The sequence below is a fragment of the Lissotriton vulgaris genome, chromosome 12 (assembly GCF_964263255.1).
Source record: "Lissotriton vulgaris chromosome 12, aLisVul1.2, whole genome shotgun sequence".
NCBI lineage: Eukaryota > Metazoa > Chordata > Amphibia > Caudata > Salamandridae > Lissotriton > Lissotriton vulgaris.
The window spans coordinates 63842810-63914785 of NC_141700.1; the positions used below are offsets into that span (position 1 = coordinate 63842810).

Genomic DNA, 71976 nt, shown 5'->3' on the forward strand with positions numbered 1-71976 from the left:
CGGACTAACTTCCAAGTGCCCCGTCTGGCAGTGGGCACCTGCAACGTTGGGCCCCAGCAGACTGTGCCAGTTGTAGAGGGCCCTATATCTAGCCCATAGAGTCACCCAAGGAGCTATGGAGGCTTAGAGGGCGACTGTTAACTTTTGTGCCTAGGGGACTAGTCAGGTGTGTCCTGCCCCCTGATACCTGTGTAGGCCTGATACTCCCTCTGCATGGTTACGCCCGAAGTTCTTAGGCCTGGAAGTTTGTGCACACGATGGGTGGTGACTCTGCCCAAGGAGTGCTTAGCCCTGGCCTGATGAAAAGGTTTACGGTTGAGAAAATGTTCTACATCTGATGAAATGCTTTACATTGACCGAAATGTCATTTCCTCATGTAATTCACTGCTTATTCCTGCTGAAGGAAGTGTTTTACCCTGGCATAAGTAGATTTATTCCGGCCTGGTATTTTCCGGTTACCTGTCCAGGTGCGATGCTCTTCTGCGCCTGGTGTTCCTTGTAGACGGATTATGCTGCTAAGGTGTGTGCCGAATGTTAAATGCATTTAGGCTGTTGTGATATAACCACAGGGATGATGGAGTAGACCAGTTGGTGCCCTTTATTGCAGGTGTGCCCCGAGGCTGGCCTGACATGCTGTCCAGTCCCCAAGTCACATCCCCTGTTAAGAAGCAAGCCTTGCTGATTTGTTACAGGTGCTCCTGTCTAGTATGTGCTATGATGCCCTGATGTTTTCCCTTACAGGGGTCGTGTTGGAGTATAGTGCAGGTTATGTATGTATGCTAATGTTGGATCTTACAATTTCAGCCTACCACTAAGGATGAGAGCCTGAGTGGGCCACGCCATATTGGCCCCAGGTTCAATGTTAATTGAGTCACATTTTTATATTTCAGATGGACTTACAGATTCAGCCCCTACTTCCCATGTAAATAATCCCCCCTTGAGACGCTTGGCTCTGGTGCCAGTTGGCGCCGTGTGATGATACCACTGTTATGCATTTTTGCTTTGCAGGTTGGAGATACTAAACTTCTTAATTTTCAAACTCAAACGGGTGTCCTGCCTCTTTTGTGGTGTGTCTGGTGTGTCGTCTGTGAGTACTGCGTAAGTGCTTCACATGCCTCTGTAGTTTGGCCTGCCCGCTTGGTTCCATGCTACCCCCTTGGAGATTTGGGTAACCCCATTTCCAACATTTGGCGGCAAGCGGTGGGATAGGACTTGTGTTTGCGCAGTACCACAGCAGCCACGGGTTACACCACAAGTAGAGCTTTGAGAGTATTCATAGCCTTGTGGTGGGGATTATTGTTGGCTGAATATTGTTGGCTGTATTGCTTCCTCCTGAAAAGCATTTTTAATTGTGTCCCCTTGTTCCACTGTGGGTGTGTCCCGGGAAACCTCACCACGATGGGGTTGGTTTATGATGAGGTGGAACTGAGGGAGTACACTGAACAGGAAGTAGTAGACTTCCTCAAGGAGAGAGGGATACCCCCCCCGTAGGAAACATCAGAAGGAAGTTGTTTCTTTATGAGGCCCTCAAGAGGGGGGAGCCCTTAAAGATCGGTGGGGACCTGTCTGATTACCCCCCCCCCCCGAGTATCTGAAGGGTGCATTCGGCAGAAGCCGGTGGGAGGACTCCCAATCCATATCCCTGGAGGGTATTTACCCCGATGAAGAGGAGGAAGAGTTCGACAGGGCAGAGACGCCAGAAGCTAATGTAGACATCGTAGATAGGGAGTCGCGCACTGGGTCCAGTCCCCGGGGCACTGCCCCATCCCTTTCCCTGTCCCCAGAAGAGTGGGTAGATAGGAGGGAAGAAAGGGAGCATCAGCTAGCGCTGGAGAGGCTCAGGTTTGAGCAGGCCACGGAGTTAGCGCAGCTGAGGATTCAAGAGCAGAGGCTAGAGAGAGAAATGGTCCTAGCCCAGGAGAGGATGGCAGAGGCGGAGAGGGCCTTTGCCAGGGAGAGAGTAGCTCAGGTGGGTAGGTTGTCCCCTGAGAGTGGTTTTAAGAGCCTGGATACACCGGTGAGGGTGGGATCCAGTGGTGGCAGCGAGTGTAGGTCCAGTGCAAGGAGTCCCACTCCAGAAGCCCAGGAGACCGTGCCTGATTCCCAGGAAGAGGGGGACGGGTTAGTGTTCAGGGGCAGGGGAAAACTGTCCCACCAGTCCTGGGGAGAGTTTGAGGAGGAGTGTTGGACTGCACTGGAGGATTGGGTGGCGAGGAGAGCAGTGGAGGATTGGGAAGGGCTGTGCCATGCCGTTATCCGGGAGCACATGCTGAAGAGTTGTGTCCCAAGTCTGCGTCACCATCTGTTGCGGTGCGGGTTCTCAGACCCCAGGGAACTTGCACGGGAGGCAGACCTCTGGGTAAGGGCCAGAGCGTCTGGGAAGACATTGGAGGGTGATCCTGAAAGGAGTGGTGCAGGCATCTTCCGACCCAGCGAGGCGGGAGAGGTTAAGAATGGCCCAGCTAGGTCCCAGGATGGTGAGAGGGTTGTAGGGCCTCACATCCCATCTAGAGGAGGGAGTGAGACGGGGAGGTGTCCCGAGGTGCCCTAACCGCAGTCACAGGGCCTGGAGAGTTCTTTTAGGGAACCCCAGGTTGGGAGTCTAGGCTGTCCCGATGTGCCTTCTAGTGAAGGGGATCCCCTAGTGTCAGGAGAACCCGGAGCATCAGTAACCAGAGCTCCAGTGGTTCGGGGGTCTGACCAGTCACAGGGTTTAGATCCTGGACTGGGGTTCCAGGTTCAGGGGTTGCCTGACCTGGAGGGTGGGGTACCTGTAATTCAGGTCCCTACCAATTTGACTCCCAGGGGTACTTCTCCCAGTGGGAGGGTGAAGAACTCTGGGAGGGGGTGCAGAGGGAGGAAGGTCTCTCCTCTGTCACCGGCTCAGCCAAAGGGCGCAGATCCTGGGTTGGGTGGCCAGGTTCAAGGTTTGCCGGACCTGGCGGGTGGGACATCTGTGTTCAGAGTCCCCCCAAATTTGACTCTCTGGGGTACTACTCCAGTTAGGAGGGTGCGGAACTCTGGGAGGGGGTGCAGGGAGAGGGAGGACTCATTTCATTTCATTTTCATTTGAATTCTTTATTCGATGATTAAAAATCATCATAAAAGTACAAACAATCATTATACATTAAATTCATCCCTTTAAAAACAATCAGTCAGGTTGGCATGTAACCCAATGTATATGCAGCAACAAAATCCCAATATAATAAGTAAACATTATGATCCCTTAAAACCAATCACTGACTTCTCATCATCATCGCCCCCCATCCTCTAGTTACTCTTAGTCGTACAGCTACTTTAATAAAATTAATCATACAGCACAGTGTTAGTTGGTCCGAAGCTTGTTGTAAAAAAATCAGGGCCTCTTTTGCACATTTGATATTTGATCTTTTTAAAATATCTGCCAAAAATCTACGTCTGGGTTCTGAATAAAACTAACATATTAATACAAAATGAAGGGAATCCTGTGGAGACCTATTGTCGCAGCCGCAGGTTCCCCTCTGCTCAATAGTGGGTAAGTACCCTAGTGGTGATCCCAATAAATAAGGTGAAAAATTGAGCCTAAAACGGGTCATAAAGAACCTTTCCTGTGCGTTATGTAGCAACTATAAATAGGGTTCCATTCCTTCTGTTGTCTTTACAAGATTGTATGCACCCACCGTAATTTTAGCCATTTCTTGTTCTACTCTTTGTTCGGCTCTGAGCGCAAAGAACGCTTTTTTAACAGTTGTCTTATGCTGAGGGATGATCGCAGTTGGGTCATTAAAAAGATTCCCTAGGCCCAAAGTTACCAATACTGATTTTACGTAACTGAACCACGGGATTCGCGACCATTTTTCTCTGCCCAAACAATACTTCAGTATTTTCCTGCTTAGGATCGCCTCTTGGTTTGTCCAGAGCTTTAGCCACGCTAAAATTGGCTTAACCGTTATCAAATCTTCAAGATAGACGATCCCTAACTCCCTCTGTGCTATTGAAGCAGTTACGCTATGTGGGACTTTCAGGATGGATCGTAGATGTTTATTCTCCTCCCGCTGAAGATGACAGACATTAGCAAAGCCCCACACCTCTGCCCCATAGGTAACTTTAGAGCAACATATTGAGTTATATAGGATCATTACCTGTTCGGGGCACCATCTCCCCAACCTTCGGCCATAACCGGCTATTGCTCCATTGGCCGTAATCAATTTACGACAACGATCCTCTATCAGGGCGTTAAAATTTAGTAACCCATCAAACAAGACGCCTAGATATGAGAATGACTTAACCTTCTCAACCTTATGACTCCCTATTGTAAAAATACATTTCTTAGAGGGTTTTTTCCCCGCAGTTAAAACGTAAGATTTGCTCAAATTAACAGAAAGGTCTAATGAACCCATAAAGGAAACAAAACCATCAATTAAAATCTGTAGACTCTTTGGTATGCGCCCGAGTAGAACCGCGTCATCTGCGTAAAGTAACACAGGAACATGGCGCGACCCTACTCGTGGACAGTCGGCTCCCAACTGTAAAAGATGCTGTTCAAGGTTGTTAATATAAAGAGAAAATAAAAAAGGCGCCAAGATACAGCCCTGACGGACCCCACTATTACATTGGAAGGAGTCTGTGCATTCCCCTTGGATATTATACCTAACTTGTGCAGATGTGTTGCTATGCAATTCCCTTAATATGTTAATGAGACCAGGCTCTATCCCCAGGGTGATCATCATGTTCCAAAGCTTGCCTCTGTTAACATGATCAAAGGCAGCTGCCAGATCCATAAACCCCAAATAGATGGATTCTTCACTAGCCATGGTGTATTTGTCTACTAACATATAAAGGTTCAAGCATTGGTCACTCGTAGAGCGACCCCTCCTGAAACCGTACTGCACATCTGAGATGATAATATTAGTTTCTGTCCACTCAGACAGCCGGTTTAGTAGCCCCCTTCCCAGGATTTTAGCGGAAACATCGATTAGTGAAATGGGGCGATAACATTGTGGGTCGTCCCTGTTGCCCTTTTTAAAAATGGGGACGATGGTGGCAGTGGACCATGAAGGCGGTAAGCCACAATGAATTGCTCTGTTAATGACTCTCGTCAATATAGGGGCCCATAATTCCAGCTGAACTGAGAAACAGGTCAGGCGGGATTCCGTCTGGGCCAGGTGCTTTATTTTTTGATAGCCCCTCAATCCCAACCTTAATTTCCTTTAAGGAGAAAACTACATGCTGACCTTGAGCTGTATTCCCTGTATCATACTGGGTGTCTTTCTCATGGTTATATAGGCCCCTATAGTGGGTAATCCACATATCGGGTGTGATATTCGTTCCTATTTTGGGGGCACAGTCATCCTGGAATGTAGGTCTGTTTATAATTTTCCAGAATTCAGTCATGTCCCTCTTTTCCCCAGCTTCTCTCAGGTCCGCCCAACCTTCTGCTTGTAAAACCTTTTTCCTCCTGCTCAACTCGCTTTTATATTTTTTCCTGCAGGACGTAACCCGAGTAACATCCCTTGGCTTTGCTTTAATGCTATCTTTGAGATCCCTCAGGGCTTTGGAGCAGTCTCGGTCGAACCATCGCGGCTGACTATCAGTCTCTTTTGCTGGGGTTCTGGACCTTAGCAACCCATCCACCAGAAATACTATTTGCTCAAATGCTGTGAGTAATTGCCTCCCTTCTATTCTCTCATCTAAGCATGCACCAATGAGTGTTTTCCCCTTCTCAATGAGGGATTCGTAAAACCTTTCCCCATTGATCTTAGCCCACCTAAGGCGTCTACCCTGGTCTGTAACCTTCTCAGTAACCGCTACAAGCTTTTCCCTTGTTGGGGTGGGCTGGTATAATATGTCCAACGTCAAAGGGTTGTGGTCACTAAACGGGTTCCATTCTATGCCTACCCTAGAAAATCTATTTATAATAGACCTTGAGATGATAATATAATCGATATACGAGGAACATCCTCTCCCCTTGAAGGTAGGTGGCAGGGACTCTTCCTTTGACATAGGCACCATATCTAAGGTGTGGACCAGATCCTGCTTTAATAAAATTTTTGTTAAAGCCTCACCTTCTTCGGTGTGCTCAAAATGAGCCCCGTTGTCCTGTGGGCAACGCGACCATATTGAGTCTATTGGAAAAAGAGCTGGGCAAAGATGACAGTTAATATTCCCTACAATTATACTATTTGGGGTATGGGTTTTAAGTTTACGGGTGGGGGCCTGGCCAAATCTGTACTCCAATTCCTGTATCAAAGCATTACATCCCCCTCCTACCACATAGTTATACACGTTCAGTATGGTCAGATTAAAACTTTTACCCATGAGCCGCACCTCTTGCATATCATGAGAGTGGCAATCAACAGTTGACCATGTGCCAGGGAGGTTCAAATCCACATATACAGATAGCCCACCCATTGCCCTGCCTGATCTGGATTTCCTTGCGGGAACAAAAAAACATTTATATCCTTGTAAATGTAAAGAGTGATTGTCAACAGTCCAGGCTTCCTGTAGACAGATTATGGGGAATTGGTGTATAAACTGGCACCATTCTTCATTATTAATTTTTGCGGCCAAGCCTGTAATGTTCCAAGACACCATTCTAATAGCCTCGTTGGCCACCTTGGCCCTTGTGTCACCCCTACCTAAAGCTTGTATGTTGGCTAGTTGCCCCTTATCTGTGCTCGTACTAACGTGCACTAGTTTTGGGGGATCTTTAAGCTTTGAGGGGGAAACATAGGTCTTACGGGTAATGGTTGGCTCGACAATTGTTGTACAGGGGCCCTTTCCAACAACAAGATTATTTACAGAATCTGCTATATTCTCTGAACTGAGTCAGTCAACACCCTCCATGTCAGCTAATACTGCAAAGTGATTAAAAGTAGTCCAATGGTAGTCACCTTGCTGGAACACGGGTCGTCTTAAGTGATCATCCTGCCTCTGGGAGGTTGGCCACAGACCTAGATTTCCGGGGCAATATGATGGAATTGTTTGGGTGTCCTGAGGATGGTGGTAAATGGGTCTGAGATAATCCTCCTGTCTCTGGGTGAGATACCCATGACCCATGTTCTGATGTCTGGGTAAGGCTACTGCATAATTGTTCTGTTGATAACTCCGAGGCCTACGGTTAGGTATCGGGGCAACTACTCCTCTTGGATAGAAATATGTTAAATCACGAACAGTGATGATGTTGCCTGTATTTAATGGGAACTCGTTCATAATATACCTAACAACTCTGTCATCTTGAAAATTTATGATGACAATGTCGCCCTCTAAATCCTTAGTTCTTTTCCCCAGCCAGGCTAAGCTTCTAACATTGAGTATTGCCCCATTTATATGAGGTGGAAGTGGGTAATTCTGCCTCAGCCAGTGTATGACTTTATTTTTTAGCCCGCGTTGATCTTCTAGATATCCATCTACCAATAGTGGTACCCCGGTCAGGACTGCAACAAATGGCGCCGCTTCTGGAGGCAACTCTACTCCAAGTCTCCTCACTGGGAGTGTCCTGGTGCTTGTGTTATGCTCAGTGGGTTTTGAGGTATTTGTGTTTGCGGGTTTTGAGGTATTTGTGTTTGTGGGTGCGTGTGATAGGGGTCCATTACTTGGGTTGTCCGAGATTGCCCCTGCTTGTGTCTTCTTAGCCCTGTTCCCATTATTTGTTGCTTCAAAGTTAGTGGGTAATATTTTGCGGGGTTCCGGTTGAGGCAAGGATGTGGTTTTGGTACCCTTCTGGGCAGCTGTAATTAATGGTGGCACAGGGGGGTAATGCACTAGTTCCTTATTAGGGGGATTTTTAATAGCCGCTTTAATGTCCCTTAGATCTCTTTCTAGCTTCTCCATTTGGCTAGTTAAACCCTTCAGTCTCTCAACTAGTGGCAGCGTAAATGATCTTAATAATTGCTCTATGCTGCTCAACAGATTTGAACTAGCTGAGTCATTTGACTGAGAGGGTGTTAACTTGTCCTCCAGGTTTATTGTAGGTACAGATGTATTGGGGGTCAGTTTATTAGAGGTTCCCCCATTTTTACCAGACACCTTTTTTTAAGTAAAGAATCCCCCCTCTTTTTCCTTCTTTTGGGAGGTGGACCTTGAGCTCTATATGTTTTCTGTGTTTTTGCAGGTCCTTTTACTATACTTGGTGAGACCGCTTGCTTTGGCGATGTGTCTGGCAAGGGGTCTGTGTCAACAATCAGGCTACTATTCAGGTGTGAGTCATTTATGTTCAGAGTACTGAATACAACTGGGGGGGGAGGGGTATTGTCTTGCAAGAATAGTGGAATACTAATATTATTTAGGGTTACCTCATTATCCCCGATAACGGGTGAAATACTGCGGATTGGAGAGATCGTAATCTTTGGTGAGCCTATAGATGTTCTCCGGTTTTTAATACTTTCAATCGAACGGCGTCTTTCCGCCCTTCGCTCAGCCAGAGCTATTTCCTTATCTGTTCCCATATTTACCCTGAACCAGAAATCATCCAATGTTCGCTGATTAACTCCCCCTAACATTGAATGCCTGTCTTTCGTAGGAGATGACGCCATATCTAAAAAGTGAGCCCAAATCAGTCTAAACACAATCTACTAAAGTGGGTCAAACACTATGATACAACAAATAGCACAAAATACGGTGCAACCACCAAAAATAATAGGGACAATGGATACAAAAGCTTGCTACATGTAGTACCCACTCTACTAACTCACGATATAGTCAGTGAAAGAGGGGGGGGCCCAGCCCAGTCTCTTACGGACTCTGAGGGCCTCAGAGGGCCCGCCCTTTGCCCGGGCTTCGCTTGGCGCTCTCGCGCAGCGAGCGACTAGCGCAGTTATATTGAGTTTCTAAGGCGTCCAGGGGGCGGGGCTAGCAGGGGGCACAGACCAGCTGACAGAGGTCAGGCAGGGACTCCTGGTAAAGCGAGTCCCTGCAGCGCAACACCCCTGTGATGTTCGAGCCTCACCCAAGGCACACAGTCCAGGTCCCAAGGCAATGTTTGTAGGTGGTAAATCACCAGCCGCGCAGCGGCACCCGCGAAGCGGGTGCGGCCAGTCGTAGATGCAGAGGTGAAAAGGCGAAGACAGATGACAGCGTCCCAGGTAAGGTCTCCACAGCAAGGGAGTACTGCCCCGCCTGGCCGTGCTCCCACGAGGAGGGGCAGCCCACCAGGAAGCCCCGGGTCCCCGTGGGAGAGAGAAGGACCCGGGATGAGGAGCTAAGCTGTGGCGGGCTCCCACGAGGGAGAGGGAAGCCCCGCTGTGCCACCGCTATGGACTGAGAGGGAGGAGGCGTCAAGGCACGGGTCGGTGCCTGCCCCTCCCCCCGCCTAGCGTGAAGATCCTTGAGGACCCCGCAAAAGGGTGTCAGAGCATACCAGGAGAAGACCGCGTGGAGCCTCCGGATCGGCCCCCCCCTTTACAAAGGGGCAAGCAGTGTGGTGAGAGCCTGGAGCCAGGACCTCCCAAGGAGCCCGGTGAGTGGGGCCTCAGCTGCGTGGTGGTGGGGGGGCTGGAGTCGGGGCACAGGGTCGGTGCCCGCCCCAAGGACTGGACTAACTTTCCAGGTGCCCCGTCTGGCAGTGGGCACCTGCAACGTTGGGCCCCAGCAGACTGTGCCAGTTGTAGAGGGCCCTATATCTAGCCCATAGGGTCACCCAAGGAGCTATGGAGGCTTAGAGGGCGACTGTTAACTTTTGTGCCTAGGGGACTAGTCAGGTGTGTCCTGCCCCCTGATACCTGTGTAGGCCTGATACTCCCTCTGCATGGGTACGCCCGAGGTTCTTAGGACTGGAAGTTCGTGCCCACGATGGGTGGTGACTCTGCCCAAGGAGTGCTTAGCCCTGGCCTGATGAAAAGGTTTACGGTTGAGAAAATGATCTACATCTGATGAAATGCTTTACATTGACCGAAATGTCATTTCCTCATGTAATTCACTGCGTATTCCTGCTGAAGGAAGTGTTTTACCCTGGCATAAGTAGATTTATTCCGGCCTGGTATTTTCCGGTTACCTGTCCAGGTGCGATGCGCTTCTGCGCCTGGTGTTCCTTGTAGGCGGATTATCCTGCTAAGGTGTGTGCCGAATGTTAAATGCATTTAGGCTGTTGTGATATAACTACAGGGATGATGGAGTAGACCAGTTGGTGCCCTTTATTGCAGGTGTGCCCCGAGGCTGGCCTGACATGCTGTCCAGGCCCCAAGTCACATCCCCTGTTAAGAAGCAAGCCTTGCTGATTTGTTACAGGTGCTCCTGTCTAGTATGTGCTATGATGCCCTGATGTTTTCCCTTACAGGGGTCGTGTTGGAGTATAGTGCAGGTTATGTATGTATGCTAATGTTGGATCTTACAATTTCAGCTTACCACTAAGGATGAGAGCCTGAGTGGGCCACGCCATATTGGCCCCAGGTTCAATGTTAATTGAGTCACATTTTTATATTTCAGATGGACTTACAGATTCAGCCCCTACTTCCCATGTAAATAATCCCCCCTTGAGACGCTTGGCTCTGGTGCCAGTTGGCGCCGTGTGATGATACCACTGTTATGCATTTTTGCTTTGCAGGTTGGAGATACTAAACTTCTTAATTTTCCAACTCAAACTGGTGTCCTGCCTCTTTTGTGGTGTGCCTGGTGTGTCGTCTGTGGGTACTGCGTAAGTGCTTCACATGTCTCCGTAGTTTGGCCTGCCCGCTTGGTTCCATGCTACCCCCTTGGAGATTTGGGTAACCCCATTTCCAACATTTGGTTGCAGCGGTGGGATTCGAACCCATGCTTCCGGAGAGACTGGAGGTGCTCCTGTAGTTGCAGGCCTGCGTCCACCTTTTTCCGCCCCAAGCAGGGAAGGCCATCACTATGATGATTGGTCTACCCTGGCTTTTGGCTGGGGGGGAGTTGTGTTGGACTTGCCCATTTTCCCGGAAATATTTCGCTTTTTGCTTCCCCATATCCGGATGTCCCCCCTTGTACTGTAATTGTATAGGCCCTGTGAGGTTAAAATGCCCTGGGTTATATTAAAACCCATGCTAGATGCAGGTGCTTTACTTCCCTCAACATGGCTGCCATAGACCCCTGTTACTGCAGCGTGGTCTGGTTGAGGCGCATTCTAGCTGGCAGGGACCCCAAACATTGTTGCCATTCCAGCCTGCCAGCCTGCCCATAGCCCGAATGGTGGAACCTCCTAGAAGCTCCTGGAACCTTCCAGAACAGGGGAGGTGACACCAACTGCCACTGCCAACTGCCAACTGACGCTATATAAGGAAAGGGAGGGAAACTTTCTAGTCAGTTGGGGTTTCACTGACCTGGGGAACCCACGCAGGAGTTTTAGGCGGGAGGGCTTAGTTAGGGACCTATGCTACTGGGAGTGACAGGATTTAGGTGCTGCCTCTTAAGCTGGGTGAGGTGTCCTAGACTAGCCCCCTGATCTGGCCCGGCGGTAGGGAACCCCAGGGACCATCTACAGTGACCTGCAGAGGAAGCCTGCCTGCAGCCCCCCAACTCAACCCCCCTTCAAGTACCAAGGAACTGATATTTACAAGGGCGCAAAAACCCATCAAGCGCCAAGAAACAGAAGACCTTCAAGTTACCACAGGACTGCTGGGAAGTCCACCAGGTACTGGGCTGTGCTGCATCTGCGCCCCTTAATCCTGTCCTGGACCCCCCTTTGTTAACCTGCCACTGTCGTGTGGCCTGTCCTGCCTTGTCTGGACTGCTAGACTGCCTGAGCTGTGGTGTCCTTCAGAGCGCTGTGATCTGCTTGAGCGCTATCTCTGCTGAGCATCTGACCCACGTGTGCCTTAGCGATGGCACCGTGAAGTGATTGTGCTGCGTGGGGCCCCAGCGCTGCATTCCTCCTGAGAAGCGCTGTGCCCCCTAAGCGCTATCGTAGAGACTGCCCCCAAGCGCTGCTTCTGTCAAGCGCCATCCTGCTGTTCGCGCTATGCCCTGTGAGAGGGAGCGCTGATCTACCTCGTGGTGCCCCCCCAGCCCCTGAAGCGTCGGGTCGGATAAGCGCGAATGCTGGGCTGCACTCACCGCCGCGGCCCGAGCGCCGCTCGTGGAAGACCTCCACTGACTGTGGTACCCCCTCGGCGGCCCCCGGTACCAGGAGAGGGCCGCCGCGCATTCCAGTCAGGCCTGAAGCCATCACCACCTCCATCACGTGACGAGGGTGCTCGGCCTCGTCATTGGCCGCGCCCCCGTCTCTCTGTGCCGCGATTGGTCCCACGGCCCGGCCGTGTCACTGGCCGCACCGCGATTGGCAGTTGACTCCCCCGCCCCCTGAGGACGCATCCAGATTGGTCCCGGGCCCTCGCAAGGGCTGAGAAGGAAGTCGTGGCTGCCCTGGGGCCGGAGGGAGACCCGGGAAGAGCGCGAGTGTAGCGTGGGTCTCCCCCGACGGCCTACCACACCCCTGGGGCCTACGAACACCGCCGGAGGGCCCTGCGGAAAGGGAAGAGCCCTCACCCCTGCCAGTGAACCAACGCAAGGGCCTTAGGTAGACCGAAGAGACAGGTAAAACCCGGGGAGGCGGGCTGGAGCCTCCGAGAGCGCCCCTCCCCCGGGAAAGACTGTGGTGGGGCCCCGTTGGCCTCGTGTGAGTTGGAACTGGGGCCAGAGCCCCGTGGAACAAAATTGGGGCCTGTGCCTCTTCACAGGTTTAATCCCACGTTGGGGGACTAATCGTTCTTACCTGCCCCTAGGAGGGCCCTCCAGGCAGCGAAGTTGTGGGGCTGTATAATCGGTCCCCTGGCCCAGAACTTGATATGCTGCACTTGTGTATGATGCCAGATGTATTCAGGGGTAATGAAATGGTAATCCTTGCGAATTAGAACCTCCTGAACTGGGTAATGTTTAACTCTTGCCAGGGGGATCGAAGGAAGGTACCTCTACCTAAAGAAATGCTTTAAATGAAATGTTCATCCTGGCATGAGGAAGGGGTCACCCCTGTGCAAGGTGATTACTGAAGGGTTTACTTCAGATACTGAGCTGTTCACTCCAGCCTCAGGAAATGTTATGCTCCGTGATGAAATGTTTAATGGGTTATTACTATTAAATGAAATGTTGATGCTGCATATCCCAAATGCCCTCAGTACGCCATAAAGTGGTTATCCCTGGCACCTGGCTTATTCTAGGATAATGAGATGCTTATTCTACCCTGATTAGGGGTTGTTAGGAGATGCCTGGCTAATATAGCCCAGTTAATTAAGTATTTTTCCCATGCTTATGGGATGGTTTGCCTATGTTGAACTAACGGTTCTTCCTGCCCCTGTGTATCTTACCTAAAGAAAAGTTGGCTTATCTGATACCAAGGGTTATTATTGCCTAATGGATTGTGGCCCCATCTTTAATGGAATGTTCAGCCCTAATGTGATACTCTTTGTTGCCTGATGCAGTGTTTATCTGGTACTAATGAAATACTACTCTTAGCCTTATGTATGGTTTAACCTGGCTAATGAAACGTTTCACTCCAGCTAATTGAAGGGTTTACCTTGAAAGAAATGTTTAGGCTCCTGTTTGGCGCCGCATCCCCTGAATGCCTGCAGGTGAATAGTGATGGCTCTAAATGAACTGTACTCAAGTAATTCTTTAATGAATTCTTTGCAGGGGCGGGCTTCGTGAAATGTTTATCCTATCCAAGGAACAGTTGCCCAGACGCCTAAATGTGCTATACTGCAGGGGTTGTTTATTAACGAAATATTTTACCCATGCTGGAGGCAATGTGTCAATTTACCTGATGACATACTGGTTTGTACCTACTGAAAGGTTTTATTCCTACTGGATGTAATGTTTATCTTCACCTCAGGAAATGTTTTGCTCCTGGTTATTAACATGCTGATTCCTGACACGATGAAATGTTTAATCTTTTAATGAAATGCTAATCCTTTCATGAAATGTTTATTGCGACATGCTATATTGATTAGTGAACTGCTCCCTTTTCTCCCCTCCAATGAAACGTTCTGATGACTAATTGATACTGTGATTTTCCACTCCTGAACCTTTATCCTATATAAAAGTTATTTGATTTTTAATCAAACACACTGGAGTGGCGTCAGTCATTGCGTGCCTTTTATTGTCTCAGTGGTTGCGTGTGCTGTGTAGTCACTTAACACCTAAGCTTTCGGGTGCCTACCTGCTTGTGCCAGGCTACCCCCGGGGAACTGGCGATCCCAGTTCCTACACCCAGAATGTGTAAATATATCACAAACAAGAAAGTCTTGGGTCTAAAAGATAAAAGCTGAAGAGACCTAGCTGCAGAGGGGTATCCCTTTTAAAAGACAAAATCCTAGTTCTTTGTATGTGACCACAGGTGCGAAAGCTGTGCTCCCGAGTCGGATTAAGCCTCTTGCAAAGTTGTAACTGTATTGTTGTACTTGCAGTATAATGCGCACTGATTGTGCGGCTCCTGTGGTTTATCTGTTCCTTGCCCTATTGTGTCCTGCCCCACCTTGCTTCAATAAAATACTTTAAACCTAAAAGACAAAATCCCTCGCCCACCAGAGGTGGCATGCTTCATCATTGGGATTTTCCTCGTGCCGTGATACCTAGTCAGAATGTGTAAAACTAGGATGATCCCAGCAAACCAGGAATGTATGGTGCTACGAATCCAAAATGCTCAAAAAACAAGAAACAGGGAGGCTAAAACTTCAACAGTAAGGAAGCACAGAGCTGTGTGTGTGATGGGGGGGCTAAGAAGTGGTCCTGAACTAACATCTTCATTTCCTCTTGAACAATATGTCTCACTTATTCAGCTAGATCAATATATTCTGGACGTCTCATGTGCTAGTCGCTCTCTCAGACTCATGGGAAGTCTTACTGATGTCCCTGCTCCTCCTTTGTGCTCTGTTGCCGTCCCTGCTCTCGCGGACAGTGATCCAGCAGTGTCTCCAAGGGCCTCTGTGGTCAGCCTGGACCTATGAGCTGGTGAGAGGGTCTTCCCCTCTTGTATCCCTTCACTTGCCTGCTCTGGGCTCCTTCAGGTGTGGCCTGTCCTTGCTTCTGATTCTAAAGCTGCACTTGCCTCCAGTTATGGCTCTGTGCTTCATTTCACTGACCCTTAGACCCGTGCGTCCTGCCTGCCGGGGTCTGTTCTTCCTTCCGGTGCTAATCCTTGTCACCTTTCTAGTGCGCCCGTGCATCATTCGTGTTGGATCTGTGCTTCCTTCAAGTGCTGGGTCTCTGCTACCTTCTTCCAATGCTTTCCCTGCAGTCATCCACCAATGGCCATGCGCTTTCCTCTGGTAATGGCTCTCTGCTTCTTCCCAATGCTTCTAGGCTTTGCGCTCTCTTTTTATACCAAGCCTATCCATCATTCCAGTCCTCTGCTTCCTCTCTGTATTGCCTGAACCTGTGCTGCCTTCCACAGCTGCACCTTTTTAGGCCGAGCTGGTGTAAGGAGTGCGAAGCACTGCATCCAGCGAAGCATCTTTTGTTACTCACTTCCTGGGAATGTGAGAGATGGGATGGGCACGCGCAGGCAAATCTCCCATGTGAGCACGCACGTTCACCCACACGCCGTGCACATCTCCTGTCCTACATTGCCAGGAAGTGGATAACACATACACACAGACACACACACACACAAACAGACACACGCGCACGCACACACAGACAGAAACACCCACACACAGACACTCGCACACACACAGACACACGCGCACACATTCCCCCCCCACTCACAGGGCTCTTTACGCGTGTCCCTCTCTCCCTCGGCAGCCAGCGGGTCAGTCTCAGCATGGGAGCCCTGCAGTGCTATCCGCTGGTCTTCACCCAGGCCCCCTCCTGGGACCCGGGACTTCAGCGGCCGCACTTGGCTTTGGCGTCGGGGCTCCCTCTTCATAACAAATAGCGCACCGCCCTCTCAGTCACAGCCTGGTTACTGAGCTGCTTTCTGTTTCGCTGTCTTCCGTGTTCGCTGTGGTGGCTGCTGAACCAGTGTGCTTTGTGATGCGCCTCATATCAGATAGGGGTGGACGTGCGCCAAACAGATGATGGGCGAATGTCACAACAGGCATGTTATTATTAGAGAAAGATGGTTATTTAGGCCCAGCCTGGCGAGTATCTGACAGCACCGGTCACCACCAAGCTCACCCGAGGTTTACTGCAGATGGAGGGCTCGCACTGGCGGAAAGGACATTTTATATTTTTAATAGCTATGTTAAAAATTGTTTCGTGGTAATCAATTTATCGCTTAAGGAAGTATTAATAGGTGGGGGAGGAGCCAAGATGGCGACCGGAGCGGACGCGTAAGCTCCCGGCTCCGCCGGTCCTTTAGTCCCGCAGTACTATCCTGCTCTATATCCTGCTCAATTCAACGCCTGTTCGGCTGGAGACAGCGCGCTGACATCGCCCATGTTCCTCCGGAGTCTCAGCTCGTCCGGAAGGCGGAGATAGCCTGGTACCCGTCCCGACGCCCTGTCCCCAGCGTACATCGCCACCGGATGCCGGACCTCGACGGAGCAAAGACGACCGGCCTGCCCGCAAGACGCCCACAGCCCGTGAGGAGCTGCCCCTTTCCTGATCGCGGACCGCGGCGCACTGGTTGCTGTTGAGTGTTAGATACCGCGACCACCTCGCGCTCGGTGAGTGGACCGCACTATATGGCCGGCTCCTCTGCTACGAGCTGGGCGAGGGCTGCTTAGACTACGCAACGGGACTTGCTCGGACACTGTGGTTCGCCCGCCCGCCCTGCCGCCCTGTTCCGGCCAAGGGGGTCCCCTCACTGGCGACTTGGGACTACAGCTGGCTGTAATGGGAGACGAGGCAACTGGGGATTTTTGTCTGACCCCCCCAAGATTACGAGATCGGCTTGTGGGCGATATGGCTGTACCCGCCGACTCTCGGAGTGAAGATGATCGCCCACCCTCGCTCCGTGCCTGCGGCAGCATGGCTGGGCCGGGGACTGACTGGACTACACCCGCTTGTGTCCCGGGCACAGGGGGACCGCAGCCTATCCTGCTCTATGTTGATATCCTGTCTGCCCTCAGCGACTTCAGATCGGTGCTGTTTCACGACTCCCACAGGCTGTGTGAGAAACTCGATGGCATAGCCCTCGATTCGGAGCTGCCTCGGAGAGACTATTCCCAGCTACAATTGTACACTTCCCTGTTGGTGCCTGGGGTTGCAACAGTGTTACCAAATGATTCTAGCGGTGGTGAGACCCGGGACGGCTTGACTGGCGCCTGCGGACGACGGCCTACCGATTCTGCCTGTGATACATTGTTTACACATTTGGGGACTGCTTCTTTGTTTCCACCACCATCATCGGCAATGGGACTGCTAGCTGAGCGATTTTTGGCCCCCTTGAAGACTCTATCGTCGAAGCTTGCGCTTTTTCCCCTGTTGTGTTTGTGCTATCAGGAAAAATTTGAGACTCTTTTGTTTGGGATCAATACATTGATGGGTGTTTTGCGCCGTCCATTTTGTAACCGTGAGTCTCCCCCTTCTTCTTTGCTTACATCTGGTCTCTTTGTTGTGGAGGGGGTTGGCGCTCGACGAGGGGTGTGTCCTGAGGGATATCCGAGATCGGGCCAGGGTTAGGCGGTTTCTTTGTTCTTTTGCTTTCTCCCTTCTCCTATGGTTGTGGCTTCTTGCGGGGGGTGGATACACGGGGTCTCCCAAGATCGGGCCAGGGCTAGGCGACTTCTTTAGTGCTATGTACGTGTTGACGGGCTGGGACTGGGATGGGACTGCTTTTTGTTTGATTTATTCGCATGTTTGGAAATGTCTTTCCCCACCTCCAGTTTTGATTGCCATTACTGTCGTGCTGATGATAATTGTGGTTGGGGATGTTTACGGGGCCGGTGGGGACCGGGAGTATACTAAATTTGCCTCCTCCCACCTCTTCTGAGAGTTGGAGAGTGGGACGGTTTTCTCTCACTCTCTTTATTCTCTTTCCCACTTGGGGGTTCTCTTGGGGCGACAGGCATGCCTATTGGGGGGGGGGGTGGGCCGTGGCCTTCCGCTGGTATGCAGGGTGGGGGGATGGGATGTGTTGTATGTTTTCTCTTTGTTTCTATGGCCCTCTTTCCTTTTCTTCTTTTTTCTGTTTCTTTTTCTTCTACTCCTCTTTGTTTCCTTGGGGTTGGGGTTTAGTGTTGTCAAGGGGTTTATTGCTTCGTAACATTATGCGACATAGTGGTTGGCCTTCGCTCTTTGAGGACGGTGAAATTGCCTTCTGACACATGCCTTCCTCTATTACGCCTCCTTCCTGGGTGCTCCTTGGATGATGATAGCTATCCTGGTCAGTTATTAGCTTCTACTCTTTTTGTAGTTTTAGAAATTGTACTCCACAAAATCATAAAATTAAACCTTTTTCTATCCTTGTACTATGGTTCTAGGCTCCATACGATATTATGTGCTCAGAGACTGTTTTAAAGGCGTTCTGTCCGATTGGTTTTATTATATCCTTCTCCTATATGTCATAGCAGCCGGCCCTGAGGGGTTGTAGGCAGACGCTGTGTACTGTGCTTTTTATCAATAAAGGTTTAAAAAAAAAAAAAAAAAAAAAAAAGGAAGTATTAATAGAGGACCAAACTGGTAACCTGCCACCTGGACACATCTCTAGTATTTGAATCAACACTTAAGAATTCTAAAACTTGCTTTAAATAAACTGCAAAATATACCTTTCCTGGCGCTTTGTTTCTTCCCGTAACACAAAATTCCTAACGTAAATCCCATCGCTGTAAAATAGCACAGCGAGGACTTGGCACCGACCGCACGACAATACTTGACACACTGACCCTGCTCTGGAAATAGTTTACTAAGGGGTCGCGGTTTGACTGGGTGACTGAGAGAGAGAGAGAGAGAGAGAGAGAGAGAGAGAGAGAGAGAGAGAGTGTGTGTCTGTGTGTCTGTGTGTCTGTGTGTCCGTGTGTCTGTTTGTCTGTGTGTCTGTGTCTGAAGTCTGACGGTCTGAACTTGCACAGGGATGCGTGCAGTATGGATTGAAACCATTGGCCAAGCCGTTCGGTCCCCGAGGAATGACATTGGTTTTACCGGTGTTTTGTTTGTATCACTAATGATGCCGGCTGCCAAAGGGCGTTGTTCGGAGGCCCCCCTACGCTGATTCCAGGCTTCTCCCACGCGAAGGAGACTTATGCAGGTCACGCGGGTGAAAGGCCAGGACACTTTGCCTCCTGTAATGTTGATCATTGCTCAGAAGTGCTGCACAGTTCATGGGCGAAAGACGGGTGTGTGTCCACCTAACACGATTGCTCATTTAAACGAGGCGCACAGTTTTACTCCTACTCTTGTATTGCCGCGATCTTGAAACTATTGGTAGTGTCCTACATTCAAACGGTCTTGTTTTAAACCCTCGTATGTAATCCTTTCTTTTCTTATAATGTTGCAAGAACTCGAACATCTCTGGGATTTACTTTTAATTATGCGCAAAGCAAGCAGGATTTAAGTCATTTCTGTATACACGACCTTCATGATGCAGCTACTCCCAGGCTTACATTGGTTTGCACAGAGTGCAGTTGTAAACAGCTTGGACTTGGGCACAGGAGCCGATGTTACTCTATCTCTTTGAACTGCGCATCACTGAAATGTAGTAGCGCTTTCTTAAAATACGTTCAGGGCGGGGTCCGTCGACCATTGACTACTATAGATTGAGAAGAGATCTGCCCGCTTCAGTGACATAATCCAGGCGTTCACGTCTCGAAGGGCGTTCGTTTGCTGAAGGTTAGCATGTTCTAAATTAGGCTGCCTTACTGTGTGCAAGAATGCATCACTCAACAACACCACAGGGTTCACTCAGCATCACCACAGCAGCATCACCACAGCATCACCACAGCAGCATCACTCAGCATCACCACAGCAGCATCACTCAGCATCACCACAGCAGCATCACTCTGCACCACCACAGCAGCACTCAGCACCACCACAGCATCACTCAGCACCACCACAGCATCACTCTGCACCACCACAGCATCACTCTGCACCACAACAGCATCATTCAGGGCCAAGAATGCATTACTCAGCACCACCACAGCATCACTCAGCAACACCACATCCTCACTCAGGGCCAAGAATGCATCACTCAGAGCCAAGAATGCATCACTCAGCACCACCACAAGATCACTCCGCATCACCACAGCATCACTCACCACAGCAGCATCACTCAGCATCACCACAGCAGCATCACTCTGCACCACCACAGCAGCACTCAGCACCACCACAGCATCACTCAGCACCACCACAGCATCACTCTGCACCACCACAGCATCACTCTGCACCACCACAGCATCACTCAGCAACACCACATCCTCACTCAGGGCCAAGAATGCATCACTCAGAGCCAAGAATGCATCAATCAGCACCATCACCAGATCACTCCGCATCACCACAGCATTACTCAGCACTACCACAGCATCACTCAGCACTACCACGGCATCACTCAGCACCACCACAGCATCACTCAGCACCACTACAGAATCACTTAGGACCACCACAGCACCACTCAGCACCACCACAGTATCACTCAGCAACACCACATCATCACTCAGGGCCAAGAATGCATCACTCAGCGCCACCACGGCATCACTCAGCACCACCACAGCATCACTCAGCACTACCACAGCATCACTCAGCATCACCACAGCAGCATCACTCAGCATCACCACAGCAGCATCACTCAGCATCACCACAGCAGCATCACTCAGCATCACCACAGCAGCATCCCTCCGCACAACCACAGCAGCATCACTCAGCACTACCACAGCATCACTCAGCACCACCACAGCATCACTCAGCACCACCACAGCATCACTCAGCATCACCACAGCAGCATCACTCAGCATCACCACAGCAGAATCACTCTGCACCACCACCACAGCAGCATAACTCTCCACCACCACAGCATCACTCAGCAATACCACATCATCACTCAGGGCCAAGAATACATCACTCAAGGCCAAGAATGCATCACTCAACACCACCACAAGATCACTCAGTACCACCAAAGCATCACTAAGCACCACCACAGCATCACTCAGCACTACTACAGCATCACGCAGCACCACCACAGCATCACTCAGCACCACCACAGCATCACTCAGCAACACCACAGTATCACTCAGCAACACCACATCATCACTCAGAGCCAATAATGCATCGCTCAGCACCACCACAGCATCACTCAGCACTACCACAGCATTACTCAGCAGCACCACAGCATCACTCAGCACTACCACAGTATCACTCAGCAACACCACAGCATTACTCAGCAGCACCACAGCATCACTCAGCACCACCACAGTATCACTCAGCAGCACCACAGCATTACTCAGCAGCACCACAGCAACACTCACCACTACCACAGCATCACTTAGCACCACCACAGTATCACTCAGCAACACCACAGCATTACTCAGCAGCACCACAGCATCACTCATCACTCAGCACCACCACAGTATCACTCAGCAGCACCACAGCATTACTCAGCAGCACCACAGTATCACTCAGCAGCACCACAGCATTACTCAGCAGCACCACAGCATCACTCAGCACCACCACAGTATCTCTCAGCAGCACCACAGCATTACTCAGCAGCACCACAGCATCACTCAGCACTACCATAGTATCACTCAGCAACACCACATCATCACTAATGGCCAAGAATGCATCATTCAGCACCACCACAGCATCACTCAGCAGCACCACAGCATTACTCAGCAGCACCACAGCATCACTCAGCACCACCACAGTATCACTCAGCAACACCACATCATCACTGAGGGCCAAGAATGCATCCCTCAGCAGCACCACAGCGTCACTCAGCGCCACCACGGCGTCACCCAGCGCAACCACAGCATCACTCAGTGCAACCACAGCATCACTCAGCGAAACCACAGCATCACTCAGCGCAACCACAGCATCATTAGTTCAAATGTGTTCTCTCAATGTTTCAAGCTTTATTACAAATGTCACAAAAAGATGTTAATATTTCACTTCTGTTCTTGGATTTTCGTCACAATAAAATACACTGAACATAATCTTCACAAAAGTTATTTACAAAAGTTTAAGCTATTGCCATTATAAATTACAATAACTTTTATTTAAGCATTAATTATTTTAAAAAAAATTAAAAGCCATTGTTATTTGTAATATCAATACATGTAAGTCACGTAAATACAAAACATATTGCATTACAAATGCTATAGGTGTCACATTTGCGAAAGTTATAACTATTGGCATTGTAAATGACAAAACAATTAATTTAGCTATTTTCAAAACCAACACATAAATAAACAAGCATTTACAATGCAATGGTTTCGCCTTTGGAAAAGTTAGATCTATTGGCATTGCTCACACACAGAGCCCCACACACAAATACACACACACAGAGCCAGACACACACACACAGAGCCAGACACACACAGCCAGACACACACACACAGAGCCAGACACACACACACAGAGCCAGACACACACACACACACACAGAGCCAGACACACACACACACAGAGCCAGACACACACACACACAGAGCCAGACACACACACACACACACAGCCAGACACACACACACACAGCCAGACACACACACACAGAGCCAGACACACACACACAGAGCCAGACAGACACACACACAGAGCCAGACACACACACACAGAGCCAGACACACACACACACACAGAGCCAGACACACACACACACACACACAGCCAGACACACACACAGAGCCAGACACACACATACAGAGCCAGACACACACACACAGAGCCAGACACACACACACACAGAGCCAGACACACACACACAGAGCCAGACACACACACACAGAGCCAGACACACACACACACAGAGCCAGACACACACACACACAGCCAGACACACACACAGAGCCAGACACACACAGAGCCAGACACACACAGAGCCAGACACACAGACAGAGCCAGACACACACACACACAGAGCCAGACACACACACATACAGAGCCAGACACACACACAGAGCCAGACACAGACACACACAGAGCCAGACACACACACAGAGCCAGACACACACACAGAGCCAGACACACACAGAGAGCCAGCCAGACACACACAGAGCCAGACACACAGACAGAGCCAGACACACACACACAGAGCCGCCAGACACCCATTCCTAAATATTATATTTCTACCATGAATAGTTTGCAGGTTTTGCTCTGAAGCATCTGGATGCGACATACCATATTTTTCGTGAAATTGTAAAATAAAGGTTGATCGGGTTGTGATGCGAGTTCTTCCCATTAATAGTGCTACCCGTTCACAGCAGTCTAGCGGAGGAACAGGCGACCTTTCTGCAGCATCCGTCTGGGATTTAACTCCTGCCGCTCTGAATCACAGCAAAAAGAAAACAAAGGGAGCGGGTGCGGCGTAACAACCAGAGCTAGCGACTTTATAACGGAGGAACCAGGTTGCAATCTCGGCGTGGGCTCAACATCCTGGGACTCTGGACAAATCACGTAATCTCCCCGTGCTTACAAAAATTAACGAGTCCTTGTGTAAGGTAACTGGTGCTCGTGTAAAGCGCTCCAATACCGTCGGGTCGAGTTCATGCTATTTAAAACAGCAACAACAAAAAACGAAAAAGCTGCCCAAGTATACAAACGAATGAACATTAATTAAAACAAGTGAGCTATTGAGGAGGGTGGGGGCAGTTGTAGCTGACACTGCATCAAACAACGAAGTTCACCACGTATCTCCTCCACTCTGTGCCCGGCAAAGCGCTTTAATTGCCAAGTCGGGCTGAGCGGATTCTGTGGCTGACTGAAGGATCCGAGTTTTCAAGCAGGGAGGGTTGTAGTGGGGGAGGGTTAGTGCACGAGGGGCAGGCTCCGAGCACATAGGGAAGGTTACAACAGACCCAAAGCAACGGTGCACGAGCAGTGCACGTGGTAATGTGCATCGCACTCTACACGCTATCCCTTCTTGGCGCTGTAATGAGTCTTGGTAAACCGAGGCACTGGTTAAAACAAGTGAGCTATTGAGGAGGGTGGGGGCAGTTGTAGCCGACACTGCATCAAACAACGAAGTTCACCACGGATCTCCTCCACTCTGTGCCCGGCAAAGCGCTTTAATTGGCAAGTCGGGCTGAGCGGATTCTGTGGCCGACTGAAGGATCCGAGTTTTCAAGCAGGGAGGGTTGTAGTGGGGGAGGGTTAGTGCACGAGGGGCAGGCTCCGAGCACAAAGGGCAGGTTACAACAGACCCAAAGCAACGGTGCACGAGCCGTGCACGTGGTAATGTGCATCGCACTCTACACGCTATCCCTTCTTGGCGCTGTAATGAGTCTTGGTAAACCGAGGCACTGGTTGGACCGCCCGCATTACATCTATGAAAGCTGTGACTCGAACCCGTGTCCAGCAGTTTACACCGATCAACAGCAGACAACCCGCGGAGCTAGCTTAAAAGCCATTTATTGTCCTACAGGCCTAGTTTATGCTACGTACTAGAGAGTGTGCGCTTTCGGGGAGGTAAACTAAGGTAGTATTCCCCCCTCCCACACCCCCGGGTGCCTTTGGCAGTCCGCCTGCAGTGGCCGTCACCAGCTGGGGCTAGGCTATATAGGTGGCTGGGTTCAAATCCCCCCCCTCCCCCCCTGTTGTTGTGGCACTCAATTTGGGAAAATGAGGAAGCGTCATTAACACGAGGCATCGTAAAAGATTGCTTAGCTTGTGGTAAAGGCCTTGTTATTCCATGACTAGCATCTGTAAAAAAAATCTTTTGATGCCATCAGGCTTTCCCAAGTTTTTCCTAACACTGAAACTTGCGCTATATTCAGCAGGAAACAAGTTCAAGCATTACTGTTAGCTCGCATCCAGGAACAAGACTTAAAGAATGAAAAGCAAACTAAAGGGAAAGATAGAAAGTAAGAACGGGAGGGCGACAGATAGGAAGAAAGATACGCAGGAAGAGCAGCCTTTAGCATTTTATGGCGGGCGCTTTGTCTCGGCCCCCGTCAGTTCCTGCTCTCGCTCGGACAATGCCCCAGACTGAGGTGTGAGGTCCCCGGCAGGATGAAAGGAAAGGCCGGGGGTGCCACGCAGGAGGCCTTTGTCTCCGGAGCCCGCCTCAGATACCGGGCAGCCTCCCCGTCTCTGGGGGTGGAGGGGGCCGTGGCCCCTCTGAGGACAAGAAGTAGAACCTGCCCGGCCGGGAAGGGGTGTGGGGGTGCACAGACAATGCCAGCGGTTCAGGAGCTGGCGCGCAGAAGAAGCACCACCACCACAGTCCAGACGGTGGTTAGTGTCACAGGTGTGACGCATTCATCTGAAAGCGCGTAGTTAGTTAACTATTAAGACGAGCCTTGGCTTCAAAAGGCGAGATTTAGCATTTGACCCTCCGGCAAAAACCAACCGAATTTGAGCAACCCCCAAACAGTGATTTCAGAAGTATTCTGAAAAAAAATCAGTTTTCAGTCGCTTAATCTGCGCCAACCTCAATGCAGTTGAAAACAGCACACTGGACACATGCTTGTAAAATGATGTCATGACTGTCGGGTTTTCACCTGTGTGCATCTAAGTTGGTGTATACTTCCGTTTACATACTGAGAACTCGAGAATATAACTAAAAGTATACAAAGTACATCCTACTGACAATTTACTCACCTCTCAATGCACACGGAGGAAGGCAGGACAGCAGCAAGCACGGCCCGGCCGGACCAGATTCGGGGGCGTTCCCGGCTTTTGGCTGACGTCGCATGACGTAGCCAAAAGCCAAAAATTCTCGGGAACGCCCCCGAATCTGGTCCGGCCATGACGGACGCCTCTCTGTTCCAATGGCTAGCCTCCATTTATGGAGCTAGCCAATGAAACAGAGGGGCGTATTCAAGGCACCCATACTGGAAACTACAGATTTCTCTGGGGGCGGAGCTAAAAGCTCCGTGCCCCAGGCGAAACCTAAAAAATTGTTATTTACAATACCAATAGCTCAAACTTTCCTAATGCGAGACCTATTGCATTGCAAATGCTTGTTTTTCCAGTTGGCACTTTCTTTCCCTGCTGTCCTCTGCTTCCTGGTTCTGTGCTTCCTTCCAGTGCTGTCTGGGCCCGTGCTTCCTTCCAGTGTTGTCTGGCCATGCTTCCTTCCAGTTCTGTCTGGCCGTGCTTCCTTCCAGTGTTGTCTGGCCGTGCTTCCTTCCAGTGTTGTCTGGCCGTGCTTCCTTCCAGTGTTGTCTGGACCCGTGCTTTCTTCCAGTGCTGTCTGGCCGTGCTTCCTTCCATTGCTGTCTGGTCGTGCTTCCTTCCATTGCTGTCTGGTCGTGCTTCCTTCCAGTGTTGTCTGGCCGTGCTTCCGTCCAGTGTTGTCTGGTCTGTGCTTCCTTCCAGAGTTGTCTGGCCGTGCTCCCTTCCAGTGCTGTCTGCCCGTGCTTCCTTCCAGTGTTGTCTGGCCGTGCTTCTTTCCAGTGTTGTCTGCCGTGCTTCCTTCCAGTGCTGTCTGGCCGTGCTTCCTTCCAGTGCTGTCTGGTCTGTGCTTCCTTCCAGTGTTGTCTGGTCTGTGCTTCCTTCCAGTGTTGTCTGGCCGTGCTTCCTCCCAGTGTTGTCTGCCGTGCTTCCTTCCAGTGTTGTCTGCCGTGCTTCCTTCCAGTGCTGTCTGGCCGTGCTTCCTTCCAGTGCTGTCTGGTCTGTGCTTCCTTCCAGTGTTGTCTGGTCTGTGCTTCCTTCCAGTGTTGTCTGGTCTGTGCTTCCTTCCAGTGTTGTCTGGCAGTGCTTTCTTCCAGTGCTGTCTGGTCTGTGCTTCCTTCCAGTGTTGTCTGGCCGTGCTTCCTTCCAGTGCTGTCTGGCCGTGCTTCCTTCCAGTGCTGTCTGGTCTGTGCTTCCTTCCAGTGTTGTCTGCCCTGCTTCCTTCCAGTGCTGTCTGGCCGTGCTTCCTTCCAGTGCTGTCTGGTCTGTGCTTCCTTCCAGTGTTGTCTGGTCTGTGCTTCCTTCCAGTGTTGTCTGGTCTGTGCTTCCTTCCAGTGTTGTCTGGCTGTGCTTTCTTCCAGTGCTGTCTGGTCTGTGCTTCCTTCCAGTGTTGTCTGGCCGTGCTTCCTTCCAGTGCTGTCTGGCCGTGCTTCCTTCCAGTGCTGTCTGGTCTGTGCTTCCTTCCAGTGTTGTCTGCCCTGCTTCCTTCCAGTGCTGTCTGCCGTGCTTTCTTCCATTGCTGTCTGGTCGTGCTTCCTTCCAGTGTTGTCTGGCCGTGCTTCCGTCCAGTGTTGTCTGGTCTGTGCTTCCTTCCAGTGTTGTCTGGCCGTGCTCCCTTCCAGTGCTGTCTGCCCGTGCTTCCTTCCAGTGTTGTCTGGCCGTGCTTCTTTCCAGTGTTGTCTGCCGTGCTTCCTTCCAGTGCTGTCTGGCCGTGCTTCCTTCCAGTGCTGTCTGGTCTGTGCTTCCTTCCAGTGTTGTCTGCCCTGCTTCCTTCCAGTGCTGTCTGCCGTGCTTTCTTCCAGTGCTGTCTGGCCGTGCTCCCTTCCAGTGCTGTCTGGCCGTGCTTCCTTCCAGTGTTGTCTGCCGTGCTTCCTTCCAGTGTTGTCTGCCCTGCTTCCTTCCAGTGCTGTCTGCCGTGCTTTCTTCCAGTGCTGTCTGGCCGTGCTCCCTTCCAGTGCTGTCTGCCCGTGCTTCCTTCCAGTGTTGTCTGGCCGTGCTTCTTTCCAGTGTTGTCTGCCGTGCTTCCTTCCAGTGCTGTCTGGCCGTGCTTCCTTCCAGTGCTGTCTGGTCTGTGCTTCCTTCCAGTGTTGTCTGCCCTGCTTCCTTCCAGTGCTGTCTGCCGTGCTTTCTTCCAGTGCTGTCTGGCCGTGCTCCCTTCCAGTACTGTCTGGCCGTGCTTCCTTCCAGTGTTGTCTGCCGTGCTTCCTTCCAGTGTTGTCTGCCGTGCTTCCTTCCAGTGTTGTCTGGCCGTGCTTTCTTCCAGTGTTGTCTGTCGTGCTTCCTTCCAGTGCTATCTTGCCCTGCTTCCTCCCAGTGTTGTCTGCCGTGCTTCCTTCCAGTGCTGTCTGGCAGTGCTTCCTTCCAGTGTTGTCTGGGCCTGTGCTTCACTGCTCCCAGGGCTCTCGTTTCCAAAGAGTTAACCGTCTTTCGTTGCCATGACTCGCAGCAGCCACACTTCGGAGTTTGCCCTCCTCGGTGCAATAAAAGAGTCGAGGGGCCGTCCAAGAAGATTAATGCCTTCCCGAGAACATACCCATTGGTCGATAAGAGGTGGGACCCGGGGACCTGTCTCTCGGTGCCCCGCGGTGCAGGGTCCAAAGCTGCGCCCCGCATTCCCCTGGGAGCACCTGTGTGCCGGCTCCCTCTGCTCGGGCAGTGCTAGCGGGCATCCACCGGGCACCATGGCCTCCACTTACCCCGTCCTGATGGCGCTGCTCCTCCTCGCCTCCGCAGAGGCCCAGCAGGGTAGGTGATATGGACCCCATCCGCAGGGGTGGGGGGCATCGAAGGGGGGCGAGTCGAGAACTCCGGTAGAACGAGGAGGGGTATAGCGCCCAGCGGGAGAGCGTCCGCCTTTGGGAGCAATGGGGACATGACATGAGAGGTAGTAGAGTGGTGCACTGGCGGCTCGAGCCAGGCACGAGCGAGAGCGCCGGCTGGCTCGGCCCGAGGTCCTCGAGGGCCTTTAATCTAATAACGAGCCGACCTGTGAGTGACCGACCCCACAGCACATGGCGTGAGTTAAAGACGAAAGGGAGAGAGAATAGAGAAGAAGAAGCAGTGGAGAGGACGAGAGACAGGCCAGAGGGAGAAACACCTGGTTAGAAAGAGACAGGGCAGAGAGAGGGGGAGGTGAACAAGAAAGGAGAGGACATTTGGCATAGGGAATCTTAAGAAATGGAAAGCACCCCCCAGTTCACCTTCTCACAGCCACTGGCTCGGCTCTGCCTCGGCTCGCCCCTTAAATTGTCTTATTCGTCAATCTCTATTTTTACTATTTTTTTTCCCAAAGAAGTATGTCAGATAGAGTATCGTACCCATGATACTCAATGCAAAATGCAAGTTACAAACAATTAATTAATACAGGTACAAATGTTTTATGAGATTGTGAACGTAGTAAGAGGAGAAAGATGTAGAGGCATATTTGTGTAGTATCCGGAATTACAAGTATTCAGAACTTTTCCCATGGCACAAAAATTGATATTGGCTCTGCGATACATCATCTTTAGCTTCTTGTACCAGACATTTAAATTGTAACTAAAACTAATAGTAATGTATTGAGGCCACGAGTAATGCCTTTGAGAGTGAAAGAAAGAGTAACCCATGAGTGAATGAGAGTACAGAAAGGAGAGACCGAAAGGGAGCAGAGACCAAGAACTGCGACTGCTTTAGGTGAAGAGTGGAATATGCCACTTGTGCGTGGGGACATGGCAGGAGGGTAGTCTGAGTAGTAAGTGTGGGTTACGTATATGAAGGTGCAGTTTATTGGGATTTTCTATATTATAAATAGTTGTCAAGTTTGTTCAAAACTTTGGGGTCTATTAGGATGGCGGACGGACATTGTCCGTCCGCCATCCTGTCGTGGCAAGGGACCGTCCGCCATAATGGCGGACGTCCCGTTCTCTGAATTAGGATGCACCCGCCACAGTGGAGGGTGCATCCTGCATCTTTAACATTGCGGCGGGCGGTGCTAAAAATGCATGTTGTGCGTTTCAAAGCACAACATGACAGGCACCGCACGGTGCCTGCCATGTTGTACTTTGAAACGCAGGGGGGTACCATAGGTACCCCCCATGTGCACCCCCCACCCCTCCTTCACCCTAGGGGCCCGCAACGGGCCCCCAAAGCAAAGACTGTATGCCTTTCCGTGGCGGCACTGCCGCCACGGAAAGGCATTCCTCAAAACCCATCCTAATATGGCTGGCGGTGTCTGCATGGCGGTGGCGATCCGTCCGCCATCCTAATAGACCCCTTTGTCTGGAAGTTTTGATCGTGTGTCTTTTTTGAAAAATACTGTTATCTGAGCTCCCGTGAAGCAGAGCCAAGCCCACAAAGGCAATTTACACTTTTGAGTAATTTACGCTTCTGAGTGAGATATTTTTTTTTGCAATTCGCAAAATCCAGGTGTAAATTTACTCCACAGTTTAACATACACTCAGATTTTGTGAGTAGCCAAAAAGTAGTAAAAATTTCTCAAAAGTGTAAATTACTGAAAAAGCGTGTAGCCCCCGTACCCTTCAGTTTGGTGGAGTTAAACGTATGGAGTAAATTTACACTTGGATTTTGTGAATAGCCAAAAAGTAGTGAACTTACTCCAAAGTGTATCTCACCTGTGTACATCAGGCCCCAAGAGGGTATTGAGATATTCTTAAAAAGGCCAATAAGCAGCGGGTCATGATCGTTCGATGGTGGGTCTCTCGGAGGCTACGAATATACCAAGGACAGCGGTGGCACAGTGTAAGTCTATGTAAAAGTGAAAGAATTCTTGTACATAGTTTAGAATTTTGCCCGAGAAGGTTTTAATGTGTATGCAGCTATCTAACATATGTTGGGAGCCTGTTTAATTTTTGCAGTTCCACCATTTAATAAAATTGTGTAAGCCTTATTTGAAAAGAATGCCCTCGATCCAAAAGGCACTGCGAGCTGTCTAGAAACTGGACTGAGCAAGCGAGGGGCAATTTTAGTTGCAAAGGGAGATCAGATAACTATTCACATATCTTTGGGCAGTCACAGATCCCCCACCGAACTACACACACATTCACTCTCCCATACAAATAGTCAGTTAACTAAATAATAACTAATATAGACTTTCACGTAGCTAGTAACTAAGTGGTGCAGCAGTTTACACAACTGAGGTAGGAGGATAGAATCCAGACTGATGGAGTTCCATGTGTTGATTAATTTTGTGGTGAGTGAGTGTGAACTTCTAGGGTGACAAAATCTGACCTTTTGCGGTACATGCCCCAATGTGAAAATGTTGTCGATGGGAGTAGAAGTAGGTACGACCCACATTGCTTTATTTCTGGTCACAAACGGTTGTGCTTTCTCACTCACCATTTTATTGTATCCATATTTTTGTTTTTTAATCTCAGGTAAAACTTGGGTCCTTTTGGTGCCTTTGTTGTTTAGATATTTATGTTCTAGGGTATGAATCTGCTGCTTGTGTCTATCTAGTTTTAAGTTGTCACTTTTATTTTCCCCTGCCCTTACGTTAATCATTGTCCCTATGATTGTCACTCTGCTACCATCTATATATATATAACAAATTGTTGTTTATTGTCTATTCTTTGGGTTTGGGGCTGGCTGCAATTTTATATTCAAATGAGATACACAATGGTCGCCTACATTTTAATAATACATGTGTGTGTGTGTGTGGGGGGAGGCTGGGAGTGGCTGCAAAGGAGGATACCCACTACGACATGGGAAGGGTTTAGTTAGGAGTAAGAAGGTATTAATAGAGGGCTAGGGAGGAATTGAGGGAGGGACGTGTAAGCACCCACAAAACAGTAAGCCAATTTTTATTCACAAAAAGTACATCTATAGTTACTACAGCCAACAAGCATTTACAATGCAACGGTCTTGCCTTTGCCAAAGTCAGATCTATTAGCATTGTAAATGACACGTTTTTTATGTATGTATTTGTTTTGAAAACAGATAAATAAATGGCATTGTCATTTACAATGTCAATAGCTTAAGCTCTCGCAAGCAAACACGAGACCTATTGCATTTGCACCCACCTACAGAGCCCCCCACACACACACAGAGAGCCCCCCACACACAGACAGAGAGCCCCCCACACACACAGAGCCCCCCACACACAGAGAGAGCCCCCCACACACAGAGCACCCCCACACACAGAGAACCCCCCCCTCACAAACACACAGAGCCAGCCCCCCACACACACAGAGCCAGCCCCCCACACACAAAGCCAGCCCCCCACACACACAGAGCCAGCCCCCCCCAACACACAGAGCCAGCCCCCCCACACACACAGCCCCCCACACAGAGCCCTACACACACAGCCAGACACAGCCCCCCCACACACACAGCCCCCCCACACACACAGCCCCCCACACACACAGCCCCCCCACACACAGCCCCCCCACACACACAGCCCCACCACACACCCACAGACCCACCACACACACACAGCCCCCCCACACACACAGCCCCCCACACACACACACACAGCCCCCCCACACACACACAGCCCCCAACACACACACACAGCCCCAAACACACAAACACAGCCTCCAACACACATACAGCCCCCAACACACACACACAGCCCCCCAACACACACACACAGCCCCCATACACACACAGCCCCCCACACACACAGCCCCCAACACACACACACAGCCCCCCAACACACACACACAGCCCTCCTCACACACACAGCTCCCCCACACACACACAGCCCCCCCACACACAGCCCCCCCACACACACACAGCCCCCCCACACACACACAGCCCCCCACACACACACAGACCCCCCCCCACACACACAGCCCCCCCACACACAACAGGAGGATGGGGGGGCAGAAAAGCGAGCAACAGGGGGGTGGGGGGGCATACACACAAAACCGAGACTTCATACGAGGAATCGCATGCTGAGACATACTTCTATCATTTATCAAAAGCCCGAGTTTTTTTTTACAAATACCTTTGGATTTCAGGATCCATTGCTCTAAACAAGTGACTAAGACCAAGGATGAGAAATCAAAATGTAACATTAAAGCGAAAAGCGAAGACTCACAGATATGCGCTATCAAAATTAGAGTTATTATGGTGTCCCACTGAAACTGGCAGAGCTGAAGACTGTTCTATGACGAGCTTCATTCAAAGTGCGAGACTCGAGCATCATACTTATAGTTTCCGCAATCAATTATTAATTTATACGAATACAGTCCCTGCACCCCCAAAGCGGGGGTTGGGGGGGTAGAAAAGCGATCACGAGACAACAGGGGGCGGGGCAGAAAAGCGACCACAACGGACAGCTGGCCTCGCACACTGGGTGCGCCAAGGAGATCATATTAAAAAACATACCGCTAACAAACATGCCAGGATGACACTAACCTGTCCAGTGTTCTGCCCTTCTCTTACTTTCAAGTCTCGTCTCGTCTCGGGTAGTAAGTGCTGTGTTACTACTTACTCCTTGACACAAACACGGTAACCTAGGCGACTAGGCGAACTAAAGAACTAGAGAAAGGACTTCACAGCAACACCCCCTGAAGCAATGTTAAGCATAGCGTCCATTTTTAATTGGGAACATGTAAACACTTTCCAATATATATTTAGGACGTCAGTCGTCTCTCTGAACAACAGAGCAAAAGTGAAGCATCGTTCATGCTACTGCAAGAGAAGCCATGGAGTTTTCGGCAATTCAACAGATATCAGGTTTCTCAGGTTCGTGAGTTTGCAGCTTATCTATCAAGTTTATGTTCTTGGAATCTGCGAGTTGTAGTCCGTGTGAGAAGTTGAGGAACTAGGGACGGAAGAACTAAGGAAGGAGGGTTGGAGATAGACACGGCATTGAGAGGCAGTGACCTAGAGGGGAGTGAGTCGGGGGAGTGACTGACAGCAAGGGGAAGGGCTGAGAGAAGAGAGGGCAATGGGGATAGAATTATCACAGCATGAGGCCCCAAAGTAATAATTATCAAAGCATGCCGAGAGGCGCCCCACGCTGCTGGAGCACTCATCTGCGCATTAATTACAGTTGAGTGCTCCAGCAGCCTGGGACGCCTGTTGACATGTTGTGATAAGTGGTGTCTCATGCTGTGATAATTGCTATGCCTGCTCCCGATCAGAAAGTGAGAATTATCACAGCATGAGGCCCCAAAGTAATAATTATCACAGCATGCTGAGAGGCGCCCCACGCTGCTGGAGCACTCAACTGTGCATTAATTATAGTTGAGTGCTCCAGCAGCCTGGGGCGCCTGTTGACATGCTGTGATAAGTGGGGTCTCATGCTGTGATAATTGTTACTTGCGGCGCCTGACGTGCTGCGCATTAATTAACGTGCAACGCACAAGCTGTTCCACTGTGAAGCGTGTTCACAGACCTGAATCGGCTCGTGCCCATAGTAGAATCGGATCGTGCACAGGTCTGTCTTCAGGTCTGTCTCCCTTGGAGGCAAACACGGCGACTATAAGTCTCGTTGGCGGCAGCGCTTCGCGCTGCAACGCCAGCGAGACCTAAAAAGGACCCATAACAATAGTAAATCGACTCGAGGTCAGACCTGGGGTAAGCCCAGCACCACACATGGCCAACTACTGGTACTGCAGCACAGTCCCATAGAAAATAATGGAGGTAGGGACGTTAAATAAAACCCCATAGGAAATAATGTTACATTAAATTCAACTTTTTGAAAAATTTATAAAAATGTAATTAAATAGTAAAATAAAAGTCTTTATAAATAACAAATAACTATTCTATTTATTATAAAATATTGTAATCATCGTTTAAAATGAAAACATTTAACTATAATCTTTTTTTTTTAATAATTAAATTAACTCATATCAGTTCCATATACAACTTTTAACAATTCTTAATACATACCAATAAATATAAACATTTTTCTTTAGGTGAAGATTTTTGTTTTAAATATATATTTAAGAAATAATTTTAATTTAATTTGTAGAATTAAATGAATTGAGTATTTAATTAATTTTCAAAAATGTCCCTATAGTTTACCTGACGGAGGTCTCGAACCCAGTTGCAGAGGTCTCCACCAAGTATTCTACCACAAGGTTCTTGACAGTAGAAACCAAAATATATTGATATAAGACAGTGCTGCAGAATAAACCAAGATGGAATCTGGCAGTTCTAGTGTTTTTTCTAATGCTCACATACGATTAAGATCCTAAACCGGTTTCCAAACAAGAGATTCAGTTATTTAAAGTCTTCGAAAAGATAATACTTCCTAAAAAGATACATCTTACAAATTGATTATCTACGTTTCTGCACATATGCCCTCTGCGTTATCCTGTGCATTCAATCGTAGTACCATGTACCTCAATAGCCCTATCTTCCAAAAATGTGGGGCACACATGGATATTGTGAACACAATGTTGGTGTTGCATTATGGGGCAGTATCGTCTGAAAGTTATGTGGATTGGGGGTATCATTTTCTCAACCTTTTTGCTGGGGATGTCACACTGCTGCTTGCTTCCTCTCCATGGCCCACAACAAATTTCCATGCATCCAGTTCTACAACTGGGCGGAAAGTGACCCGTGGACCTGGTGGGGGGGTCATCACACCACTAATAAAGGTCGGATCCGTGAACCTCCACTTCGAGAACTTTGGTCAAACACCAAACGTGCTAGTCCTGAAGAGGATGGATGTTGCATTATAGGCCAGTCAGTCAACGATGCTGTCCTCCTCGGTGACCTCATTTTACGTTTGTGTTTTTTATCCGCGCAGCCAACAGAGCCACTGCTCCCGCGAGGGTCTTGCAGCCGTGGTTGGTGGGCCTGACGGCTGTGGTGGTCTTCCTCTTCATCGTCTTCGTGCTGATGATCATCAACAGGGTCTGGTGTAAAAAGAAGAGGTAGGTCCTCTATAAATCCATCACCGATCAGGGTGATTGGTTATTGATTGGTGAGACCGCCTGGAGAGGTACCACCTGAGGTGCAGCCCAGGGACGTGGTCTCAGAGTGCGCTTTTTGTGTCTGGTACTAGATGTATTTGCTTGCTGTTTTTATGCGGTGTGTATGTGTGTCTTAGTTGTGTGCCATGTGTATTTTATTCTGACAGTTTGTGTTTCCGGACTATGTATATCTGTGTGTGTCAGTGATGCATGTGTACATGCGTCTGTGAGCACACGTGTATCAGTATGTTTTGCAAGTGTTTGTCTTTGGTTTGTGTTGTGTGTATTTGGGGGGATTTGTGGTGTGTCCGCTGCCAATGGGTGGTTTGTGTGCATGTCTCCATGTGTGTTTGTGTTCAGTTTGTAGTGTGTATATTTATTGTAGTGTGAAGTATTTGTGCTGTATGTATGTTCATGTGTGAGTGTCTCCAAGGGGGTTCTAGTGCTCTTACGTGCATGCATTCTGTCAATGTGCATAATATAAATTTGTACATAATGTGAGTTATCTGTGAATGGTGTGTTTATTTGTATTTGAGTCTATGGTTAGTAGTTTGTGGTGTGTGACAGTTGTAGTGTTTTTTGTTCTTTATTTATGATGAATGTGATTTGTCTGTGTCTTTAAGTGTCTGTCCTGGGGATTTCTAAAATTGTGTAAGTGTGTATCGTTATGCATTGTTGAGTGCAGTTTTATGGCACACTTATACAAACACACAGTGTGTTTGTGGACCGGAGATGTGGAACCTTTGTTCAAAGTACTCTTACCCTCCTTACTTTTCATACAACCGAAAATTGTGACTTTTCAAATCTGTGCCTGGGCATCCTAATTTGCACAATACAAAAGTACGAATCCACTAATAACATTTACGTATCAGAAATTGTTTTGTAAAACTACCCAGTGAGCAAGTGTAAATCAATAGCATTTTTTTCAATCATAAGAGAAATTGCTGTTTCCGTATTTCCATAGGAGTAGTTTTGCTTCAGAATAGTTATCTAAAGGGAGACGAGGTTCAAAGATATTTTAAATTGTAACCCTCAATTTTCCTTTCTTAAACTTCTGCACACTTTCACTATTAAGTGCATTCTAATGACAACTAACTTTTTTTCACAATTTCTTGAATTCAAATTAATTGCCACTAAAAATCGATCGGAGCCTGCGTGCTAACCGGAGTGACGTGCCAAGCGGAGCGAGGAAACCAAGATCCCCGACCAGCGCATCTACGCTGTATCTATGCTACGCTACGAGCCGAGGTGAGGGACGGGAGCGGAGGCGGGGCGGCGCTGGACATGAGGCACGATAAAAAGAAATGGATGGACCCTGCGATCCCTAGCGCAAACTGTGTTTAAATAAAAAAGAGAGAGAAACGAGTATTAAAACCCGGAAAGTGAAATGAAGGGGAAACTACGAAGCGGCGCGCCTGACCTTAAAATGGCAGCCGCATAGGACAATTCAATCTGCAAAAGGGAAAGTAGCTCTTGCTGCCTATTATAACCAACTGCGCATAACATACTGTAGAAATAGTACTCCAAAATGGCGGCATGATAGAGGAGCAACTGAAAGAGGACTGATAAATCAATAGACATGGAGAAAGGAGCCAACTCTAGGACTTAAACAGTCTATGGCAAGGGAAAGAGGACAAATATAAATGGTAGAAAGAGAAAAAGACTTCAGTGCTAAGAAAGATAACGAAAACGGCGGACATCTTGGAAAGTCTACTCAAACATCATAAGAACATAGTAATTATTATATAATCACTTGTATTGGAGAGGGCATTCATCAGAGGAATCCTGAAGAAACTACCTACCTGGAGGAGGAATCAAAAAAATCTGAATCTATTATTTAATCACTTATACTAAAGAGAATATTATTATGATACTACCAGGTATAATTATAATTATTATTCAGTAATTTATGCAAAGAGAATACTCATACCACCAGGAAGAAGGCAACTAATTTTAGTACGCTAACACACATCACAAAATGGAGGACAACTACCTGGAACGAATAGGTAGGAACACATACATCATAAAATACCCTACCTACCTTTCTAAAAATGCAGCCAAAAGATTTAAGCATAACCTCATGAGGAAAGACCCTGACACATTGATCTCTGACACTTCCCTTTGCATGGATAAAGGAATCATTATGAAAGATATGATATTCTTCACCAGGAGAAGGGCGAAATGGCGCAATGCTTTTACAAACATGCTATATATTAAATCCACCACCAACATCCCGCATGGAACAAAATTTATGACCAGAGCATCACCTAACCTCAGAGCGGACATTTGCATAACTATCTTCAAGAATGGAATAGTGTTGATCCATGCCTCTAACGACGGACTGGAAAAATTCGACAACATCTTATCATCCTTAAAAAGAAATGTGGAGAACACGAACCCTCTACTACACCAGATTCATATAGAAGACAACTCTGTCCCACCCAACAACCCCACCAGAAGTAGCACAACAACTAGAGACCACCAGGAACCGGATCAAATTACGCAATTAAGAGACACTAGGCCTTTACAACTCCAGAATCTGTCAACAGAGAACCTAGTCTCATTCGACACTAACCCTATAAGTATAAGTATTACCCCGACCAGAGACCGGCAGGAACCTGATTGAGTTACGCAAATAAGAGATACTAGGCCTTTACAACTCCAGAATACGCCAACAGACAACTTAGTCTCATCCGACACCTACCCTATAAGTATTACCACAACCAGAGACCGACAGGAACCTGAACAAAACAGCACTCCATCTAGAAACCCACAGGAACTAATCACTCAACCAGGAGCCATATGCGGAACAGAAAATACGTTAATCGGGAATGAATCAGAGAGAACGCGAAATACAAATAATAACAACAACAGCCGTGGTTCACCAAACCTCGATAGAACGGCTAACGCCGCAATCAATGACAGAGGAGAAAATCGACCAAAAGAAAGTATCAAGAAGTCAATGATACATTGCTCAGAACGGAAATTCAGGAACAAAAAATGTGAAGATCGAAACATACAGAGGAGTACTCACACTACGGCACCCAAGGTCAGGAGGAAAATCTTCGAGATCCAAACACAAATTAGCAACCTATCACAGGAAATACAAAACACTCTGAAAGGGATAAAAAAAACTATGTGATATCACAGAAAATACTCACAATGAAGTAGAACTCATCAGAGAGCTAGTAAACACAACCTTCGATATCAACATCAAGAGATCGATGCCAGTGTCAAACAGGCAAAACAGACCGAATAGGAATCAAAATGATTTAACCGAAGAAGACATACTATCTCTACTCCGGGAATATGAGTCATCAGACCCCATGAAGGCACAGGAAATCAAAAGAGTACAGATAGACGCCAACAGAACATCTACGAGGAATGAGAGGAAACTAAATCTCAACAACTTACAACAAATCCAACTAACCACTGATCCGTTAAACATGATCACAACCAGAACGGAGAAACTTTAAAATGTCTACTGCTCAACTGTCGATCTGCAGCGAAGCATGCTTCTGACATAGCTGACATCATCATCAATCAGAAAATAGACATAACAATACTTACCTAAACCTGGTTATCTGAATCCTCGTCCCCAGTCTTGGACCTTTTGGTGCCACCGCACTATAACATATTGAGACTGGACAGACAGAAAAAGACAGGGGGCGGTATTGCCTGTATCCACAGATCGAACTTAGAAGTCGGACAATTTCAATCCGATCCCCTCGAATCATGCAAATACCTAGGGCTCAATGTAAGATCTGCAAACAAACAGATTTGCAACTTACATGCCCTATATAACCCACCAAGAAACAATTTGAACTTCATTGACCAACTGATGGAGATCATCACTTCTAACGCCAACACCGACATTAATAATATATTTTTAGGTGATTTCAATCTACGCTGGAACGACAACAACGACAAACAGGTAAACGCCTTTAAAGACTTTTTAACTGAACTAAAACTATCCCAAGCTTGTCTTCAATCCTCTCCATAGAACCTTGCGACTGGTCAGATCACCACGCCATAACCTTCCTAATACCATTGCGTGAGAAAATAAAAACCTTTCAAACTAACAAAATGAAAAGATGGATCCGAGATACCAGAGACTCAAATATGGATCTTCTAATTGAAAGCTGCAAGAGAGACTTAAACCCACCTGACAACATGAAAAATGTGAACGATCTAAAGAACCATTACACTACCTCAGTAACGGAAATAGTCAATGCCACCATACCACTCAAATTGAAAAGAGTTCCGGAAAAGATTAAAAACCCATGGTTTAATGGAATATTGAATGAAGAAACGCGTAATTTGATACGCGCGGAAAGAAAATGGAGACAACACCCATCTTCCCCTGAACTGAAATCACTCAGAAAAATGAGAAATGAATATAACAAGAAGGTCATCAACTCAAAAAAGGAATTTATCAGAAAGGAATTGGATAACGCCAAAAAATGACAACGGAAATTGTTTGAACTCATTAAACAGCAATCAAACAAGATGGCAAAATCTGTCCAAGAGGTCACTAAAATGCAACTAAGTTGTGAAGAATTCTCTACCTTTTTCACTAACAAAGCCAATAAGCTGGAAGAAGAACTTAGGATCGCTGCAGATAACATTAACGACAATACACCACCATCACAATCTGCTCCGAATTATGCGGACAAGACGACTAAAAACAAAGCACATTGGGACACTTTCAAATTATTGGACCAGAATGAGATTGCGAAAATGCTAGCGATCACGAAACCCAACAATCACTAGAACGACCCACTACCATCAAAATGCCTAAAAGAAATCAGCCATACTATGATTCCAATATGGACAGAAATTATAAACGCCTCACTCTCCCAAGGGGTCCTCCCAGAAAGCCTGAAGACAGGACAAGTAGTCCCGATCATCAAAAAACCCACAGTGGACCCAACAGATCCAAATAACTATCGCCCAGTCACCAACATCCCTTTTCTTGCCAAATTGATAGAGAAATGTATACAGAATCAGCTGAGCAGACATATCGACAACTTCTTATTGCTAGATGACTGTCAATCGGGATTCAGAGCAGATCATAGCACGGAAACAGCTATCCTACACATTGTCAATGATGCATTTCAAGCACTAGATCACAATCAATCTTGCCTACTCATCCTCCTAGACTTAGCATTTGACACAGTGAACCACGAAAAATTACTGAACAGGCTTCACGACAGGATGGGAATATCTGGCACTGTACTGAAATGGTTTGAATCATTTTTACAGAACAGAACTCAAAGATTCCTAGTAAACCAATCACTTTCTCCTTCATGCCCAAACACAATCGGAGTACCTCAAGGATCCACTTTATCTCCATCATTGTTTAACTTATACATCGAACCTCTTACAGAAATTCTGCAGAAATAAAAAATATCATACCACATGTATGCGGACGACACACAACTTTACATCAAGATTGCGAGCCTGGAAGACATAAACACAATGAATGAGGCCCTCAAAATATCGCTAAAATGGCTAACTAACAATCATCTCAAGCTAAACGCAAATAAAACAGAATTCTTACTTATCACACCTCAAAAGAATCAATCCGTAGTGAAGGAATGGTCCAAAATGATCACAGCGTTAAATTGTATCCCTACTCGAGTTGACTTGGCGAAATCACTCGGAATCACACTGGATGAGAACCTTGATATGAAAACCCACATTAAAATAATGGCAAAAAACACCCGTTTCCATTTGAACTATTTGAGACAAATGAAATCTTTTCTAACGGAGACCGACTTAAAACTAGCTGTGCAATCACTGGTTATCTCGATGATTGAATATGGGTGTACAACGCTAGCAGGACTACCAAAAATTTCCACAGCAACCCCTAAAAGCTTGCCTCAATGCAGCGGCAAGGCTTATTACAGGTTCGAGGAAATTTGACCATATCTCCCCTCACCTGAAAGCTTAAAACTGGTTACCTTACAAAGCTAGTGTACAGCTGAAAATGGCATGTATCACCCATAAAGCAATTCATCACAACACACCTACATATCTCGCCCACAAAATAGAAATTTCAGGAAGAAACAGACCAGCCAGGAGTGCTAATTATCTGCTCCTGAGACCACCTATCTTCAAGAAGAAAATAACATATGAGAGGACTTTCTCAGGCGTGGCTCCCAGAATTTGGAACTCCCTTCCCGCAAACATCAGAAAAATTACAAACTCTGTAACATTTAAGAGGGAAACTAAGATCTTTCTTATGAATAAGTTCCTCCCATAGGTACGACAAATCGCCACCTAAGACTTATCACGGAAGTGATCACTTGATGCTACTCATAGACTAGGTCGAAAGTAATACTAATTAAGTTTTTTGTTTTTAAGATCTTATTGCTTTCTATACCTTGTTGACTTAACCCATGCTATGTGATGTTAAGCGCTCTGATACCCATGGGTCATGTTCGCGCTATAGAAAACTGTTAATAATAAATAAATTGCTGATATAATAATTGGGCTACAATGTTTTCATAGACCCTTCCAGTTTCCTAACACATTTCTCTTTCTTCTCCCTCTTCAGGCATGAAGAGCCAATTTCCTCCAGGTGAGACTTAACCACCCCAGAGCCTTTGTATAAATGTTATATTTTGCAATAACTATTTATTTTCAGTGGTTCTGTCGATATAATGAACAGTGGTTTCTGTGCCTCGTCACAGTAGGCCGTCTCCGACAAGAGACCCTTTCGGGTAGCACTATTACTGAAATGTAGAGAACTGTTTGCTATTTTTATTCTATAAATTCCGTTAGTATTAAACAATTTTTGTGATTCTAAACCCTTTGGCTGAAGCAATGTAATTTTTATTTAAAAAATGCATGCTTTAAAAATGTGAGTGAGGGGGAGACTTTTGCTGCCTCTCCCAGATCTCACTTAGAAGCCTTGAGGAAGGTGCGCTGGAGTCGTAACACGGCTTGTTTTGTCCTAGTCTTAGTCAAACATGTTGGTAGCCTGGCAAAATCAGTAGTAGTCTTGCGAAAGAATAGGTACATAAACAGGAAGAGCAATAGTGAGTGTGTTATAACTTACATAATAAAAGGTTATGCACAAATTTAAATGCATAAATAAATAATACGTTCAAAATATAAATTAATGTATAAAATATCTCATAGCACAAAACAACTATTTGTCAATTAAATCTTCTTGACGATACATTTGAATTCATTTCTCTAAATATCCGATCAAGTCCAAAGAAACTGTTTAGTGGTGGACTTAATAAAACAGCGTAATGTGTTCTTAGAAATATGTATACAGAAAACAGATTGGGTGCCATAATCTCACCAAAACAAAGAGATGTGATTTGTGGCAAGCTCTAAGGCTGTCATTTCACTTTTAATAGAGTAAAACCAAATGGATCCGCTGGAAATTAACAGTGAAGGCTTCCGGGACCTACCTCTCAAGTACAAGCCCAACTTTCTACTCTTTCAGAACCTTACCGGGGTTTCAGCAGTGGCGGCTCCTCGAGGGAGTGCTGTGGGGCGGGGGAGGGCCAGGTGGCGGGTAGTGAACGCCTGCTCACAGCCGAATGGAGTAATGTAGATAAATAAATAAATGAAACGAATTACATTGCGTGCGCTGCATCGCCATTTGGCGCTGCAGCGCGTGCAATGTAATTTTAAATAAAAATTTTTTTATTTACATTACTCCGTTCGGCCATGAGCCTGCTTCTTCCTGGATTGCAGGGGTGAGCCTCTAGGGCCATGGTCTGAAGGTCTGTGGTTCAATGAAGTTTTGAGTTTTAGGAACCAATATTTGAGCTGATGTGACTTAGCTGCTCTGTATATACTTGTTATCTAGGTTATGAACATTTGCTGTTGTAAAGCGCTCCGATCCCTTCGTGTCTAGCTAGCGCTATATAGAGCTCTCGAATAAATAAATAAATAAATATCTTCCTTCCTTTAGGGCGGGAGAGAACGCCTACGATAACAACGCGATGGAGCTGGGAGAAGATGGGGAAAGGAAAGAGCTGTCCAAGTAAGAAGTTATTCACTGAAGGGGAAAGGAAAGAGCAGTCTGGGTGAAAGGTTAATAACAGTAGGGGAAAGGAAAGAGCTGTCCTTGGAAGATATTTTTCACCAAAGGGAAACGAAAGAGCTGTCCTGGTGAAATTTAAATCACTGAAGAGGTCAGGAAAGACCTGTACAGGTAAAAGGTTAATCATTGGAGGAGAAAGGGCAGAGCTTGTCATACGAAAGGGTAATCACCAAAGGGGAAAGAGCCCAGGTAAGAGGTTAGTTACTGAAAGAGACAGTAAAGATGTAGTGTAGTTTCTATATTCCCAATAGGCTCTGCGCATTGGAACAATATATCCTATAGATTTGACGTAGGACTTATGTCTACTAGGTCTCTATCAAATATACTAGACTTAATAGTGAGTGCCAGCTAGCTCAGAGGTCACTAGAAACTTTCTCGAAAAAACAAGAAGGGATTAGTTTCTGACAACCGCATAAACATGACAACTTTGTTTCCCAAGAATAAGAAGGATCTCTAGATTCGTGGAAACAATAGATAGATATTTCACTCAGTCAATCGTGCATGCTTCGTTTCATCAGAGGTGCCGAGAAAATAGAGTTACAGTGTTTTCAATAAAAGGATTTTATTGAACAGTCTTCTTTCTCTTGCAAGTACAGTGAACTGCTACAATCGTTATGCAGGTTGTAAAGTATAATGCGTACAACAAGAAGAGTATTATAAAATATTACTGTAAAAGCATTGTATGGTTTCTAAGCCACAGATAAATACATACATAAATAACAAAGACTAAAATTACTCAACTGGTGCTTCTAAAATACGCCTACCCCGATGTACCTAACCTAAGTCTAGTACGAGGGAAGAAGTAAGTATCGTGTTGCATAGGTTTAGTTTGTTTTAGCAAAGAATCATCCAAACAATAGGAGCTACAAGGGGAAGAAATGAACAGGCCGCCCCCCACTCAGCGTATTATTAATCAACAATAGGCCTGATCATAAGATAATACACCCAAAACTGTATATTCAGCGACAGAGGGGTCATCATAAATTTTATGACTCCCTCGCGGACTTAATTAAGTCCCTACGCTGTGGTGTATCCAAATTCTAAAAATATTTATACCATCATAGACAAACCACCCAAATGTGCAGAAAAAAGGTGTGGAAGAAAAGGAGGCAACTCATGGTCGTAACACCAAGGGGACTGCTAGCTGGTACTCATCAGCAAGTCCACTTATCATCATTGGTAACCACCTTTCCGTTTAAAGAAAAATGTGTGTCTGTATTTACCAAACAACCTCAAAACCATGAAATCAAGATAAAATCAAGACCTAAGTGTCATAGCATGCTAATGGTATGCATGCACAATGGACCCCACGAGGATATAAACAGAAAATCCTCACAACTAAAACTTGGTGAAGCTATATCTAGCTATAACTAACTTTATTTGGTGCTACTAGCTCCCCAGATTAAAAATGGTTCCAATGAAACCATAATCAATTACGCCAACATGTTTCATTGCCCATGAGGAATTTCAGGCAGCTTCTTCAGGGCTTTTGGGGTTCCAAAATAGAATCTCATGGTAGGCTCACATCAAACCTATGATGGCATAAAAACAAGAGGAAAAGTTCTGTGCATTTGGACGGGTTCGGAGGAGCTCCTGAAATAATTTCTCGCCTGGCTTAATCAAGCCGACGGATGTCTGCGTTTCACTTGGTCCTATAGCAGGACGACTGCTGTCTATTTAGATGTGGACATTACAGCCAGTGAACATGACTTAATTACCAATGTTCACCAGAAACCTAGCGACAGGAATTCCCTGCTACACTATCGCTCCTTCCATCCAAGGTCTCTTAGGGATAATTTCCCGGTGGGGCAGATTTCGAGATACCGGCGTAACTGCTCCACTACTGAGAAGTTTATTGAACAATCACATGAACTGGTGGGGAAATGGAGAGCGAAGGGATACCCGTCAAGAACTATTAGACACGCACAGAATCGAGCCTTAAACACACCCCGTGATGCACTACTTGAGAGAAATATGAAAACAAAAACTGACTGCCTCCCTGTGGTTACCACATTTGATCCACTTTCCACCAAATTGAGGCAGATTGTTCGAAAACACTGGTCCATTCTGGACACCGGGACCAGTAAGATGCCCCTGCCCCAGTTTGCCTTCAAAAGGGCCTCCAGTTTGAAAGATAAACTTGTACATACTTGCACTGTATTACCTCCATCCATTTCTAATCTTTTTCTTTAAACGGAAAGGTGGTTACCAATGATGATAAGTAGACTTACTGACGAGTACCAGCTAGCAGTCCCCTTGGTGTTACGACCGTGAAGTGCCTCTTTTCCTTCCACACCTTTTTTCTGCACATTTGGGTGGTTTGTCTATGATGGTTTAAATATTTTTAGAATTTGGATACACCACAGCGTAGGGACTTAATTATGTCCACGAGGGAGTCATAACATTTATGATGACCCCTCTGTCGCTGGATATACAGTTTTGGTTGTATTATCTTATGATCAGGCCTATTGTTGATTAATAATTTGCAAAGAATCTAACCAAGATTTATCTAAGGGTCTAATCAGCTCCGTATCTTGGTTTTAGAATGAAGGAGGTCTGGTATCTCTGTCTCTCTCGGACTCGATTTCCCAACACCCAGCATGGGGGGATTGGAAACACTGGAGCTGGATTCTCAGCAAGAGAAAGGCAGCCTCTCTGTCAGTGCGTCAGCTGGATGGTCGGCATCCTTCGGCACTTAATGTAGCGAGCTGCGTCGGGCTAGTAGATAGTCGAGCTGCTCCTGAACCACCGTGTGTTTGCTAGGGCAAGTGTAGGCGAATTTATATCTTGAAGGTGCCTAGTTTGATGTAAAGTTGGACATAATAACGTCACCAAAGAACCCCAAGGGAATGGTCGTTCTTTGAACACTCCATGATTTCTAAGACAAATCAATATTCAAGCAAGGGGAAGTCCCTAACTGCTGAAGCCGAGTTTTCCAAGAAATCGATGTGGCTTTTTGGAACTAGTGGAAGTAGCCATGCCTGTATTTGGACTGGATGGGTTATGTCTAAACATGGGTATGATTTCTATGCCTATATAAGGGCAAGGTGAATTGTACCTATATAAGGGCATGAATCGGGAAAATTACACTAGAGTCCTAAAACGCTATACAACAAAGAGAGGTCCTGGTGAAAGATTAATTACAGTAGGGGAAAGGTCACCAAGGGGAAAGGAAAGAGCTGTCCAAGTGAAAAGATAATCACCAAAGTGGAAATAAAAGAGCTGTGCAGGTGAAAGGGTAATCACTGAAGGTGAACGGAAAGAGTTGTACAGAATATTTGTGCAGCATTTTTCACCCTAAGTTGGCAGGTCATGCCCTGGCGTGGGTCCTATGCTCACTGTGCCACTGGATTCAAACTAACCTGGCTGATGAGGTGTGATGCCCCGAAACAGGTCCCAAGATGCTTGTTTCCTGTCCAAGGAGGACCCAGCTTGGCAGTTTGGGCTGGACTGTTCCCATGAGGAGCAGGGTCAAGGCTGATTTGCATATGGCTTGATCCAAACTAGGATGGCATGGTGAGCAAAAGAATGATGGTTTTAACCCAGATCTCTTGACTGAGGGTGAATGTTTGATTTATTCATCTTTCCATCCGTAATTGGTTTCCGCAGCATTTCTCACCTGCCAAGGCATCTCTTTCCTTAGAATATCTCAGGTGTCTATTGCTGGCCCCTCCTTGGTCCCCTAGTGCTCCCATTGGCTGTTCATTTCTACTCGCTCCAATTATATTTAACACATGGTTGTAAAATCGAAAGCATTGACCGTCAAATACATTGCAGCCACTAGATGGCAGGGTAGGTTCACTATTCTTAACTCCACGTCTACTTAGTGCAATGCAGTGGTTAGGATGACGTTGCAGCTGTATTATTTCGCCATGCGATATATCGAAAGTGAAATAGTGACCCTGAACCTTCGAAATCTGCAGTCACAATGTCCTAATGAGATTGTAAGACTTATTTTTGTCAAACATGCGGCCCCTGCCTTGATGTCCCCCACACCGAACCGCTGAGATATTTCTGGGTCCCTGGACATGATGTGTGGTTCCCTTTGCCACAAAATTTAGGAAAAAATACTTTCTAGTGTGGCCTTTAATTGCGGTAAAAATGAAGAGGCCCTAGATATTTTTAACCACAGAGAGGAGAGTAAAATACTGAAAAACTGTGGCCTCCTCTGGACCTTTCAATGCCCAAAATTGAAGCAATTGGCTCTTGATGAGTGAACTCCTGGTAGAGGGTGTGGAAAGGGCTGCTTCTTCCTGGAGTGCAGGGGTGAGTCTCTAGGGGCATGGTCTGAAGGTCGGTGGATCACTGAAGGTTTGAGTGCTAAGACGCAATATTTGATCTAGTGTGACTCAGCTGCTCTCTATATACTTCTTATCTATGTTGTGAACATTTACTGTTGTAAAGCGCTCTGAAACTTTCATGTCTAGTTAGCGCTATATAAATCTCTCAAACAAATAAATATCTTCCTTCTTTTAGGGTGGGAGAGAACCCCTACCATAACTACGCGATGGAGCTGGGAGAAGATGGGGAAAAGAAAGAGCTGTCCAAGTAAGATGTTAATCACTGAAGGGGAAGGGAAAGTGCTGTGCAGGTGAAAGGTTAATTACTGAAGGGGAGAGGAAAGAGCTTCCCGGGTGAAAAGTTAATATCCAAAGGGGAAAGGAATGAGCTGTGCAGGTGAAAGGTTAATGACAGAAGGGGAGAGGAAAACACGGTCCAGGTGAAAGGTTAATCACAGAAGGGGAGAGGAAAACACGGTCCAGGTGAAAGGTTAGTCACCGAAGGGAAAAAGAAAGTGCTGTCCAGGTGAAGGGTTAATCACAGAAGGGGAAAGGAAAGAGCTGTCTGGGTGAAAGGCTAATCACAGAAGGGGAGAGGGAAGAGCTGTCCAGGTGAAAGGTTAATCACCGAAGGGGAAAGAAAAGTGCTGTCGAGGTAAAATGTTTATCACTGAAGGGGAAAGGAAAGAGCTGTTCGGGTGAAAGGTTAATCACAGAAGGGGAGAGGAAAGAGCTGTCCAGGTGAAAGGTTAATCACTGAAGGTGAGAGGATTGAGCTGTCCTGTGAAGATATTTTTTCACCAAAGGGGAAAGGAAAGAGCTGTCCACATGAAAGAGTTAATGTGTGAAAGAATAACTAAAGAGCTGTCCAGGTGAAATTTAAATCACTGAAGAGGTCAGGAAAGATCAGTACATTTAAACGTTTAAAGGAGAAAGGGCAGAGCTTTCCATATGAAAGGGTAATCATCACAGTGGAAATAGCCCAGGTAAAGGGTTAGTCACTGAAAGGGACAGTACAAGGATGTAAAGTTGAAAGGGTAATTACTGTAGGGGAAAGGTCACCAAGGGGGAAAGGAAAGAGCTGTCCAGGTGAAAGGTTAATCAATCAATCAATCAATTAAGAAATTTGTATAGCGCGCTACTCACCCGGAGGGTCTCAAGGCGCTGGGGGGGAGGGGGGGGGGAGGGGGGTCCGCTACTGCGCGAACAGCCAGGTCTTCAGTCTCTTCCTGAAGGAGAGGTGGTCTTGGGAGAGGCGGAGGTGGATGGGGAGGGAGTTCCAGGTCTTGGCTGCCAGGTAGGAGAAGGATCTTCCTCCCATGGTGGTTCTTCGGATGCGTGGGACGGCGGTGAGGCCGTGGTTGGTCGATCGTAGTTGGCCGGTGGGAGTGTGGAAGGTCAGACGGTTGTTGAGGTACCTGGGGCCTAGGTCGTGGAGGGCTTTGTGTGTGTGGGTGAGGAGGCGGAACGTGATTCTTTTGCTGACGGGGAGCCAGTGCAGGTCTCTCAGATGTCTGGAGATGTGGCTGTGGCGGGGGATGTCCAGGATGAGTCGTGCGGAGGCGTTCTGGATGTGTTGGAGTCTTTTCTGCAGTTTGGCTGTGGTTCCGGTGTAGAGGGTGTTTCCGTAGTCTAGTCGGCTGGTGACAAGTGCCTGGGTGACCGTCTTCCTGGTTTCGGTGGGGATCCATCTGAAGATCTTTCGGAGCATGCGTAGGATGTTGAAGCATGAAGACGAGACAGCGTTGACTTGTCTGGTCATTGACAGGGAGGAGTCCAGGATGAAGCCCAGGTTGCGTGCGTGGTCTGTTGGTTTGGGTGCGCTGCCTAGTGCTGGGGACCACCAGGAGTCGTCCCAGGCAGATGGTGTTGATCCAAGGATGAGGACTTCCGTCTTGTCTGAGTTCAGTTTCAGGCGGCTGTTCTTCATCCACTCGGCTACTTCTTTCATCCCTTCGTGTAGGTTAGTTCTGCGGTGGCGGGGTCGTTGGTGAGGGAGAGGATCAGCTGGGTGTCGTCGGCGTAGGAGATGATGTTGAGGCTGTGTTGGCATGCGATGGCTGCCATGGCACAGATGGGGTGAGGAAAGTGCGGTCCAGGTGAAAGGTTAATCACAGAAGGGGAGAGGAAAGAGCTGCCCAGGTGAAAAGTTAATCACAGAAGGGGAGAGGGAAGAGCTGTCTGGTGAAACGCTACTCACAGAAGGGTAGAGGGAAGAGCTGTGCATGTGAAAGGTTAATCACGAAAGAGGAAAGGGAAGAGCTGTCCAGGTGAAAGGTTAATCACAGAAGGGGAGAGGAAAGAGTTGTCTGGGTGAAAGGCTAATCACAGAAGGGGAGAGGGAAGAGCTGTGCAGGTGAAAGGTTAATCACAGAAGCTTGTCTCCTTTCTGGTGAAGAATTGGCTTGGTAGTTTAGTCTGCCCTGTTCCCATGATGCACTGGGCCAGGGACAGACTGATTTGCATATAGCCAGGTTCTGAGCTGGGATGGTGCAGTGAGATAAATAACGGTGATGGATCAAGCCCTGATCTTTGGACTGGGTAAGAGTGGTCTGCTTAATTCAGACACTTTGTTCATCACCACCCCCTTTTCTGAATCGCATGAAGACGAGACGGCGTTGACTTGTCTGGTCATTGACAGGGAGGATTCCAGGATGAAGTCCAGGTTGCGTGCGTGGTCTGTTGGTTTGGGAGCGCTGCCTAGTGCTGGGGACCACCAGGAGTCGTCCCAGGCAGATGGTGTTGATCCAAGGATGAGGACTTCCGTCTTGTCTGAGTTCAGTTTCAGGCGGCTGTTCTTCATCCACTCGGCTACTTCTTTCATCCCTTCGTGTAGGTTAGTTCTGCGGTGGCGGGGTCGTTGGTGAGGGAGAGGATCAGCTGGGTGTCGTCGGCGTAGGAGATGATGTTGAGGCTGTGTTGGCATGCGATGGCTGCGATGGCACAGAAGGGGTGAGGAAAGTGCGGTCCAGGTGAAAGGTTAATCACAGAAGGGGAGAGGAAAGATCTGCCCAGGTGAAAAGTTAATCACAGAAGGGGAGAGGGAAGAGCTGTCTGGTGAAAGGCTAATCACAGAAGGGTAGAGGGAAGAGCTGTGCATGTGAAAGGTTAATCACGAAAGGGGAAAGGGAAGAGCTGTCCAGGTGAAAGGTTAATCACAGAAGGGGAGAGGAAAGAGTTGTCTGGGTGAAAGGCTAATCACAGAAGGGGAGAGGGAAGAGCTGTGCAGGTGAAAGGTTAATCACAGAAGGGGAGAGGTAAGAGCTGTCAGGGTGAAAGGTTAATCACAGAAGGGGAGAGGGAAGAGCTGTCTGGGTGAAAGGCTAATCACAGAAGGGGAGAGGGAAGAGCTGTGCAGGTGGGAGGTTAATCACATAAGGGGAGAGGGAAGAGCTATCTGGGTGAAAGGTTAATCACAGAAGGGGAGAGGGATGAGCTGTCTAGGTGAAAGGTTAATCACAGAAGGGGCGAGGGAAGAGATGTCAGGGTGAAAGGCTAATCATAGAAGGGGAGAGGGAAGAGCTGTCCAGGTGAAAGGTTAATCACAGAAGGGGAGAGGGAAGAGCTGTGCAGGTGAAAGGTTAATCACAGAAGGGGAGAGGGGAGAGGGAAGAGCTGTCGGGGTTAAAGGTTAATTACAGAAGGGGAGAGGGAAGAGCTGTCTGGGTGAAAGGCTAATCACAGAAGAGGAGAGGGAAGAGCTGTCTGGGTGAAAGGTTAATCACAGAAGGGGAGAGGAAATAGCTGTCTGGGTGAAAGGCTAATCACAGAAGGGAAGAGGGAAGAGCTGTGCAGGTGAAAGCTTAATCACAGAAGGGGAGAGGGAAGAGCTGTCTAGGTGATAGGTTAATCACTGAAGGGGAGAGGGAAGAGCTGTCCAGGTGAAAGGTTAATCACCGTAGGGGAAAGAAAAGTGCTATCTAGGTAAAATGTTTATCAACGAAGGGGAAAGGAAAGAGCTGTTCGGATGAAAGGCTAATCACTGAAGAGGAGAGGAACGAGCTGTCCAGGTGAAAGATTAATCACTGAAGATGAAAGGATTGAGCTGTCCTGGGAATATATTTTTCACCAAAGGGGAAAGGAAAGAGCTGTCCACATGAAAGAGTTAATCTGTGAAACAGAAACTAAAGAGCTGTCCAGGTGACATTTAAATCACTGAAGAGGTCAGGAAACATCTGTACATGTAAAAGGTTAAAGGAGAAAGGGCAGAGCTTTCCATATGAAAGGGTAATCATCAAAGTGGAAAGAGCCCAGGTAAGGGGTTAGTCACTGAAAGGAACAGTAAAGGGATGTCAGGTGAAAGTTTAAGTACTGTAGGGGAAAGGTCACCAAGGGGGATTGGAAAGTGCGGTCCAGGTGAACGGTTAATCAAAAAAGGGGAGAGGGAAGAGCTGTCTGGTTGAAATGTTAATCAAAGAAGGGGAGAGGAACGAGTTGTCCAGGTGAAAGGTTAATCACTGAAGGTGAAAGGATTAAGCTGTGCTGGGAAGATATTTTTCACCAAAGGGGAAAGGAAAGTGATGTCCACATGAAAGAGTTAATCTGTGAAAGGGAAACTAAAGAGCTGTCCAGGTGACATTTAAATCACTGAAGAGGTTAGGAAAGATCTGTACATGTAAAAGGAGAAAGGGCAGAGCTTTCCATATGAAAGGGTAATCATCAAAGGGGAAAGAGCCCAGGTAAGAGGTTAGTCACTGAAAGGGACAGTAAAGAGATGTCCAGGTGAAAGGGTAATCTCTGTAGGGGAAAGGTCACCAAGGGGGAAAGGAAAGAGCTGTCCAAGTGAAAAGATAATCATCAAAGTGGAAATCAAAGAGCTGCGCCGGTGAAAGGGTAATCACTGAAGGTGAACGGAAAGAGTTGTACAGGTAAGAGGTCAATCAGTGAAGGGGAAAACAAAAAGCTGTCAGTTGAGAAGTTAGTAGCTGAAGGGTAAAAAAAGAATTGTCCATGTGAAAAGGTAGTCGCCAAACTGGAAAGAATAGAGCTGTGCAGGTGAGAGGGTAATCGCAGAAGTTCAAAGGACAGAGATGTACAGGTAAGATGTTATTCAGTGAAGGGGAATGGAACGACCTGGGCATCGATGGCGGGTTGGCATGACCACATTTATATATATTTTCCTTGTCAATAGACAGTATTTTCCTTCTGTTTTTGTGGAATACAACTTTGTTTAGCCCATTGTCCTGCCCAACCGAATACCTGTTGGTCTGGTGCTGCAAAACCTATTTAGACTGGATCATACCTGTTAAACTCTCCTCTGAGAAAAACATATCCAGTCGTTCTGGTGTAGACTGGACATTTGTCAACCAAGGACGAAAGCGAAGGACAAGCACGGACAAACCATTTTCAATCCTGGAGTAGTGACGTCTTAGGTCTTGATGTATTATTAAAACACTGGAATGTTGGGAGCTCCATTGCAAACAGTGGAGTGCTCCAGGCTTATAATGATCGGTAGAAGCCCGGAGCTCCAACATTCCAATGTTTGTTCACAGCTGTTGCTGTGAACAAAAGCCTCACAGAGCCATAGGGGATTTCAATCCATTCGGGCTGCATGAGGCCTTTGTTTCATTTGCATGAACTTTCTACCCTCTAGTGTCGGAATGTTCTAATAGCCTTTTATCCCTCGGGCTATGCCGACATTAAAGGCCCGCTCCCTTGTTATTTGCTGGAGCGTGCCTTTATTGGCCAGTATAGCCCGCTACGGCAGGCAATAAGGCTATAATGGACTTTGTGGTTGCACAATTTTTTTCTGATAGCATTCTCAAACCTTCTAATGGACAGAGTCTGCAATCTAGAAAAGGTCATTGTGGTATGCTGTCCTCCATCAGCCATAGATGTTTTCCGAGTGGCCACAAGAAACAAGGCAACTGCACGGCATAACTTCAGCTCCTTCGAGGGAGCTGCCAGGCTAGTGGCTCCTCGGAAGGCACAGAGATCTCTGCAGGGATGGTGGAGGCCCATACTATGGTGAACGGTGGTCCGGCCTGAAAGGCAAAGGTAATGACCTCTGTCACCTTAACATTCGGCAGTCCACCCACCAAACTCCATATCATGCTGTTAGTCTTTCATCCTTCCGTGGGCAATACAATGCTTGCTATTCTGCCGGGTGCATGGGCCGATTGTGTTTGTGGTGTGTGCTGTACGAATGAACAATATTGATGTATTTTAAACTCCAAGTCTACAGAAGACACCATCATCTGATACGTTTTCTTCCTCCACTTTACTCTATACCAGACTCAATGAAGCTAAGCTCAAGGACGCCCCCGTGAAGGTCAAGTGGCAAACAGAAGGAAACCCAGAAGAAGGAGAAAAAATCACATCCATGTAAAGTGAATTTCATCTATTCGAAGCTCCCGGCGAATTACAGGATTCTGGGATGGAAAGGAATCTGACCGTGATCTCTGACCCTCAGGGAGGAGGGTCTGATTATTGTACTGAACATTCTGTGATGTTGTTTGCTGCGCCACCTGCTGGTGTGGTTGTACCTTCTTCTCTATACGTTTGTTGAGCTTTGTGTATCCAATATTAGAGTTTATTAGACTATGTGTCGGACTGACCGCCGCAGCGTGTCCTCTCAGGGCCAGTCTGACCACCTCAATGTGTATCATGAAAGGCAGACTGACCATTTCAGCATCATTCAAGGGCCAGGCTGACAACTTCTTTTCTACATCTCAAAGCAATATGGACCACCTCAATGCTCCATCTCAGACTAAACTTATCAAACCAGTTTTGTCTCTAGGGGGCAGACTAACCACCCAAATGCTCCACCAAGGGAAGGCTGACAATGTGTTCTCTCAGGGACAAACTGACCACTTCAATAATTAGCTGATGGGCAGCTTGGTGACTTCAATATTTCATCCCACTGGCTGTATGAGCATCTCAAAGGCAAAGTGACAATCTCAATTTTCATCCCAGGGACAGATTTGACCACCTCAATGTGTCCTCTCAAGGCCCGAAATACCTACATAATGTTTCAATTCAGGACCAGACTGGCCATCGGAGTGTGGTTTCTCCGCGGTAGGCTGACCACCTCAGGGTTCATCTCAGGGGGAGAGTGACCACCTCAACCCTTCATCTCAGGGTCAGTCTGACCACCTCAATGTTTGACCCCAGCAGAAGTACTGGCATGAGGCCCTTAATGACATGGAGCCAGCTTGGAAGCTTTTCATGTGGTTTGCCAGGAGTGGCAGAGGTGGATTGGCCAAGAAACACACTGAAGGAGAGGCTTATTAAAATGAGGAGGACAGAGGGGTTTGCTGGACCCAAGGCTTCCTCGGTGGATGTTGAGGTTGGAAAAAGAAGTTGTGTGCAGTGCCAAACATTTAGTCTAGTATTGAGAATATGAAAATTAAGGCTCAGAGTCAGGGCCTCCTGTGTATGGTAAAATGGGGAGAGTTCCTAGAAGGCCTTGCCTCTAAAAGAAGAGTATGGCTGGGACTGAGTCAGTCACTGTTCAGGTGAGATTAGCCAATCATGCGCTACTTATAGCCTCCAGTATCCTGGATGATGTAAACCTTGAGGTTGCTGCAAGTGGATTACAGCGGGTAAGGAAATGCGTCTAGGAGACGCGCCTTGAAGTCATATAGTTTGGAAAACAGCACTATACCGGCTCCTACATTCTGTCATACATCAAAGTAAAGTCCCCACTTTTCCATATTATAGTCCTGAGCTACTCTTCAAATGCAGCCGCTTAAATCTGGTAAAACCATCACTAGAGAAATCTGAGGTCTCAGTGTAGCATTGTGACAAGGTTTTTTTTAAATATCATTTAGTCAAAGGGGACAGAGAGGACATTATAGAGACGTCCCAGCAACGCCCTCCCTAATCATGTGAACCAAGACTTTTGTGATACATTTCAATTCTCAAAATGTTTTTTTTCATTTTGTCATTCTGGTGATTTTCTTAATAATTGTGAGTGTTGTAGCTGTCCAAGGCGTGACAAATAATAAAATCAGCGTGGAGTGAATGTCTCTTTATGTCTCCTCCTGATACTGGGGTCATATGTCTTCTAATTTTGCTTCATTCGTGCGACAAGAATGTCAAGTTTCATTGTCGTCTTTGTGATTGGTGCTTATCAGGAGGGACATGAAATTATTTTGGGATTTCTCTATGTCATTGGAGGGCAATTAAAAACAATTCCTATATTCACAGTGCCAGGGTCAGCCATGGCCTCTGCTGATGTGCCAATCAATGCTTGTCTGACTGGAGAAAGGAGACCATTGTATGCATTCTCAAGTGCAGGCGTGTCCCACAATGAAGACATTCAGTGTTCACACTGTCTCTTATCACTCTTCCATCATGGACGATGATTTGCGGTGTGGTTTTCCTGCTTGACATCCTCACAGCGGAGCAGTATAGACCTCTTATTAGTTACAGGTGATGTGAAACCTGCTGCAACTCAGACTGTAGTAAAATGTCAACATAAGAAACACATTTGTTCCCTTGTAAGTAGCAAAACAAAAAATGAATCCAATTGTGAACATCAAATGTAAGAATTTGTATATTTTTCCACTCGCCCATAATCATCCATCCATCCGCCTGCCTTTTTGTGCTTGTCTGTTGTAATGTACTTTGTGTTTTTAGGTATACCTGCCTGTATACCTGTGCTGCTCTGTGTTTTGTAAAGACACACAAATTATGGACGGCTTGCAGAACAAATCAAAACATTTACCACCAGTCAAGAGATCTGGGCTAAAATCCATAGTTTTTTGCTCCCTATGACATTCCAGTTTAGACCCAGCCATATGCAAATCAGTCTTTGCCTCTTGGGAACAGGCCAGACCCAACTGCCAAGCCAGGTCTTCCCTGGACTGTAAACAAGCATCCTAGGACCGGTTTATGCGTTTCACCCCTCATCAGCCAGGCTAGCTTGAATCCAGTGGCACAGTTTTCTGTGCACATCGATACCTCTTCTTGTGTTGTCTGTTTGCATTTGCATGCCTGTGTGACTGCTGTTTGGAGGTTTGAATCAATGTTGCTCTGTGGACAGGGGTGTCTGTATGCGTTCTGCTCTGTACATTCATGGACGCCAGCTCATGTTTGTTCTGTCTGCATGTAGGTGTGCGTATGTCTCGTGGGGTGTGTGCCACAGGTGTGCATGAATACATTGTTGAGAATGGTCACACAGAAGTGCGTTCCTTAGTCAGAAAGAATCGTAGATGTGGATTTCAAATTTCACAACTGAAAAAGTGGTAGGCCGCAGGCTGGGGGGGGGGGGGGGGGGTGAGATGACCAAATTTCCGGACGGACTCTTCCCGTGAGGTTCTGATTTGCTTTAGGTGAGCCTTTGTTTATAGTGGCACATGGACTATTTGCAGGGATTCATTCCATCACTCTATGGGTGTTTGATTGCCAGCAGAATGCCTGGAAACCTGAGACTGGTACAGCTTTCCAACCCTACTATTGAAATGGTTGTGAATTCTAAAAAGTAGTACATTTGGACCCATTCAAGGGGTACTTTTATGGGTGCCGATTTACCACTTTTGGTGGTAAGGCAGTCGTTATATTATTATTATTATTATTATTACTATGCTGTTTTATAACGTGCTCAATTACTGCCAGAGTATCCTGGCACGTTATATATATGTATATATATCTATCTATCTCTATCTATCTATCTATCTATCTATCTATCTATCTATCTATCTATCTCTCTCTCTCTCTCTATATATATATATATATATATATAAATATATATATCCGAAAAAACTCCAACCACCACTTCCAGGTCAACCAACGTCAGACCGGCGAGGGAACATAGGAGACGGACCACAGAATGCGCTGCACAGGATCTTTTATTTGCAGAGAAGCCGGTAAGCCAGAGGGCACTACGCGTTTCGGGCTGGAAAAGCCCTTGTTCACATGCAAATGAGCCAGTTTCAACTTTTTAATTTTATACTGCTGTGCACACCCAATTGGCCCGCCCTGTCACATGATATAAATCTGCATAGACATAAAAGACATTTTACTCCTACATTTTAAGGAGAGAAGTACTGCCGAGTAATCTTTTTCCTTTGTTTTCAAACAAACCACATTTCAATGTTATATATTATTTGCGTACAAATTAATATAAATAAAATGAGATGTCATGTTTTAAAAACAGGATTATAGTAAAAAATTGCAGATTTTCTTAATACGGTATCACAAAATTAATAACAGGATAAATCCTTATATAAATAACCGTTAAAATGTCTATTTACAGTATTATAGTGACTGGGGAATTATAGGATTGCTGAAGGTGCCAATATTTACAATTTAGACTGGTTCCAAGTCTGCGTTTTGGTGGAGAGTGGTAAAGTGCATAGGGAAAAGAGGTAGGTGAGAATAAAGTGCTGAATCCACATGTTGTAAAGTATCTTGTGTCATCATTGCATAAATGCAAATAGTCAGAGATAGGGACATGACCCTATATAAATCTCATACAAAAGTTGTTAAAACAATAGATACTTAATAAAACTACCATGTGTAAAATTCATAGTTGCTAAAAACACCCGGTGTAAAATACAGTGATAAAAAGTGTACAGACATATTTTTTCATTTTTTTGATAAAACAAGTGTATCTAAATTATTATACAACAATATTTACAACATTAGAGGAAAGTGAGGAGTTACATTTATCAATAGTAGATTGACCAACAAGGAACTTGACTGGTCAACTATACAGCTAGTGAATTCGGCACCGTCATAAATTACTTGGACTGGAAGATTTGACCCACTAGATAACAAGGAACCTGACTATCTAGGGGAAAGGAAACCAAGGTACTACTAGTTGTTGGGGGGCCTCTCATAGAAAATGACGGAGATCCTCAGTAATATTAAGCCCGTTGGGCCATTTACTGTCGAATTCGAGGATCATACGTGATTCTAATTGCCTGAGTTTGAGCTCACGGTTGCCTCCACGTCTTAGCTTGGGGATCGAGGCTATCACGTAGTAAGATAGACAATTAATATCTTTACTATGAGTGCTCAAAAAGTGACGTGCTACTGGGTATGCTGGATCTGAGTGCAAAATAGCTCGTATATGCTGTAAAATTCTGACATGTACAGGTTGTATGGTGCTGCCTACATAATTGAGGCCACACGTACATGTCAGAACGTATACTGCATATTCTGTTTTGCAAGTATGCTGGCCTTTAATTGGGGTCTCTGTGTCACTGAAGGGAGTTTTATAGTGAGTCTTATTTATTCCGAATTTACACGCTCTACAAGTAGAGCATTTCCGGAATCCCTCCTTGATTAGCCAGTTCTGTTTGCACTTGAGTTCAGGACTACTTTGATCAAGCACTGCGCCCATACTGAGAGCACGCCGGAAAGTAACCATGGGTTTGTTAGGAAGCATATTTCCTAATACATTGTCCGTTAATACAATAGGCCAGTTATGATTGATGATCTGTCTTATTTTATTTTGTTGGCTACTGTAATTGGTGATGAACCTGGGACATTCCTGTTTGGTAGTATCTATTGTCTCATCAGGTGAATTAGTAGTTTCAGAAGGTGTGCTTAGCAGACTAGCCCGGGTTCTGTTTTGTGATTTCGCTAATGCTTGGTTAAACATTTTTTCTGTATAACCTCCGGCTTTCATGCGAATGCGTAGGTCATTAACACTACTCTCAAAATCATTAGTACTGCTGCAGATTCTTTTCAGCCTAAGTATTTCCCCGTAGGGAATACTTTGGATCGTGTGCCTTGGGTGTAAACTGGAGGCATGAAGAGTAGTGTTGCCTGCAGTAGCTTTGCGATGGAGAGTAGTTTGCACTTTATCGTGTTCATCAATGTATACAGTGACATCCAAAAATTCTGCTTGTTTGTTGCTTATTTTGGATGTAAACCTGAGATTATATGGGTTATCATTGATGGCATTTATAAACGCACAAGCTTCTGTTTCATCCCCTTGCCACACTAAGAAGATATCATCAATATAGCGAAGGTATCGGACAATTTTTTCACGTACCCACACATGATCTATCTATCTATCTATCTATCTATCTATCTATCTATCTATCTATCTATCTATCTATCTATCTATCTATCTCTCTCTCTCTCTCTCTATATATATATATATATATATATATATATATATATATATATATATATATATATATATATATATATATATATATACTCCTCCACCATTACCGGTACAGAGATCATCAGATGTCGTGGGCGGTCCGAGAAGGGTAACCGGTATCCCAATGAATTCACTCCAACACACTTCCTGGTAAGGATGATGCTCGGACACCCAGGTTAACTTGCAAGTGAAGTTTATTTAGGCAAGTAGAAAAACGACGCGTTTCGCCATTACGGCTTGCTTGCGCTCGATTTGCGCGGGGGAGCGCCCGGAACGCGCACCGGGGAGCGAACCGGGGAGCGTACCATGGGGAAAAAAGAACGACAGATTTTTAAAAAAATTTAGCATTTTTTTTTATAAATTGGAGGTAGTTCTAAAAAGAACTGTTTTTTTATTCTTTTTGTTGTTTTATATTTTTTTATTGTTTTTTGGAACATTTTGTACTTTTTTTGGCTTTTACGAACAATTTTATATATTTTTTGGAATTTTTATGGGGACAAACAAAAACAGGGAATTGGAAACGGCTCAACTGGAGCAAAAAAAATCAGGAAAAAATTAAGGTTTCCTTGAGCACTTGTGGTTGTCACCAGCACGGTTGATGAGTTTAACACTTTGCTCACCATAGCAAATTGTACGCCCACAAAATATACAAACTATTTTGAAATTTCCAAACTGTGTTTGGATGTTTGGGACCATCTCCCTTGTCTCTGGTCCCGATGGAGTGGGTTGGGTACTTTGGGAGGTGCTGGGAGAAGATTGGGGAGGGTTTCTGGTCAGTTCTCTGACCTCTGCCGCACTATAGTTGTTAGGGTGCCGGCGTTGCATGTGGCGAATCATGGTGTTGTTGCCAAAAGAATATTTTTTGGCAGGGTTCCCCCTGGAAAGTACAGTGCCACAGATCAAACAAGTCACCTTTGGCGCATTCACTTTCTTGAGGCCCTTTGGGATTTTAAAAAACTCCCAGACAATGTGCTCCTATCTTCTGGCAGGTAGAGCCTCTCCCCCTCCTCCTCTTCCTCTGCCTCCTCTTCTTCATCTCCACCACTGTGGTGTTGTGGTGGTCCTTGTGGTGGTGGTGGTGGTGGCTGAGAAGCTCCTGCTGCTGTTCTACTGTAGCCATTTCTCACAATCAGGTCTTCCTCAGTCAAAGAACAGAGAATGAGGAAAACAGGTGGGGGCTTTCATCATTTGGAAAAGAAAACTGTCCTGAACCAATCAAAAGTGTTATTTTCAGGTCACATGACCCGGGCTTTCATCATTTGGAAACCAAAACTGTCTTGAACCAATGAAAAGTGTTATTTTTAGGTCACATGACCCGACGCGCTTACGCTACGCGCCCCGGGGCGCGCCTCGACGCGCTTACGCTACGCGTCCTGGGGCACACTCCAGGGCGCTTACGTAGCGCGATCGTATGTGCTTGAGTGCTTCCGGGTGCGCTTACGCTGTGCGTATCACGCGGACGCGGCTACGTGATACGTCATGATGATGTTTTCGTTCACGGCAATAGCGCAAACTGGACGCTCACCGGCACGCGCACCGGGGCGCGCCGGAAGACTGCGCTTACCGGTGCGCTCACCGGTACGCGCACCGGGAGCGCTCCAGGGCAAAAAAATAAAACATGGACAATATACATTAAAAAAATGTATTACATAAATATACAATATAGGATTCATTTTAAAAAATATTATATTTCATAGCAATAGAAATTTAAAATTAAAAAACCTTTGAAATTCAATGACAAAAACATAAGTTTGAGGCCCTATATATAGTTAGGATTTAGCATTAACAAAACCTATGAAATTCACTGAAAAAACCATAGGTTTCACACCAGTTATAGTTAGGAATTAGCATTTAAAAAAACTATTAAATTCACTGAAAAAACCATAGGTTTGACACCAGTTATAGTTAGCTGGAAATTTTACTGACATAAAACCAATGAAATTACCATGTTATAGTTCGTTGGACTCACTATAACTTGCGCGCCTGCAATGCACTGCTGATGACGTCACATATTACATCACTCATGACATGGTCAGTGACATCACTCATGACATCACTGATAACACCATCCTTGTGACAGAGTGGCAGACCTCCTTTCAGTGTAATGTAACCCTTCAAACACATATTCAAAAATAGAAACTAAAATTTACAAAAAATAGAGAAACCCATACCAGCTACAACAACCAATTCAGTAATTTCACCATCTATATACACATCCACTCATTCACCAACAGTTCTATATAGTCACTCAAACATATATTCACTCATCATATGTAGTGAAACACCTATACATCCTGTTACACACCGACAGTCATCCAAAAGTTACTCACACACATACTCACACATGCAAATAAACTATTGAACATCCATTGATTTGCATATACAGCTATACACACACTAGCACATTACTTCTAAGGAAACTTACACATACTTACTCTCTTAAACAATCACTTATAGAAACACATACTTAAATAAAGAGGAACTCTTTCAATCTCTCATTCTCACATATACTCACTTATATACATCAATACTCACATATACTAGATTAAAACATATGTAGTTACTGATAAAGACAATAGTGAGACAGTCATTCACTCACTAACACACACATATACACACTCATCCACCCATACAGTCCTGCACATATGCTGTCTTCAAAACACATACAAACAGTGAGTCAGTCATTGATGCATCTATGTGCTAAGTAATACCCCCACCAAACCATACAGACACTCATACTGATACTAAAAAAAACATTTAATAACCCATATAACACACATGTAGCTACTCACCAACCCATGCAACCACTAATACACAAAGTGAACCACTGACACATATATTTAAATTTTTAAATATTTAAACAATACTCGCTAATATATGTATTCACTAAGATACACTTAATAAGCCAGTTAACCAACCAATTTTTTTTTTAATCCATTTAGACACGTATTTAAACATTTATTCTTCCATCGACCTTTACATATACATATATAAAACATATTTATTTCTCAAAAACACACACATTCACTGGATGGTGTCATCAGTGATGTCATGAGTGATGTCACTGACCATGTCATGAGTGATGTAATATGTGACGTCATCAGCAGTGCATTGCAGCCGCGCAAGTTATAGTGAGTCCAACTAACTATAACGTTGGAATTTCATTGGTTTTATGTCAGTAACATTTCCAGCTAACTATAACTGGTGTCAAACCTATGTTTTTTTCAGTGAATTTAATAGGTTTTTTAAATGTTAATTCCTAACTATAACTGGTGTGAAACCTATGGTTTTTTCAGTGAATATATATATATTTAAGTTTACGCTCCAAAAAAACTAAAAAGTTAAAAGCTTTTTATGAAATGACAATGATGAGAAAAGCCAACACTGTAACAGCAGACCCGACTCTGGGCCCCAAGACCCGACCTTCAAGCCAAGAATAAATTTGGGGTGTGCCACCCCGCCCTCTCTGAAGCTACGCCCCCGCCCAGCTTGGCATTTCTCCCTGGGAACTCATGACTATGGTCACGCACTACACAACAGCCTGGAGTCCTCACTCTGGGGTTGTGTGTTTCCACTGCACACACTCTCTGTCTCTGCCACAAAAAGCCTTTATTTGGAGTGCCAAATTGGTGCATGTAGGCAGGGGTCCATGTTTCCATGTCTCGCATTTTACGAATCATTTTATCAAGTGACCGACTGCCCGAAGTACTAAGCCGGAGTCGCAAATCCCAGCAAATTAATAGGGGGAGCCGGGCTGAGCCAATGGTTTGCCTTTGGCTCTAAGAGTCCATGCACGATCCATGTCTTGAAAACATTTGGCTTTTTTTTTCCTCAGAGTTTTATATAGCGCAAACTTGACTCGAAGTTGTCGGATATCAGAGCGCTTTACATGACCACCAGTTGCATTACACAGGGACACATTCATTTTAGTTAGGCGTGGGGAGATGAAGTGATTTGCCCAGAATCACAGGATGTTGAGCTTCGTTGCTGAGACTTGAACCCGGTTCCCCAGATTTGAGGTTGACCGCCTTAGCCGTTAGGCCACATCCTCTCCTCAATGTATGCATATTGTTTAAAAGACATAATGTAAAAATATGATACAGTTCCTTCAAAATGCCAAAAAGTGTATTTCTTTACCAGGCTGAAGTGTTTTTTCATAGTACATTAGATTACATCACTGCATAGACAGACATTTATTAAAAGTGATAGTTTTTAAACATGAACTTTAAAACTTTAAAGAATTACCGCCTACCCAGACGACAATATCATTAGTGAACTAAAAGGTAAGTAATAGTTATGTAAACCCTAAACGTGGCCCATATTCTTATTACAGATGGAGCAACATTATAGGCTATTAAATCAAATATAAGTGGTGCTTGTACAGTGCACTTCCTGAACTTAAGTATTTAAAAGTGCTCTTGTGTGATACATAAAGATAAAGGAGATTTTTGCCTAGGATCACACAATTTGTAAAGCAGGGAAGCCGGGATTTAATTCAGTTTAGCTGGTTTCACATTGTGAAACTCAGCCACCAGATATATACATCTCTGGCGCTTGTTCCTCCTGTTTTACAACAAAGGTCGCAAACTCGCAACATGAAATAGCGTCACAGACAAAGCAGACCCAACTCAGGGGCATCAGACCCAACACCAAACGAAAAATGCATTTATTTGGAAGATGTTACACCCCAAATACCCATGCTGAAGCTACGCCCGTGGTCACACAACCACTCAGCAGCGCTATCATCAAATGAGGTGTTTCATGCGCCCGTCTACAAAGCAAGGCGGCGCACGCTATAAAATAATTACATGATGCCTCACTACAGCCACGAGGGGGCAGCAAACTCCGAAACATTCAGAAACCTACTGAAGAAAAAAAAAAAAGAACAGGTCTCCAAACATTCATACGACCCTCAAACACAGAGAGCCCAATTAAAAAAGGTAAATTTACACATCTACATTTAATATTACACTTTGTAATAACTTTACACTATTTCTGCTATGTATCATTTCCTAATGCAGAGTGTAGACATGCATGTCTCCACCCCCTAACCGGAGAAGAGAGATCTAAGAGAATTTATGAATGTAAAGTTATTACTTGTAACTTATCTCCTGGTGGTAATGTACAGGGAAGTAATAATAACACGTATTTAACTTAAAAACATATGAAATATATTTTAATGTAAGATATTATATGAAATAATTGTAAAAATTAAATTAAAAGCTAGAAGAAAAAAAGTTACGGCACATTCACCTAAATGTGTGATAAAGTATTAATTATAATAAATAATGAATTCATTAAAATATATTTAATTAATGTATATATTCTGTTTTTTAAATTAATTTTCAGAAATTGCACCGACAGTAAAAAAACATTTTTATGTATTAAAATGTACTAAAAGTTTTTAATATAATTCATGTAAATTATTTAAGTTTTCTTTTTTTTACATATGTTTAACCTAATTTCCAGATACAAGTTTATTACATTTTATATTAAAATACTGTTTCTTAACTACATATGTTAGCATAGTTAATTAATATAATTTAAACTATAACATTTAATAATGTTGAATTATACTATATGGGTAAATATATAATTAGCACTGTCTTCTATGGGGCTTTATTTTAAGCTGGTACATCCATTATTTTCTATCGGAGTGTGCTGCAGGCCTTCAGCATTACCATGTCCGGTGTCCATAAACCCTTCCTTACTTTCCCTGAATTAGGTGTAAGTATTCCCAATGTTCCTGCCACTCTCAGCAGTTTTTCCCACATTTGCTCCTAAAATGTATTTTTAATAGAGCAGAGATCACCGAAAATGGGATGGAGAACACATAGATAAGATGGCGGAGGTTTTCACATGTAGGTTTGTGAATAACATTTTGTAGTACATGAGTAGCGCTACTGTAATACTATTACAAAGTGCAGTTTGTGAATAGGCCCCAGAGGGTATTGATGATGTTTTCTATGGTGGGAATGGGTCTCAAGGGCGTCTGAGCGCTTCACAAAAGAGCCCGCGTCAACAACATAAGGGTTGACTATCGGGAATAAAGACAAGCAGTTAAGGAAGACTATTAGGGGAAATCTAGGGTTAAAGCAAAGATGCCTATGTAAGAAGACTCCTGTATAGAGGAGTTCAACTTCATGAACCTAAGAGGTGAGTACAGGGAGAAACCAACACAAACTATTGGCAAAATACAGGAAACCCCAGAGTCAGACCAGACTAAGCAGTGGCTAAAGCCAGCTCCCCAAAAACCTCTCGGATACAATCAAAATGTTTATTGGACAAGAGTATTGTGAGGCATTAGGTGGGGCGGAAGACTGGAGGAAGCCAGTTTCAAAGTCTTGTAATTTAGGATGCCTCAAGGAGAAGGACTGGGCATTCCTTCATTCTTGGTGGACACCGGTAGAAGTGCAGGATGTTGTGGGTGATGCTAGGATTTTATATTGCGCTCGAGCTTCCAGCGATGTGATGTTAGGACCGGGGAAATGAGGTTGCATTTCTCACCCTCAAAATGAGTAGCAGCATTCAGCATCCCTCTGAAGGGACCGTGGTAAATCCGGTGGGGAAAGAATTCCCATAGTCCAGCCTGGAAAGTATCAACTTCAGATTATGGTCGGGAATGATTGTCTGATGCCCCAAAGTAGTTTGAGTTGGAAGTCTGCACTTTTAGCCCTGGCAAAGATTTGGTCTTGTATGTTAAATTGATTGTCTAGGTAAGAACCCAGGCAGGGCTGTCTATAACAGCATGTTTATAATCATAAGGACTACAGGACTCACTCCAAGAGTGGATGGATAGGTGGGTTTATTGGGTAAGATTAGCAGAAACTCAATTTTTGAGGATTTGAATTTAAGACGATAACTTGGCATCCATTTTAGGATTTTTTTTTTGTTTGAATATGTTTATTGCATTTTTTTTCCATGATACATCCATACACATATGAGAAAATTTAACAGTTATGCGTTGGTACAATTTACGAGGCCGTGGCCAATTCAGTCGCCTGTATACATGTAGGAATACATTTGTGAAGAGCAACTGTAAAGCAAGTGAGTCGATATGGTATGACAACTTCATTAGCCACCGGCATAACAAGAAATGAGTATAACAAGAAGGAAATATTGATTTGCGTGAATGGTGATGAAACAAATGTCGTTCTCCAATATCCCATCAGGAATTGTTCAGTGCAGATCATAACCTGTGACTTGGCAGTGTATCAAAGCATGTTGTGTACATTGGCAATACAATATATATCCAAAGCTTTATTACTGAAAAAAAGAGATTAACAATTATTGAGAACAATCTGAGAAGGTGTGAAAACTAGAGACTGGGCAGTGTCTAATAGCGGAAGTGTGTGCGTGTGCTCGTCGTTCTCGGGCCAGGCGGGCAGGGGCAGGCACGAGTCATGTTATGTCAACAGTAGGGATCTAGTCACAAGATCCGTCAGGTGCGCAGGAGGGGGGGGAAGAGGAGGGGATTCTGGGGGGGGCAAAGGGTGGGGGGGAAAGAAGGAGAGGGGAGAAGACCTCAACCCGAGCTCCGCAAGGGGGGGGGGTGTTAATGCTTAAACAATGCCGCTCTGTAGGCACACCCAGTGGTAAGCCGCCAGGGCGGCATCCCAGTCAAGAGCTATGGAATATTTGCGGAGCCCCGCTGTTTCCCCCTATGGAGCGCTGTACTTTCCGCCCTTGCCCAATTGTGGAACGAGTTACGCCATTGTATCGGCTGGGGGGGGGGGTGTTATTCTTCCAGCGCTTAGTAATGAGGCGCTTTGCAGTGATTAGCCCCAGGTCCCAGAATCTCTCACAAACTTTTGTCTGTTTCGTTCTTCTGAACAACCCCAGCAGGCATGCTTCCCACGTAAGCGGCAGGCTGCCTCCCGTCGCTTTTGCCAGGGTGTCCGACACTGTGGCCCAGAAGAGGTGGAGGGAGGGGCATGCCCAAAGTGCATGTAAGAGTGGCGCATCTACAAGTCCACATCTGGGGCACGCTGTTGTTGTTAACCCGAAGTATCTATTGATCTTGTCGGGGGAGAGATAGGCATGGTGTACAATGTAGTATTGTATAATCTTAAAGCGGGCGTTGTATGGTATGTGTAGCGTCCCGGCTAGTATCTGTGCCCATTCCCTATCCATTTTAGGACATTTTGAAGAGTTTTTGAGAGAAGTAAAATGTTTTAAGGGATATAACCAGATCAGTATGAAATTCATATCAACAGCATATTGATGGTACAATAGCCCAGAATTTCTGAGGATGGCCCAATAGACTCTAGACAGAGACTGGTGGCAGGATAGACCCGTATGTGACTCCTTGTTGCATGTGGGCATTGCAGGATAAAGTGCTGCTGAGTTTTACTGCTTGCGTTTAGTTTGACAGGTATGAGGCGAACCACCTTAAGACCATGCCATGCATGCCCATTTGATTCTTAAGGACGTTAATCAAGGAGATGCGGTTAATTGTATCAAAGTCAATCCAAAAAAAGTACAGGCGAACAGGTAAACGAGAGGGACTGAAGTCCACAAAGTGGGGAGCATTTTCCACAACTTGCAAAAGTTCACCCACAGTGTTACATACCAGTCTGAAACCAGACTGAAATTTGTCTGAGAGGTTAGTCCCCTGAATGTAGTGAGTAGGACGGGCAGCAATACTTGATACGAGGCGTAAGTTGTTTAGGTCAATACGGTGTGCTAAAGGTTTGGGGCGTATTTGCACACTGACAAGAAAGCAAGAATCAGAATTAGCAGACAAGGAGGGGTTACTGGTGATATTAACGCCTGTCGAGGGGTGGGACGGGTATGTTTGGGATCCCCAATGAACCCCCCCTTTTTTAAGCACCATTTCACCAGATGCACCCAAAATTAAAGGTTTGCTGTTACCTACACTTATGTATGCGGATGAAGCGTTGCTTATGGTGCACACTCCCAGAGCACTGCGTCTCCTGGTGCGTGTCCTTCATGGATTTTATGGCCGCCCTGGACCTTCAGACACATTTCTCAAAGTCGCGCATTATGGCATGTGGCCCAAAGCTGAACCAGCGTACCTCCCTTATGTAGGTGCGAACTGCTTGAGCAGCACGAGTACTTTCTCCTACCTGGGGGCTACTTTTTCTGCTACAGGGTCTTGGGTACCCAACATTGCACAACACAGAGTCAAACTGTAGGGCAATCAGCTCAGGTATGCAGTCTCCCCCAGCCCATTGGTGGGGGGTGAGAGTTCCTTATCCTGATACTGCAAGTCTATGAATCCCAATGTGTCTCTATCGCCATGTACTGGGCCGAGGTATAGGGTATCACGAAATGTGATGCTATACAAAAGGAAGAACATCGCTTCTGTAGGAGACTCCTCTCGGCCCCTATTTCTTCACCCAGTTTTATTTGTCGTGAAGAGCTCGGCCTGTCTTTTCTGGAAGACTATATTGGATCCCGGCCGGTGCAATTGTGGCTATCAATTTGGAAAAAGGCAGTAGCTAGCTCATCAAAAGACATCACATTGGACTGCTTATCCTGTGATAGAGGCTTGGAGGTTCCCAGGGTAGCATATGTTGATCTGTATATTGTAAAATTGGTATGGAACATGCCCATAAGAGACTGAAACTTGTAACACCCTCTGCAAAAAACATGTACAGCTCACCCTATATGACTACATGGACACTTGCAGAAGTAACAGGGAAAAGTGTAAATCCAATATTATAGACTACCTGAATATGAGTAAGTCAAACTCTCCTTCTAACTACCTCTGGTGTGCGCGCGGGCGCTGGCTACGTGCATTGCTAGTCCGTCGTAGTCCAGACCCAGTAAAATTCTTGCCATGTTTTCCATTGGGCTTTATAAGAACCTGGTTAATACCCCGAGCTCCTGTGATGGCAAGTCGGGCAATGTTACATTTTGCATTCTTTTGCAAATATTATCAAGATATACTGGACAATTTTTAATCCTGCTTTTAAAAAGAAATACCCCAACGTTAGGCATGTTAGATCAGCCTTCACTCTTTTAGTACAATTGACCGACAACCAATCCATCATGTATGTTGATTCTTTTCTAAAATTTGCGGTGAAGGCCCTTAGCAGTATGCTCTCTTAACTCTGCTGCTCATTTCCTGTCCATCTGTGGGTTGTCACTGGAATGTGCTGCTATGGTTACCACTTTTTATGAATGATTGCTGCAAATATTGTTTTACAGTCGAGATGTTTTATGAATGCTGCTGCATTCGTCAATTTTTCACCATATCTCAATATGTTTTTTTTAATTTTGATATTCGCTATGTAACTTATTATAGACGTTTGTTTTATCCGAATAAAGGGGCATATTACCAACAAGTAGCGATATTTATCGCTAAATAGGCTTAGCGACGATTTTTTTATCGCTGCCTATCGCGGGATATGTTAATGGTAGAAAACTTTCTATTAGCAACATTTTTCTCCATTGTGCTAAAATATCCAGCGATAGCGGCGAAATGTGTGAATATCGCTGCGAATACTACGATATTCACGCAATAGCGACAAAATGCTCTTAGCCATGTTATCCACCTCCCATTGGATAACATGGCTAAGAACTGGTCTGGGCAGGTGTTAGTATTTGGAGATATTCGCGCTTAGTGCAAATATTTCCAACTCTACGCCTGCCTTGCTAATAGGCGATAGCGACGTTAGCGACTGCTTTCAGTCGCTAACTGGTTGGGTACGCCCACTTTGCATGTCATTAGCGATAAATATCGCTGACATTCAAAACGGGCCCCAAACCGCTAGCTATCGCCTACAAGCTGTCTCTAACATCAGTTAGCGACAGCTTGCTAATAGGGCGATAGAATTATCGCCGCTTAGCGGCCGAAAACGGCCGCTAAATCAGCGATAATTGCCTATCGCCCCCCTTGGTAATATGCCCCAAAGTCTTTTTGAATTGAATTGAATTGAATAAACAGTCTGAAACCAGGCTGATAGTTGGATAAAGTGAGAGGGCCGGGCAGCCATACTTGATACGAGGAGAAAGTTGTTTATGTCAATATGGTCTGCTGAAGGTTTCTTTAGGGTGCAAGTCTCCAGTTTTCAAGATGGAAATACACGTTGCATTAGCAATTGGTTCACTGACTCTGTCCAGCATTGTAGCAAGTATTGGGCCATTTGATAGCCAGTTTTACCTGGCATGAAGTGGTTCGAGCATTTGACTTTGGTAATGATTTTGAAAAGCTCAGACCTCAAGATACTTTCATATGGGACATGGATGTGTTGGCATTCATACACAGATTTTTCTGACCCAAGTGATCAGGGATAGGGTGGGGGGAGAATTGACCTTTTGAGTAAAACCAAATATTACAAAGGCTTCACATTTCCATTTCAGGAATCCTATTTGAGGTGTTCGTGGTATGGCTGTTGGCCCGGTTAACTATGTCGAATAGACGTCTTGGGTAGTTTTTGGCATGGTCTGTGAGAAGGTGGCCTGATATGCAGTGCTCACTATTCTAGTGAACACTATGTATCAGTCCAGCAACCCTTATTGATGATTGGTTGTAAGTCAACCTTATAGACCAGCTATCCTAGTAGCGTGGATACGAGCAGTCTAAGGCTAAAGACTCGAGAGGGCGCGTTAAGCCAGCTGTTTACCACACATATACCCCTTGAATACCAAGTGAAAGGACACCACACAAGTGTTATGAAAATAAACAGTTATTTATTTAAAGATCACAACAGCCCTGTACTCTTTATGAGGACAGGGTACTAAGCACAAACCAAAACTCTTACAAAAATACTTAAGTTAGCACAGTATATACAAATGCCCGAGGGGCACGGAAAACCATATACTCTGAAAGTGGAATGCGAAATTCCTAGCAGGTAAGTACAGTACTAATAGCTTTTGGAATCGCTAGGACTTGACTAGGGAATCGTTAGATTACTTCTAGGAGGCCTAGGGGACTCGGGTGCAGTGTGTGCACTCTCACGCGAGATGCGGACAAAAGTCTATGGTAGCTAGGAATTAGAAAGTTAGTGTTCTCGGGCGAACCCGACCTGGTAGGGAGAAAACGAAAGTAGATTCTGACCCTTGGATAGTGAGGCTATGCTGGGGCACCGAAATGCCGAAGTTACCTAGCCCAGGGGCTGCAGCTGCATAGGTCTGAAAAGACGTCGG

General features: G+C 46.1%; 1 protein-coding gene across 2 annotated transcripts; it reads left to right on the forward strand.

Annotated features, from left to right (window-relative positions):
* Positions 1–28073: 28073 nt before the first annotated feature.
* SMIM24 (small integral membrane protein 24) lies at positions 28074–55758 on the forward strand. Of its 2 annotated transcripts, XM_086947134.1 has the most exons (6): positions 28074–28314; positions 35276–35402; positions 42004–42027; positions 43381–43452; positions 47989–48060; positions 54027–55758. In XM_086947134.1, the coding sequence occupies exons 1-6, from the start codon at positions 28083–28085 to the stop codon at positions 54118–54120; spliced, it is 621 nt and encodes a 206-aa protein (XP_086803260.1). In that variant the 5' UTR covers positions 28074–28082; the 3' UTR covers positions 54121–55758. The 2 variants fall into 2 exon arrangements, with proteins under 2 accessions (XP_086803260.1, XP_086803261.1); XM_086947135.1 differs by lacking the exon at positions 43381–43452 and having other exon boundaries at positions 28084–28314.
* The last annotated feature ends 16218 nt before the right edge of the window (positions 55759–71976 follow it).

What these genes read in the sequence shown, in the direction of transcription:
- SMIM24 (XM_086947134.1), top strand. Translation starts at nt 28,083, where the DNA reads ATGCCTTCCCGAGAACATACCCATTGGTCGATAAGAGGTGGGACCCGG. An exon ending in GAAGAGCCAATTTCCTCCAG is followed by an intron (nt 42,028 to 43,380) that starts GTGAGACTTAAC and finishes TCCTTCCTTTAG; the next exon opens with GGCGGGAGAGAACGCCTACG. An exon ending in GAAAAGAAAGAGCTGTCCAA is followed by an intron (nt 48,061 to 54,026) that starts GTAAGATGTTAA and finishes ACTCTATACCAG; the next exon opens with ACTCAATGAAGCTAAGCTCA.